The sequence below is a fragment of the Cervus canadensis genome, chromosome 21 (assembly GCF_019320065.1).
Source record: "Cervus canadensis isolate Bull #8, Minnesota chromosome 21, ASM1932006v1, whole genome shotgun sequence".
Taxonomy (NCBI): domain Eukaryota; kingdom Metazoa; phylum Chordata; class Mammalia; order Artiodactyla; family Cervidae; genus Cervus; species Cervus canadensis.
In genome coordinates, this window is record NC_057406.1 from 57,281,760 (window position 1) to 57,352,948 (window position 71,189).

General features: G+C 51.5%; 1 protein-coding gene across 1 annotated transcript; it reads left to right on the plus strand.

The window, feature by feature from the left end:
• Positions 1-24,776: 24,776 nt before the first annotated feature.
• Positions 24,777-36,780, plus strand: RASD2 (RASD family member 2). The gene is made up of 3 exons (XM_043441344.1): positions 24,777-25,814; positions 30,592-30,871; positions 34,295-36,780. The coding sequence occupies exons 2-3, from the start codon at positions 30,601-30,603 to the stop codon at positions 34,822-34,824; spliced, it is 801 nt and encodes a 266-aa protein (XP_043297279.1). The 5' UTR covers positions 24,777-25,814; positions 30,592-30,600; the 3' UTR covers positions 34,825-36,780.
• Positions 36,781-71,189: the final 34,409 nt, after the last annotated feature.

The following is a 71,189-nucleotide window of genomic DNA, read 5'->3' on the forward strand; positions in this document are numbered from 1 at the left end:
TTCCAATGAATATTCAGGGTTGATTTCCTTTAGGATTGATTGGTTTGACCTCCTTGCTGTCCAAGGGACTGTCACCCTAGAGGTGAATCCTGATTGGTCTAAACCAAGCCTGATAATGTCATTTCCCTTTGCCAGTGATTGGTGTAGGACCTAGTTCTGAAGTGTAAGGAACATTTCCCTTCCTGCATAGGAGAGGGGCTTCCCAGGTGGCTCAGTGGTAAAGAATCTGCCCGCCAGTGCAGGAGACTTGAATTTGATCCCTGGGTTGGGAAAATCCCCTGGCAGAGGAATGGCAACCCACTGCAGTTTTCTTGCCTGAAAAATCCCATGGAGAGAGGAGCCCGGCAGGCTACTGTCCATGGGGTCACAAAGAGTTGGACTTGACTGAGCTCACACGTATGCACAGAAGAGAGAGAGCTACCCAAGGAGAAGGCAGAGAAGGAAACTTTTTTTTTAAGGTAACTCCTTTTAACTTTGGATACTATTTATAAGAACTTGATATCCAGAGCCATGGCAACCATTTTGTGATATGAGGCAATACGCTTGAGGGTGAAGAGTCAAAATCCCCAGAATGGCAGAGTGGGGAACTTGGATCCTTTTTGACATGGCTGAGCTGGTGATCTCAGCCTGGGGCTACCTCCCTCCATAGTCTCATTGAGTCAACACTAATGTCCTTATGGCTGAGCTGCCATTGATCTGGTTTTCTGTAACCTGAAGCTGAAAGCATTCTTTATTGATCACAGTGAGGACTCTCTCATTGACCCCCCTGACATGCCTAGGCTGCCTTAAGATGTGCCACATGACCTGCAGACAGGTCCTGGGTGCAGGTGGGGGCTCAGGAAGACTGGGGAGTGGGGGTGGTGAAGTGAGGAGGCCGAGTGCAGGCTCTAAGCCCCACTCCACCATAATCATCCGAATGGTCCAGGACCAAGTCACTTCCCCTCTAGCTCTTCTGTTTCCTCCCTGGTAGATGCAGGGTTCAGCTCCATCAGGGGCCTCTCCTAACAATGACTCACAAGCTTCGAGACTTACAGGCTCCCAGACCGCAGGGACTGCCTGAGCTTTTACTGATGACAGTGACAAGTGGAGAGGCTCCAAGCCCAGCTCACTGGCGAGTACTTGGAGGTGACTCAGTGAAGAATCAGAGGGCCCCAGAGTTTTTATTTATTCCTCTTCCCCATTTGTCAGAAATCCTTCATTGTGCCCCAGTTTCAGGGTGTATTTTTAGTGGAAATAAACTTGAACAGCTCAAGATGACACGATTCCTTCAGGAGTTTCAGCATCACCTGCTGGAGAGAAAGGCAGGTGGAGTTGGTGAGAGCTCCTGACCCACTGGTTCAGGCTTCGGGGCTCACCAGAGAAATCATTTAATCTGCCAGAAAAACAAAACAAAAATCTCCCATGGCCGGAAGCCTAGGGTGAGGTGAGTGCCTTCAATCTGGGATCCGGGATCAATGCTTTCAAGACAGTTGGCATCAGGGCTTCCCTGGTGGCTGGGTGGATAAGAATCCACCCACCAATGCAGGAGACAAGGGTTTGATCCCTGGTCTGGGAAGACCCCACATGCTGAGGAGAAGCAAAGCCCATGGGCCACAATGACTGAGCCTGTGCTCTAGAGCCCGTGGGCCACAACTACGGAAGCCTGCATGCCCTAGAGCCTCTGCGGCACGATGAGAGAAGTCATCATGGTGAGAAGCCCTTGCACCGCAACTAAAGCGAAGCCGGTGCAGCAATGAAGATCCTGTGCAACAAAAACAAACAAAGACAGCATCCAGCCAGGGAAGCTGAGCTGTTATTTGAAACCCTATCTGCCCTCTAAATTTGAGCCTGGATCTTGCTTGTGTTTTGCTGAGCCCTTTGATACATTTAGATAAATATGCTTGGGAGTGGGCAGCGGGGGGGAGTTTAAATCCTCTGCCTACATAAGGGAGGAGAATTTAGAGTTTCCGGAAGCCATGGAGAAGGCGGAGTGTCATAGACACCGTTAGCGACCTGCCCAGACCCCCTGGCAGGACTGGTTCACCCCAGCTCCTCCTGATGCGGATGTTGACCGTACCCTTCAACGCATTTTCTTCCATCTTGAATTAGTAAGAGCAGGGCAGGACAATGTCAAATCCTTATGTGATAATCACAGCAAAGACATACATGGTGCTAGACTCAGTTTTTTGTTTTTTAAAGGTTATACTAGTTAATTTTTTAATTGAAGTGTAGTTGATATACAATGTTGTGTTAATTTCTGCTGTATAGCAAACTGATTCAGTTATACATATACATGCATTCTTTTTTTTTTTTAAATAATCTTTTCCATTATGGTTTATCATAGGATACTGCATATAGTTCTCTATGCTATACAGTAGGACCTTGTTTATCCTTTTCATTTGTTTAATAGCTTATATGCTCAAACCCCAACCTCCCGCTCCATCCCTCCCCCAACCGCTTAGGCTCAGTTCTTGATTCTTTATAAATACTAACTCCAGTCTCCCATTTTTACCATTCGGCCAATCAGCTAAGATAGGGTGGCAAGTGACTTGCTCAAGGTCACACAACTGAGCCTGCAGCTGACTCCAGAGCCAGGGCTCCTAGCCTCTGTAGCCTCCTCTCCTGGAGCTGGGAGGGGGCGCTCTGGAGAGCACCACGTCCAGCCGTCTCACTTCATGCAGGTGAAAACCTAGCAGAATGAACTTCCCCGCTCCACGATGAAGCCACGGTTTGCTCAGTAATAAACTCAGCAAAAGGTCAGGAATAGCAGATCACCCTTGACATTTCCTTAGGCATCATCACACAGCAGCTCCAGACTGTCTAATCAAACCAGTATGGCTTGTCTTTCCTCCAGATCTGGCTCTGATCCCCGGCTCCTCACCTCTACCCAGAAATAGGAGCTGGTGTGCGTGTAGGGTCCAGGGAGCATTTCGAGACACTGGATTCTGGCTCCAGGAGGGGTGAGCAGGGCTGGAGCTGATGGGGAAAAAGGTTGGGAGGTGCCCTCACTCTGGGGGAGGGGTGCTTGGTTTGGGAGGGAGGCTGTGTGTTAGGAGTGGGCAGGTCTTTGGTGTGTGGGTCTGTGCTGTGGTTGCTCCCACCCACTTGAGTACAGGTAGCATCTCCATCATGCAACAGAGAACGTCCCCACGTGTTTCTCAATGTGCGCTGGGGTGTCACTGGGGGTAGAGGACCAGCAACTGGAATGATGCTCCTTGAATGACATGGGGTGGAGTAGCCATCATGTTCTCTCTCTCTCTCTCTCTCACACACACACACACACATGCACACACATATTCTCTCTCTCATTGCCCACGGGGCCAACTTCTGTAACTCCATCCAGCTTGGGGATGCCTTCTGTCGCCCACACAAATAATAAAAAGGAATGTTTATTTTACTTTCCCAAAGGTTAATTTGTCTTTATTGTTGGTGCAGTTTTTATAATATTTTGATGTTAAAAATTCTTCGTATTTCAGAACAACTGTTCCGAATGATGACAAACCTGTTCGCTTATTTGGCACAAGTCCACGTGTGTTCTGTTTTGGTCTCTGGTCCACGCGTTACTCATTTACACTGAGAATCATGTCTCCAATGGCATTTGGGGTGGGAATTCATGCCCCCAAACAAAATAACTTCGCCATCAACTCGAAGGAGGCAACCTGCCACATGTGGCGTAAATTGAATGCTGTGTTCAAGAGTCCTTATTACAGAGTACTTCTCCAACTTGAGCTCGTGTCAGAGCTTGAATCACCCAGACGGCGAGTTACAATGCAGATGGATGCCCCCCGCCCCCCCCTCCACACCATGTCTGACTCAATAGGTCTGAGGTAGGGCCCCTGAGTTTGCATTTCTAACAAGCTTCCTAGTCACGATGATGCTGCTCATCTGGGACCCACATCATCCTCATGGTTAACGCACTACCCTAATTACAAAATCCCTTTCTTGTCAATAATTTAAAAACTAGGTACTTCGTATATGTATTCATTTCAACAGACAGCTCGTTCACTTGTTCAACAAGTAATGATGGAGCAGCTACTGAATGGCAAGGTCTAGGCACTGGGGACTCATGGTGGAGGAAAGAAAGCCCGTGACATCAGCCAGGACATTAACAATCTAGTATCGCTGATGAAAAATATCTTAAAGTGACAGGCAGTGAGAAGCGCTACCAGGAAGAGAGCAGCAGGGGATACAGAGGGATGAGAGATGCTACTTTAGGGAGGATGCTCAGAGAAGGACTATTGAAAGGGGTGACATTTGCAAAGACTCAAGTAAAAGAAGATTGGGAGCAGTGCAGACATCTGGAGAAGAGCATTCAAGGCACAGGGGATGTCAGGGGCCAAACCCTGGTGGGAGATACACGTTTGGTGCGTCTGGCGGCTCAAGGACACCTGTAGGGATGGAAGAGAGGGGTGACAAGGAGAGGGGTGGGGAGAGAAGGCAGAGGGGTGGGTAGCACGGGGGAGGTCTTCCAACCCGGGGTTGGGGTTTTAGCTGAAAGAGAAAGAGAGTTAATGCAGAGGGTGACATGATCTAATTTCTGTCTCCAAAGGGCCTCTCTGGCTGCTGGACGGAGAGCAAGATGGCAAGGGCCGAGGCTGGAGGCCAGTGAAGGGGCTGCTGATGTCACCCAGACAAGAGATGACAGTGGCTAGGTTAAGACAGGAGGAGGCTAGATAACTGGAAAGATTTAGGTAGGATTTAGGTCGACAGAGCCAATAGGATTTGCTGACAGCCTGGATGTAGGAAGTGAGAACCAGGTGGAGTCAGGGGCCACTGGTAGGATTTTTAGCTAGGGCAGCCAGAAACATGGTGCTTCTTCAGCAGTTCTTAGGGTCTGGCTGTGGCTCCTGGAACAGCCAGCAGGGAGACAGACAGTGAAGATGTGATGTCCGCCCTCAATATCTCACACCTCGTGCAATACTCAATAAACATTGGGTGTCTGGATAAAGTGACTCCCCAGAACAGGGGGAGTCCCTTTGGGGTCACATGTTGCCAGCTTATCTGATTAGAAACATCCCTTTGTGGGTTCCACTGGGGCAACAGATGTCAGGTGAGAAGCTGCCTTGGCATCACATACATAGCTGGCTGAGCATCCGTGTAGGTTAGAGATCTGTGGTTTACAAACTCACTGGAATTGGAAAGAATCAAAGAAATCAGTTGAGAAGAATCAAAACGGCATTCCAGATGAACTCTACTCAGGCTTATATTATATCTATTATATCACAAGTATGGTATGCTCTAATAGATTAGAACTCTTCCAGCCGTGGCTGACCAGAAGAGTGTTTCAGTTTTAATTATGCAATCGTTGCTAGCTGGCAGGAGGGAGGAGGAGGAGCTCAGACTTTCTTGGTATTATTTCTAGTCATCAATTGTTCCTATGTAATTCAATGTCAGATGGGAGCCTTCCTACTTCTTGAAAGCTTCAAAAAATTAATATCCATCTCCAGTTCCATACACAGTGGATGTCTAAATCAAAATTTCTGTGAATTTGGTGGGGAGGCAAGGACTCTCACTGTCAAGGTCACTGCTATCTCCAGACTATTGCTTCTTCTGGTACTATCTTTGTCTCACACCAAACTGATGGCCCGTGAAGCTCATTTCCTTCCTTATCCTTATTTTCTGCTGTAACCTGATTATAAGCGAGGGTCCCATGTGATCCAGTCTTGGGATGGAGTTGTATTCAGGGAGAATAGTTCAGCAAACAAAGGTAATTAAAAAGTAATTCCAATCTTTATTTGTATCTTTCCAATCAAACTGAAGAGGATTTCAATCAGATCACATACTTTCATTTCTTAAGACTCTCTTCTTATCTTGCCAGACCTCACTTACATCCCCGTGTGCTACTATATTTTTTCACCTGCCAAACCTTACTCCCAAGTTTTCCATCTTCCCTTTGGTCTTTATAGTTCTGTTTCTTTATTTCTGATCTTTCTTCAAATTATCACAAAAGGATGTAATATAAGATGCAAAAGACTGAACTTGCATTAGAGAGAATTAGAAAAAGCTTTATTAATGCTTTTTATCCCCATTCTCTCTCCTGAAATCTGCCTACTAAAGTACTAAAGATAATTTTCTTTGTTCTTTTAACTTCTCCCCTTCTTTCACAGTCACCAATACAGTCATTAGTGAAGAACAGTTCACTGGAGATTTGGTGGGAGAAAGGTAGGGCTTCCATCACAAAAATGCAAGTCACTTTAAAATGTGCATTAGACACCTGTGCTTTTAAGAGACATTTCAGCAGCCACTACTGGGGGTTTCCCCCCCTCATTAGCCCATCTCAACCCATTTTAATGGCTTCTTTATGCCACTTGTCTCCACTGATTTTCAGTATGTCTCCTCTGCTCCTCTCAGGTATGTGCTCACTAGTTCAGTTGTGTCTGACTCTTTGTGATCCCGTGGACTATAGCCTGCCAGGCTCCTCTATCCATGGGATTCTCCAGGCAATACTGGAGTGGGTTGCCAGGCCCTCCTCCAGGGGATCTTTCCAACCAAGGGATTGAATTTGAGTCTCTTATGTCTCTCCTGCACTGGCAGGCGGATTCTTTACCACTGAGCCACCTGGAAAGCCCACTCCTCCCAGGAGCAAACCACAAATTCTGCTCCTTATCTTTGCAAAACAGTTCAGCCTGTGAGCAGGGGCACCAGAGCCCGTCTGCCCGGTTTGAATCTCGTCTCTGATTTACCAGCTGTGTGATGTGGGGAGAGTTTCCTGCCTTCTTGTCCTTTAGTTTCTCCATCTGCAAAATGGAACCAATGCTCATACCTTCCTCATAGGATTGTTAGGCGGATTAACCAGGCTAACTGACTTGCGGTCCTAGGGGAGGCATCTGGTGCCTTCAGGGGCTCCTGAAGCCTCAGCTCTTACGACTTCTTGGTTTCAGAGCTCACGTGTTGCCTTCTAACACAGAGACTTGTCAAAGTCTTTTCCAAACAAAGACCATTTCCTCCCCAGGAAGGATTTTGCCACCTGTCATGCTGCTTCACCCTGTTGCTTCTGTGAGGGACTCTGGGTTCCAATCCCGATTGCCGTTTTCTAGCTCAACCCTTCAACTCTGAGAGTCTCAGGCTCCTCATCTTAGTTTTTCCTTAAAATATTTTTATTTATTTGGCTGTGCCTGATCTTAGTTGTGGCATTCAGGATCTTAAATTTTCATTGCAGCACGTGGAGTCTTTTAGTTGCAGCATGCAAAATCTAGTTTCCAGAACAGGGATCAATCCTGGTCTCACTGCATTGGGAGTCTCAGCCACTGGACCACTAGAGAAGTCCCCCAGTCTCCGCATCTTTGAAATGGGGATAAGAATCCTATGATTGCTAGGATTAAGGGAAATTGCATGTGAAGCATCTATGTTAAGAATGGTTTATCGAGTATTGGCTGGGTACTGGGCACTCTCCCATATGCAGGTAACCCCCTCTTTTTGAAAGTTTTCAATACATTACTTCACTTTTGTGAAAGACCTATTAGAACCTGTTTCATTAACTGAAAGAAATTTGAAGAGGATTTTTGCTTTTATGAAAAAAAGCAAACAATGAACATGGCCTTCAGAGTCTGTTTTGCAGGGATCCCTGACAGAGGACTTGCACACCCCTGGGAGCAAGAGGGGCCCTCCAGCTCATTCCCAGAGGGCTACCCTCAGCCTCTCAGCAGCAAGCCACCATAACTGTCAAGTCTGTGAGCATCTGTGCTGTATCTTGACCCATTTTGTTCATCTGTTAGCAAGATGTGTGCTTCGGTAATTGCTTCTTTGCTTTCCATCATTTTGGCTTATGGAAGGTTTCATAGGAACCTCTGTACTTTTGGATAGCAGGAGACACCTGTAAATTCTCTGCTCGGTGACCAACACCCAGGATGGTCAACAGATATTATTCTAGAGAGATGGGGAATGTGGTTCCTTATGAAGGACAGGTGCTCCCAGGTAACATATGATTAGAGTTGGGATCAAGGTACAAGGGAAAGTCAAGGGAGGGCAAAATCCCCGGGCCTTCCTGCCAGAGGAGGATGTATAATCAGGGAGGATTTGAACAGGGAACACGGGGAAGGAACAGCAGACGAGAGGGGCACCCGAGCAAAGGCTGGGAGGTAGGCCTGTGCTCTGGTGTGATGTTGCTCCCCCAAACCACTCTTCTGATTCAGCCAAGTGCACCAGCAGGAAGAAGAGCAGCTGGCCTGGCCAGGCCAGAGGGTTCCCATCGGGGGCAGGTGAGTGACAAGGGCAGAACAGAAGGCTGAGGGAGGCTCCCTGCCAGATGGAAGTGTTCAGACTTCAATGTTATTACTAATAATCATAACAAAGCAATAAGATGGAGCATCATTTGTTGTGCTCCGAGGCACCAAGTGCTGCCCTAGAGGGACTGGATTCTCTCATTTCTCCCATTTTGCAGATAAATGGACTCAAGCTCAGAGAGCAAAGACCACTCATGGAATCAATGTCAAGGCCCGGACTGAGTGTCAGATTCACCTGACCCCAAGGTCCGGGCTGCGGCTGTAATGAGAGCCAGCATCAGCCTGGGGTATCAGCAGCCTCTGTGTATTTGATAGGGCTCACTCTTGAGGGACAGTTCTCTTCCAGGATGCAAGGAGTTGGGGACAGTCTTGTCCTCTCCCCCTTCCCCTCTTTTTCCTCAAATTCCTCTGCACAAGGTCACAGCCAACTGAAGACTCCCTCAGGCCACCCTCAGTGGCCCCATGGATCTGTCATCCATGGAGGTGGGTTTAATAACCATGGGGTCCAAGTGTCCCAGGGCCCCTACTTTCAGCTTTCCTCATCCGGATGGGACCTAGCAAGGTGGAGACGGCGGGGGCAGGAGAGGGAGAGGAGACGCCTCTCTCTGCACCTCCCCAACCCTGCTCTGGCATTTTATGTGCTGGGAATGAGAAACCTAGCGTTGCTATGGAAACTGCCATCCCCTGCTCCCTCTCCCATTCTCTGTGGGCAGTTCTTGTGTGTAACATGGAAATGCAGGGCTCCCTGCTGCCCAGGGGGCTGGAATTCAGGAGGACCATCTCTGGGGGTGGGGATGCAGGAGTGGATGGGAGCTGACAGAGGGGCGTCCCGCGGCCCTGCTCCCAGGAGGGGTTTCAGGGCCTCCGACGTGAGGCCAGTGTGAGGGGCAGCCATGGAGCTTAGGCTGCATCTCTGGAGACAACGCTCATTCACACTCACTGCAAAGAGTTCTCAAAGTGCCGTCAGCTAGGCTGTTTGGAAAGAGGTTGGGCCCTGCAGTTCCTGAGACTCAGGCTTGAATACCAACATGGGTAACTTCTCCAAGCTTCCATTCCCCACATCCGGAAGCTGAGCAACCTCAGAAGTGGTCACATGGGACCAAGACTGTGTTCCTGTCCCCTGCCTGGAGGCTGCTTCAGACATAGCATCTGCTTAAGGGAGGGGGGGAGTCCCCTCTCCTCTCTTCCCCATCTCACCTGATTCCACTCAGGTAGGCAGTATGAGCCCACTTTACAGAAGAGAAGACTGAGGTCCAGGCTGGGGAAGGAGGGGGCTCACAGTCCTCAGAGTCAGGGCAGGGCCTGGGGCTGAACAGGAGCCTTGCACTCGCCCCGGTTTCCCAACAGCCCTTCTCGCTCTTGGCACTGCTGCCTGGAGCTGGCCTTAATTGCCAGGCACGTGACCTGCAGGACTCCCTCCCTCTGAGCCACGTGCTAAGCCCCAATCCCTCTCGATGCTGTCATGGTGGGGGGATCAAGCCTGCGGCAGAAACACCTCTCTTTTGGCTTTTAATACTAAAATAGAATAAAGTGCTGTACCTTCTCTGTGGGAAATGAAAGATGGGACTGGGGAGAAAAACAGCCCTCCAGTCCCCAAATCAACACCCCCATCAGCACCCCTCTCAGCTTCCAGAAAGAAAACATTCCTTCCAGGTGATTTGTTAGCTCTTTCTGGGGCAGAAGAAGGTGGAAAACTAATTTTAACTTCTCAGGGGTTTTTTTTTGTTTTTTTTTTTTTTAGCTTTTATGTTTTTCAGACCAGAGGTAGGGCATCAGGTGCCCTTAGGTCCACTGATTTGGGGAACGACTTGAAGCAGGCAGTAATTTTGCCTCCACCAGCCAAGTCCTGCAAATCTCAGTGGGTAGAGATGCCAAGAAGGTCAAGGTCTGGTGCTAACCCTCCCCAGATAAGCTTCCACTCCTCCCTTCCCCAAATCCAAGGAAAGTGTCACCCCAAGAGTTAGGAGACTGAAGTCAGACAAGTGAATCTGTGAAACCTAGATTTGCTGTATGTCCTTGAGCAAGTCACTTCCCTTCTCTGGGCCTCAGTGACCTCATCAGTCACAGGGGAACAATAATTGCTGTCTAGACCACTTCCTAGGTGGCTGTGAAGGTTCAAAGCAGTGCTGGGCTGATTCCGTGGCCCCAGTATTTACAGGGGCATAGCAACACTGGCGAGGGTCCCACAGGGAGTCATCAGAATGGGGAAGGACCCCTAGTCCATCCACCGGAGCGAGAGAACCAAGAGATCAAGGCTCTGTATTATGCTCAGCCCATTGTCTGGCACGTGGAGGGTTAATGCCCGTTTATGAATGAGAAGTCAATGAGCATTCCCACTGGGAATGGGGACAAAGGTTAGCCTGGAGAAGAGGCTGATGGGAAATTGGTTCATTGATCTCCAAGCAGCAGAATGACCGTGATGGAGTATAGAGAAGAGATAGTTAGAGACAGATCCTGGGACCACAAGTAGACTCTGTAAGAGGACAAATTTCAATTCTACATGAGGACTACTGGGGAGGGGGAGTGAGCTTGCATTAAGCATTTGCAGTGTGTCTGGGTTCTGAAGATAAACAGCTGAAGTCCTCGCTGAGAGGTTGTAAAGGGTAAGGAGAGAACCCAATGGCTGGAGCCAGACAACCTGGGTCTGAAATTTGCCTCTGCCACTAACCAGCTGTGTGGTCTTGGGAGAGTTACTTCCCATCTCTGAGTCTGTTTCCTCATCTATAAACTAGGGGTAATGATATTATTGAACTCAGGAGTAGCTCTAAGAATTATAGCATACACACACATAGACATATATATATCAATCCCAGAACAAAGCCTGGCACAGAGTAAGTGTTTAGTAATTGCTTTGTGAGTGTTTGCCAGTATCATTACTTTGCCTTGGTCTCAAGCTACTTGGTTTCATCTAATCTTGGTAATGATCCTATGAGAGGTATCATTTTCATCTCCATTTTCCAGATGGGGAAACTGAGGTCCACGCACTTGTCTTGAAAGTGACAGTATAGGAACTTGAGCTCAGTGCTGCCTTCTTGGAAGCCCGCACTCCTAACCACTGCAGGGCTCCTATCATCTCCCTGAGGGGGAACCCCGCCGTGCCCCCATTTCCCAGCCGAGGAGGCAGATGCCCAGGAAGGACAAGGTCATGACTCGCTGTCTCAGAGCCGCCCAGAGGCAGAGCTCAGGTGTGGCTCCAAAGCCCACAGACTTGCTTTCCGCTGCACACACCTGCTGAGCGTGAGTGCCACTGGGGGTAGAGTGGGCCGCCTGTCTGCCTGTCGCTGGACCAGCACAGGGAGAAAGCCTGCTGAGGCTCAGGAAGGCACAGCGGCTCTTTCACAGCCAGAGGGCGGATGGTCACGTGAGATGATGAGCACTGACGCTCTCCAGAAGGTGGCAAGGCAACACATGTGACAGAAGTGAGAAAGCACGCAGCCCTTGCTTCTGCTGTCACAGCCAGCTGGGGCCAGAAGAGCCCAGAGTCCATTGATGGGGGAGCAGGACATCCCAGCAGTGGTCCAGATTATACCTCGCCCAACCTTCTCTCCTCTGTCTCTGTCTGGGTTTCTGTCCCCCCGCCCCCTTCCCTTTGTCTCCCGACCTCCTTCCTTCCCTTTCAAGAAAATGAATCATGCCCCACTCGCCAGCAGCATACCACCAGGATGAGTAATTAATCCTCCATCTTTCTTATCTATTCCCTTGAGTTTTGGTTACTTTTGGCCAAAATATAGTCAAAGACACGTGGTGTCCAGAGTAAGTTACAGAGTTTAATTTCTCTGCATGAAAATGTGTAGCATTCTAAAGGTCATCTTATAAAAAAAAAATCCTGGATCAGTGCAATGCCACGTCAGCTTGATTGCTGTGTCAACGTAAGAAGCCAGGGCAAAAATAGATAATCTAAGAGTTATTTGCTCGTCCGTGTGAGGCATAAGCTGTTTATCTTTTCTCGAATTGAGTTAAAACTACTCCCAAGCCATTTTAGAGAAGGATACTGATATAAAGGATGGAATAAGAGATAATAATACGAAGTTGTGCTGGCTTCAGGGTTTCTTAAATAGAGATTCAATGAACTGGAGGAGTCTGCAGAGATCTGGCTTTCATCCAGACAAATAATACATCTATTCATTCTTTCTTCCTTTCATTCATTCAGGATGGAGGGTTTACTCTATTCCACAGCCAGAAAATACAAAGAAGACAGAAACAGACACTGAGAGCAATGGGGACACGTCTCAGTTCTTCTGGAACTCCGGGTCCAGGGGAGGACAAGGCAGGTAAACAGGAGTTAGGATGGAGCGGGCAGAATGCTGTGATGAAGGCATATGGGGACCACGGGGGCCTGCAGAGGGGCTGTGTGCTGGCATTGTGTGAAGCCCTGGGGCTGTGGACATCGCCCCAGACAGGCTTAGACTCAGAATGACTGATGGTACATGGGATTCAGCTGACCAAACCCAGTCCTGTGGGTACGGTCCTCAGAATGCCCTGTGACGGGTCTGGGGTTTAGAGATAGGAAAGAAGACCATCTGGAGAGTGGTGGCAAAGCCACAGACGTGGACACGTACAGAGCATTTTAAGGGCCTGAATGACTGGGGTGACTGCTGGGGTGACTCTAGCAGGAGTTCATTTAGTGGAGTAGCAGGAGAAGGGGCAGGTGAGGATGTGGGGGGTGGGGACCCTTGGGAGGGATTCTGAGCCGAGAGCTGCACGGGCAGAGTGGCCGTCCATGGGGTTTTGAGCAGATCACTGCAGAGGCTGGTTCCAGCCTGGGAAACATAAGCCTGAGCAGGTGGGAAGCTCACCACTGCTCTCCATCTGTTGAGGGAGGGTCACATAAGTGCCACCTGGCTTCCTGGGGGGTGACAGCATCTGGGAGGCAGAGAGCGTGTCTCTGGGGCAAGATACTTGACTGGGTCCAACCATGATTTATTCAGCAGCAACAGATACCCGCAGCCTGGGGCCAGCGCTGGCCTTGGTCGTTCTCCAGGACTCAATCTGGGTGCACATACCTGTCTCTTTAGAAGACCAGGGCATGGGGTGGGGGGTGGGTGGGAGACAGAGGCCAGCCTGGAAGGAGTAGCCTCCTCCAACTTTAGCTGAATGGGGGTGGGGGTGGGGAAGAGGACGTGTCCAGCTCACCTGGAGTGAGCACCGCCTGCTCCAAGGGTCGCCAGTCCAGTTCTGTCCCCCAGCAGTTCTTCTAGGCTCACCACGAGATTCACGATCCCAAGTGATCCCAGTAACACCACCTAGTAATTCCAGACAGAACTCACTGCCCCCAACATTGTGCAGACCCCACTCACATTGGATGTGTGCATATATGCACGCGCTGTGTGCTTGCAAACTACAGGTGTGCTGTGTTTTTCATAAATCCCAGCTAGCATGATGTTGGGCTTCCCTGGTGGCTCAGTTGGTAAAGAATCTGCCCACAATGTAGGAAACCTGGGTTTGATTCCTGGGTTGGGAAGATCCCCTGGAGAAGGAAATAGCAACCCACACTCCAGTATTCTTGCCTGGAGAACCCCCATGGACAGAGGACCCTGGCAGGATACCGTCCATGGGGTCACAAAGAGTCGGACACGACGGAGCGATTAAACATAGCACAGTGGTTTAATCCTTTGGCTACCTGATATGAAGAGCCAACTCACTGGAAAAGACCCTGATGCTGGAAAGATTGAGGATATGAGGAGAAGGGGGCGACAGAGGATGAGATGGTTGGATGGCATCGTCGACTCAATGGACATGAGATTGAGCAAACGCCGAGAGATAGTAAAGGACAGGGAAGCCTAGTGTGCTGTAGTCCATGGAATCACAGAGCAGGACATGACTGAGCGACTGAACAACAAATGGTTTAATAGTAACGTGGATACTCAGTAGCCAGTCATGTTAACATTAGCCATGCAAAGTTGATATTCGCCAAAGTTTGATTTTTCACTGTGCACACCAAAACCTAACACTGTTTCCCTCCTACGTCCCACCCTCCTGGGATGTGTGGCCATGAAGCCTGAGGCTAGCCAGTGTCAGGCCTCTCCCCAGCCCAGCTGGCCACTCATGATGGGCCTCTCACTCCCTAATGATGATAAACTCCTCCCCCTTGACACACACACATTTTTTTTTTAAAAGCAGACCCTAAGCTAACCACTTTGCAGGCACTATCTCAATGACAACAACAGAACTATAAAGTAGCTATCAGTATTATTCGCATTTTGCAGATGGGGAAACTGAGGTTCAGAGAGGCCCAGTGACGTACTGAAAGATACACAAGTCAGGAGAAGGGGTGCTGAGAGCCACACCCGGGCTATTTGCCCCCAGCATCTGAGAGAGCAACCATTAAGCTCTATTGTCTCCCTCTCCTCCAACTTTTCTGCCAGAGCAGGGATCCTCTTCCACTGCCAGGACCCCAGGTAGGAGAACCATGGACTTGGGAAGTGCGCCTGGAGGGAGGGTGAGTTCTGATTTGCAGCAGTGGTCACCCAAGGCCAGGGCAACTGGGCAATTAACCTACATTAGGCTCCTCGTCACGGCTGCTTCCTCCAGCTCCTCGTCAGAGTCCTTAATTATGAACTAACAGTGGTTCCCAAGTGGAGGAGGAGGGAGGGATGGGTGGCCGAGCGAGTGTGCAGATGGCCCTTCTGGCGCGCGTGGGCTTCATCTGGTCTTTATGTAAGAGTGGCTCTGCTTCCCAGATCGCCTTCGAGGCAGATGTTTAAACACTTGTTTTGTGTTTATGATACAGAGGAAGAAATTAAAAGGCCCCCAGGGGACAATGAGGAAGGAAAAAAAAAAAAACAAAACCAGGAGTGACTCTGAGGGCTTGTCAGGCAAGATGGAGAGAGAAAGCAGGTCTGGGACTGGTTTCAGGATGACAGCGAGCAGGTGGCTTCCCTGGGCTTGGGTGGTGAGATCCAGGATTCCACGGTCACAAGCAGGGAAGAGGGTGTGTCTCCCGCAGACACAACAGGACCAGAGCCAGGCTCAACAGCTGTGGTACAGGGGCTTAGTTGTTCCGTGGGAGGTGGGGTCTTCCCAGACCAGGGATGGAACCTGTGTCTCCTGCATTGGCAAGTGGATTCTTTCCCACTGAGCCACTAGAGAAGCCCTTCCAGTGGGCTTTTAGATTCTCCTCTCTAAGGCAGAGGTCCCCAGCCTCTGGGATCTAATGCCTGATGATCTGAGGTGGAGCTGAGGTAATAATAACAGAAATAAAGAGCAGGATAAATGTAATGCACTCGAATCACCTCATGGGACACTACAGCTTTCACGGAGGTCCGTGCATGTTGCGTGGGAGCACTGTGGAGAGAGCATTTTTAAATCTGCCAGCAGGAGCAAGACCTGAGGTGGGGCCAAGGCAGGGAGGCACTGGGCTACGAATCGGGCTTGATTCTAGTTTCAGCTCAGTCCTCAGCTCACTGTGTGACCTTGGACAGCCCCTCACCCCCGCCATTCTGGACCTTAGTTTCATCTGTAAGAAGAGATGGTGACTGTATACCCTGGCTATCTCCCATGTGGAGCTCCTGCCAAGTCTGAGTGGGCCCAGCTGTGCTCGCCCAAAGGGTACAAACAAGAGAAAAGAAATCTTGGTGCAGCCCACTAGGAGATTCTCATTCCCTGTTCAGGCAAGCATTCAGGCAGAGGTGGGCATGGCTTAGAGCTGTGGTCCCCAACCTTTTTGGCATCAGGGACTGGTTCTGTGGAAGACAATTTTTCCATGGATCAGGGGGTGCGGGGCGGGGGGGCGGGGAGGGGCGCGGTGGTTGGTTTCCAGATGGTTCAAGTGCATTACAGCAGAAAGCTGGAAGAAGCCTAGACCTCTGGCCCTGTGGATCAACTCCTCCACCTCCAGAACTTATTTATCTGAGTAGGAAATAAACTCTCTGCTGTAATCTACTTTTATTTTGGATTTTCGATGGTTTACAGTTTAATTATCCTGATGTTAATGATACAGCCTTGGCTGGGAAGAGGAGAAAGTGTCTAGGAGACTTGCTTTTCTGCACAGCGTGAGATGGTCCCATGGCTCATCAAAGAGGCAGAGGTTGCAGCCATCACGTGTCTGGATCTAAGCTATGGAATGGGACAGGACCTGTTGGCCTGGTGGCTAAACTGGATATAGTAGCAGTCATTGGATCTCCACTCATTCATTTACCTTTTCATTCATTTACTCAACCATCCCACCATTCTCTCATGAAGTTCATTCATTCATCTATGAGTCCAATAAAACATCGTAGCAGGCAGGGACCCCCAGGCTGGGAGGTGAGTCTGAGCTGGGCAGGGAAACACTGAAGCTTCTCCTGGGGACTAGCAGCCTAGCCATCTCTGAGCTCCAGCTCTTGGCTCCGATTGGTGGCAACTCTGAAAAGTGGTCATGTTTCAGGAGCATGCAGTTCCTGGGGGAAGGGCATAGTGACAAACGTTGCCAGGCTGTCCCTCATTCTTCCTGTGAGAGAAGAATAAGGGAGCAGGGAGAAGGTCTCTGTAAGCACACCTGCACATTCATGATGTCATGAGAGGGGATGGGTGTATTAGCAAGAGGAGGGTTCACCTCCCTTGTAGCCTCTGAAAAAACTGAAAGACATGACACCTTTGCTTAGAACACAATGTTAAGAATATTCTAGAAGACAGTCAGCAAGTCATAGGCCTTGTACATTTTCTCCAAAATTGAGGCAGGATCCCAGGGGAGGGTGGGCTTAAACAGATCCCAGAATTGGAGGCGGAGTGAGTTGGAAGAAGGAACCGAGAGGCAGAAGGGCCCCACAGGCGCTCTTCTGAGGCGTCTTTGATATTAAACAAAGTGACCTGGTGGGGAAAATAAGGAGTCACTGGATTTTCATGGTTGGCCCAGAATAAATCAGTTTTCTTTCTGCGATTTGATAGGCCTGTATATCTTTGCAGACACTGTGGTCAAAATTGAGGTTTGAGAGAAGACAAAAAGCAAATGGATCTATTTCTGTTGTCTTTTGTTATGTAACAGACTATCCCAAAAGTTGGGGCTTAAAATAACAATGGTTTTGTGATTCTTCTTGCTCCTCTGGTAGGCTGGACACGGCTCACGTGGACGAGACAAGAGAAGTACCCGGTGCCTACAAGACAGGAAATGGACTGGACATGCAGGCAGTTGCATTCAGCTTGTGGCCTGAAGGATCTAGAAGGGTGTGTCACAAAGCCTTTCATCCTCCACGGGACTTTTCTCACTCCCTGGTTTCTCCTTCCCCGAGGGCAACCTGCATTTCCTTACTACGCGGTGGCTGGATTCTGAGACAGTGAAAGCAGAAGCTTCCCGGCCCAGAAGTGGCATGGTGTCACTTCTGCCATATTGTCTTGGTCAAAGCAAGTCCCCCAGACTCCAGTAGGGAGGAAACAGACTCCACTTCTCCCCGGGAAGAACTGTGAGTGGCCACACTTACAGGCAAACTTCTGTAAGAAGTTGATACGGATCATGGAACCCAGATGGAATGTAAGATGTGAAGTACAACAAATTTGGCTTATGCACAACTTTACAGAAGCACATTTGGCATGCAGAGTGAGGCTTATGGTTCATCTGCATGGGGCTGAAGCTGGGGTTCTACACGGCTGGCTTGGCTTGGCTTCCACCACCCTGCTTTCCTCTTCTTCAGATAGCCCCATCAGCAGGAGACCACTAAAGGAAAGAGAAATACACCAAGGCCAAGGTCATTAGCATCCCAGAACATTGGATTCTATTTCTGGCAGATCTGAGGTAGTTGGCAAACCTCTACCACCTGCTTCCCAGCTCAGCACTCAGAGGTAATGAACCCACTGTATTATGTGGCATTAGCAGAAGTGCCGGGTACCAACTAGGAGAGGAAATAGACTCCCCACTCTCCACGAGCATCACTCTGCACCTGGGGCTTGGGGTTCAGCTCTGGGCTCAGGGAAAGGCAACTCACATTGATTGAGCACCTATTGTTTGCCAAATGCTGCTCAGCACGTCCGGCCCCTCCTTTTCTCCTGAGCCTCATCTTGTACTATTTTCCCTCTCCTGGCTTTCCTGCCAAACTGAGTGTATTTCTGTTCTTCCACTGGGCGACTTTTTCTCATCCTTTGCCTGTCCTATTTCCTCTGCTTGAAACTCACTCTGGTCAACCCCAGTGCATTCCACAAATCACAGGCTCTCTCCAGGCTCCTAGCCAGGTATTCTCTAAGTGTCTGTTGAATGACTGAATGATGGCATGAATGACTCCTCATAACAGCCCATTTGACAGATGAGGAAACTGAGGCAGATGCCATAAGCAAGGAACTAGCTCATCCAAGGTCTGGATATGGCAAGAGGCAGAGTCAGGATTTAAATCCAAGATCATTTGGTGGCCAAGCTTGTTTCCTTTCTACCACACCTGGCTCAAGGGTTGAATGAAGGGGTGGACAGTGATGGGGAATGGGGAGTGGGTGCCAGTGGAAAAAATGAGAACTCAAGCACCTCTCTGCCCCATTACTCACAGGGAGTAATGCTAGAATCAGAGGTGAAAACTGGTCGCAGTGTTTGGCTGAGTCTCTGTGAGTTTGGCCTCCCGTGATCTCTCTTGAGTTGAGGGTTTAAAGGCTCTTCTCTGTAGACAAGAGGTGCTAGACCAGCAGCTCAGCTGACTGTCAGGATCCAGAGAGCCATGCTAACTCCCAAAGTCTTTGGTACCCTCTGGTTAAAGGGGCTTCACATCTTTGAGCCTCAGTCTTTCTTGTTCAGAAGATTAATGGTTGTTGAAAAAGTTAAAGCAGTTAATTGTGCAGCATGCTTAGTTAGGCCTGCCCACCCCCAGCTTGAGACTCACCTAAGAGAAGCAACTGATAAATATTAAGCTGGAAGGCCCATTGTTCTTCCATTACCATTGAACCTCTTCTGTCTCAACTTCTCTTCTGTGTCATGTTTTGTTCTGTTTCCCAGGGCTGTGGGAGGATCAGACGTGATAGAGGATGGAGAAGACATCAGTGGAGTCCTATCCAAAGGACAAGGCTAAAGGAAGTTGCGTTGCTCTTCTGCTTCCACCTGGACCACACCAAGTCAAGGCTAAGGGGCCCAATAAATACCTGGAGAAGAGCAGAAGTTCCATGAGCTTGGGAGATGATGATGATGATGATAATGGTAATAGGTATGATAACAGAGATGATGAGGGAGGAGATGATGGAGATGATGATGATGGAGATAAGCAGACAATGATGATGCTGATGAGGATGATGACAGATATGATGGAGGAGATGATGATGACAGAGGAGATAATGGAAATGATGATGAAGGAGGAGATGATGGAGATGATGATGGAGGAGATTATGGAGATGGTGATGATGGAGGAGATGATGGAGATGGTGATGATGGAGAGGGAGATGATGATGATGATGGGAGAGGTGATAGAGATAAGCAGATAATGGTGATGACGATATGATGATGGGCAGATGGGTGCACAGATGAGACAGCTTGTAATAGCATGTTCAGGCCAAGCCTTAAGAAAGAAATAAAGGTACCATCAAAAGATCAAAGGACTAATTGTTCAAAGGCCTAGATATCTTTCAATCCAGGCTCTGCATCTTACTTGTCAAGTGACTTTGGGCAAGTCATTTGACATCTCTAAGCTTCGGTTCTGTCACCTATAAAACAGGAACAAAACCCCTTCCCTGCTGACCTCACTGGGAGCATATGTGGAGAGCAAGGCCATGGTCATAACATGCACACAATCAGCTGTGGTTGTTGCTATTGCCGTAACTGAGAGCAAACCTCGCCCATAGGCACACACTGCCACTCAGCAGACTTAGGGCCAGTACAAGGTCTTCCTCACCCACATGTCTTTAAGCCTCAAGTCCTCATTTACAAAGGAGGATACTAGTGCCATCATCCCCACATAGTGATGTGGCCTAGTTAAGTTGGGTTCTTTTGATAAAGGGATTAACCCAGTACCTGCGAGAATTGGGGGCTGTATAAACAATCCTTGTTGTGATTAATGTCTCTGGTTCATTCTAGTTTTTTCTTTTCTAGCACAGCCTCAGCTTGGCCTGACCTGGTATAATGATCACACCCTCCTGGTCATCACTGCTCCCTAAAAAACTTCCACAAGGGGCTGCCCTGTATGGTTGCGCAGGTTGCTCACTGCTCAAGTGCACTCAGCTAAGGAAATTCATCTTGTGTTGTTCCCTCCCAAAGCTGTGAGCCTCAGAGAGGGGCTGCCTCTGCCTAGAAGATGTGCCTTTTTCTAAATCTCATGAAAACTATACATGCTAGAAGGCACCTGAATCACCTTATAGTGGGATTTATTCAGCTTAGAAATGTGGAATCAGATGGAGCTTCAGAGGGGATCTGACCCAATATTCTTGTTGTAAAAAAGAGAACTATTCATTCAGTCATTCATTTATTGAACTTTTACTGGATATCTGCTATGTGACAGGGGTCCCCCGGTGCCTCAGTGGTAAAGAATCCACCTGTAACGCAGGAGCCACAGGCGACGCGGGTTCGATCCTGGGGTTGGGAAGATCCCCTGGAGGAGGGCATGGCAACCCATTCCAGTATTCTTGCCTGGAGAATCTCACAGACAGAGGAACCTGACAGGCTACAGTTTATGGGGTGGGTCACAAAGAGTCAGACACAACTGAAGTGACTTAGCACACACGCACGCTATGTGACAAGTAGCATCTCTACGCTTAGCAGGAGGCAGAAGTGGTCAGAGGCAGAAGGTCAGGATGTGACTGGTCCAACTGTGCTCCTGCTGACCTCTGACCTGGGGGACACCCCTCTGTCCTCATTCTCCCACCTCCAGGGCTGTCTGGTGGGATCCTGAGATGCCAGGTGTGGCGCCAGTTGACTATTACTTGCTGTTCTCTGCACTTACTGGCACCTGACCCAGTGCCTTTGATCTAGCTGGGCTTGTACACTGGTACCCCACTGTCCTCTGCTGAAGGCTCAAGGCTGATTTAGATGCCAAGGTCTGCCAGGACCAGAGACCCAGTTAGGGGCCGCGTGGCCCTGGATGGTGCATTCAAGCAGGAAAGAGGAGTCAGAACCTGGGCTCTGGGTTTGCCTGTCATTAACATGTGTTGAGTTTTGTCAAGCCACAAACTCTCTGTTTGCAAGAGAGGTCTGAGCCACACGACATACAAGGCTTTGCCAGTTCTAATCTTCTGGTCACCGGTTCTCAAACTTTGGCATGGCAATTACTAGGTGGGCTGGTTAAAATCAGCCCTAGAGCTTCAGATTTGGGGATCAGGGGTGGGGCCTGTATTTGTCACAAGTCCTAGATGCTGTGATTCTGCTAGTCCAACCACTGCTCTAGCAACTCTGCACATTAGAATCACCTGGGGGAGCTTTAAACAGTGTGGATCTCAGGCCCAACCCCAGAGCAATTAAATCAGCATCTCCAAGTGGGAACTTGTGCTTTGTTATCATTTAAAAACTCCACACGCCCCCCCCCTCCACCCCGGGTGATTCAGGGATAGAAAACACTGTTCTAGAAAAGTGGCCAAGGATGTGATAACACACTGATTGGGTAAATGTGCCTTTGAAGAAATGTCTCTGAGATCCCAGCTCAGCCCCTTATTAGCTGCCTGGCTTTGCACAGTCTCCCTGAGCCTCCATTTCCCCTCCTGTAAGTGGTAGCTGTTAGGACCAAACTAATCTGCCTCCCCATGTCTGCCCTCCCCTTCCTCTTGTCTCCAAGGAGAACTTGTGCATTTCTTCTGCTCTGAGGCTGTTCAGCTGAGCACAATTCAATAAGCATTTATTAAAAACTCACAGTGTGCAAGATGCTGGCCTTAATGATGTGGGAACACAAAGATGAATCAGGCTCTGTCCCCTCTCCAAGGAGCTCACATGCAAGTAGGGGAGATGAGGCATGTGTCCAAAACATGAGGCAGAATGTGTCACAGGCCATAGAGGAAGTAACCGTGATGAAGACCACTATATGCACTCCCCCGTGGTGGGAGACCCTTTATGGTACATTGCATGATCCTCCCAGTAAGCCATGAGGTAGCTACTAGTATAACACCCACTTTGCAGATGAAGAAACTGAGGTTTAAAGGATTGGCCAGTTACCCAGGGTGCAAGAGCCAGGTTTTGCTGCCACAGGAGCCCAGAGGAGGATGAGAGTCACACCATGAGAAAGGCAAGGAGGCTTTGTCAGAAGAGGTGTGGACACTGTGGTTTGAAGGATGTGTAGAAGTTCAAAGGGTAGATAGGAACAAAAAGGTAGATAGAGAAAAAGGTAGAAGGATCAGCATCCCAAAAACTGGAGGAGGGAAATCCAAGCTTCTTTAGGGACCCAGAAGTGGTTTGATTAACTGAAATTCAGGCTAATGGTGAGGCATGGTGAGACTCAGATCCTGGTTGGAGGCTTTATGTACTGGGCTAAGGGGTTTAGATTTTGTATCTCAAGAAGTGGGGAGCCACTGAAAATTCTTGAGCAAGGGATGGCATTTTTAGAAAAAGATGAAAGTGGTCGCGGGTTATGGGAGAGGGAGGGTGATAGAGAGCCCAGTAAGGAAGGAGATGGCTACAATAAGTGGTCCATGTGAGACGGTAGTACAAATGGGGGTTCGGGGGGTGGGCAAGGAAGCCTAGGAAAGTGAGCACATGGAGAAGGTGTCCTGTTGCCACATGAAACTTCCTTGGGCATCAATTCCTTATGTGCACCTGTTTATTGACTGAGCCACTCTGCACTGGTGAGGGGGGGGGCAGGGACAGGGGGGTCTCCTGGGGCCCCACAGCTCCATATACAGCTCCCCTCAAGATGGGGACATGGTCAGTGGAGCATGACCCACTCATGGAAGAGAACTGGGTTGAAGCAGCAGGTAATGGGTTCCTGGGCCAGGTCAGAGCTGGCCGCCTGCCATGTTTCCGGGATGGGGATGAAGGAACCAGCTCTGTGGCTTAAGTCCTCCTGACCCGAGCTATCCAGGTGAAACATACCACCCTGCCCACCTCCTGCTGTGAAGTTCACAGCCAGCTCAAGGCTCACAGCCTCTGCATCAAGCTGAGCACAAACCCTCCTGGGCTAAGCCAGTTCTACAAGCAAAGCCTAGGTGAGGAAAGAGCACTGGGCTGGGATTCTGCCACTTGCCAGCTGGGTGGTCTTGAGTATGTCCCCAAAGCCTTTCTGAGGTCTGGATATTCCACATCCTCCGGATAGGGGACTGATCACAGTCAAGGAGTGTTAAGTGCTGAGTCCTCCATCTGGTCCCTCCACCTCCATCTACCCCATCTTCTCTGGTTAACTTCCCTGAAGAATCCCAAGACCACACAGAGACAAGAAGAGCAAGCCACTATTTACAGTCAAAGTCCAAGACCAGTTTGTACATTTGTCAGTCTGTGGACCTAGCATAGCATACCCATTTTAGAGATGACATAACCAAGCCCAGGTAATTTCCATAACTGGCCCAACTGGGCTCAAATATTTGAGCAGACATAGAGGCAGACTGAACACTAATGTCTCACCCAAAGAAGCTGGACCCTCACCTTGGTGCCCCCAGACCCCTCTTCCTCTCATGAGGTCTGAGAGCAGATTAGCAGACATCCCCCAGGTCCAGGGTTCTGGAAGCGAGGCTATAGCTCCCTGGCTGATACAAATGATGGTTGGACAGACACAGAACTGCATCCCTTCATTGTCCCTATACCTCGTCACACAGAACATTTTCTTTTCAGCCTCTTGATAACACTGGAGGAGAACATCACTGTTGGGCTAAAAGGTCTTTAACACCTCTCCCAAGCTGGCCCACCTCCCTTTTACACTGAGGGCACATCTCAAGCCTTGGAAGTCTAGTTTCCTGCTAGAATTTAATAACCTTGGTTTGTTTTCCTTGTGTTTATTTTTGTTCTTATCTTCTATTTATGGCAAGTGATACTGGTTTCCCATTTAAGGCAGTGATATAACAATTCTCCAGAAAACGTGTTTGGGGCAAGGAGGGGAGGAGTGGGTCGTGGAGCCAGTGACAATTCTAAGTAATAAAGATTGAGATCGGTCCTGGTTCAAGGTGGGGAGAAGCGAAGAAAGAGGTGCTCCTCAAGAGCACTCAGTATAGTATGTCCCCAGACCTGCGTGTCGCGCAGACCTCCATTCAGGCGCGCTTAGGCCAAGGTGACTCCGCGGCCCCTCCTGATGGCACGTGCGCGGCCCATGTGTCACCCTGCGGGGTCTCGCGGGCCCGGCGACCTGGGGAGGAAGGCGTTGGCTCGGGGCGGGCAGGCCAGGCGCCCGGGAGGGCCCCTGGGGTTTTCGGCGGAGGAGGAGGGCGCGGGAGCCGTGGCGCGAGGGCTGCCACCTGACCGGGAGCGAGCGGCTGGGGTCCCCGGCCAACCCGCCGCGGGATCCTGGCGGGTCACCTGCGGCCGGAGCGGTGTGCGTGTGAGTGCTTGCGCAGACGTCAGCCTCCCAGGCCCGCTCCGCCTTCCGCTCACCGCGCGCACCCCGCGCCCCCTGCCGCCCCCACCCTCAGCTCCCTGGCCCCACGCGCCCGGGCACGCGGAGCGCCAGGCTGCGGCGCCCGGGCGGCCGCGGGCGGGGCTGCGGGGCGGGGCCAGGCCGCGGGGCCCGCCGCCATTGGTCGAGCGCAGCACCCGGGGCGGGGCGCCGGGCGAAGGCGGGTGGGCGCGCTCGCGGAGGCAGAGGCGGGCGCCCGGCTGCGGGACTGGCTGATCCCTTGCCGCGGAGACGGCGAACGGGAGCCGCTCGACGGGTCCGGGGAGAACCGCTCGCAGAGGCGGCGAAAGGCGTCCAGGCCTAAGCTGGGCTTCTGCCGCTGGAACCGCCATCCGGAGCCTGGGCTCCGATCACTTTTCGGATGGACTATTGACCTCGCCCTGCGGGAAGAAGAGGGGCGTCCGCCTCCAGGAGCAGGAAAGACGGAGGAGCCAGGGCCCCGCAGAAAGTTCGCCTCCTCTGGGGGACAGAGGGGGTGAAGTGGGAGGAGGAGCCTGTTTAAGGCGAACTCAGAGCTGCGAAATCTTAGGGCGGCGTTCAAGGCCCCCTCCCACACGCGAGCGCAGCAGAGCGCCCTGCTCCTCCTTCAGCCGCTGGCTTCACCTCGCAGGGAAAAAGAGCATACCCTCGGCGCCGGGGGAGCGGCAGAGCTGAGATCGAGGTCGAGTCGGGCAGGCACCCTCCACCCGAGCGATCCCCTTTGGAGCGGGCCGAGCAGGTGGCATAGGCAGTCGGGAGGATAGGTTCGCCCGCCCCGGACACGCACATACGCAAGCACCCGCAATCACTTCCAAGGGACCCTCCAGGAGTCTCTAAGGACCCGGAGTCACCCCTTCTGCCCTCTCGCCCCAACCCCGGAGCCCCAGGCGGGGACCCCGGGATCGGACGTCCCCACGCCTCCGGGCACCTGGCTCAGCCGGAGTCCCCCGGGTCCGGGCAGGGCAGGGCCGGCGGCGGCGAGCCGGAGCCCGCCCAGCGCCCGGGCCCCGCCGAGCCCTCGGAAACCGCTCATGGGGCACCGGCTCCCTGTGTCCCCTCGCCCGGCCGCGCCCAGCCCGGCGCCCCGAGACGCGCAGAGGAGGATCCCGGCGCAGTGACCCGGGAGCCGCCGCAGCCCCTGGAAGCCTCGGCTGCCGGAGAGGAAGGCTGCTCCCAGCACCTCCAGGCCCTTCCAGGCATCCCTCTGAGCCGCGCCAGAGGCCCGGCCCGCCATTCCCAGGTAGGAGGGAGACACCCCAACAGAACTGGGGAGGCGGGGAAGCCGGGGAGAAAGGTTTGAAGCTTTGGGGGGGAAGGTTAGGTGAAGCCTTACAGGAAGTGGGAAAGTCAGACTGATTGAGCCTGTTATGTGCCAGGATCACCCGGCAACTTCACTTACCTAGAGAAAATGGAATTAGTTGAGCACCTACTCTGGGTCAGGCTGGATGCTTATCCCAGGAAAGAAAGACTTAACTGAGTTTTTGTTGAAAGAGATCTGGAGTAACAGCATGTTTGAATATAAGGAAACTGAGGCTTAGAGAGGAAGAGGCACTTCCCTTCCCCTAACACTCCTTTCCTCCTTCCCAAGCTGGCTGCAGCCGGCAAACCTGGCTGAGGGTGGGGCTGGGGTGGGGCCAGCGGGTGGTGCCCTTGGTGAGGACCTCCTGAGAGAGCTTAAGGAGCGCCTTCCTTGTTTAGAGTTCTTTGAGCTTTGGGGGGAATTGGTGCAAGGAGTGAGTTTCCTGGGCGATCCCCTTCCCAAGATGGGTTTTCTGTGCTCAGCTGGCCAGAGGGCCTCCAAGCACCTCTGCAGGGCTCTCTCCTCCCTGCGCTCCCAACCCGGGGAGGATGACGAAGGGTATAGTCCTGGACCTCAGGGGAGGTGGGAGGCTGTGCTGTGAAGGGGCAGCCAGGTCAGAAGCCCATGATTCAGGTTTCTTCTGGCGTCAGAGGGCCATGATGGGGTCCCCCAAGACCTCTGCCTGCACTCCAGTCCCTCTGCCCCTTGACTGCCAAGAGGAAGTGTCACAGAGAAAGGAACCCGCTTGCTGTGTGCCAGGAGCTGTGTGGGCCTCTGGCTTCTCACTGAGCTCTCAGGGCCACGCTGTGGGTTTGTTTCTACCGTTTGATAGATGACCAACCCCCCTAGGTGCAGTCATTTGCCCAGGGCGACTGGACTGGTGAGAGGCAGATCTGGTCTGCCTCCTTTCTGCCACCTCAAGGGTGGTGAGATTGGCTTTGCAAAGCACCCAGGACTCCTCTCAGTGGGGGCATGGAGGCCAGTGAATACATGTGTGTGCCCAGAGACTGGGATGTGCCCTAATGGTGGAGGCTTGGGGTGTGTGGGAGGGAGGGAAGGAGGGAGAGCTCAGGGTATCACAAGGAGGAAGATGTGGCCGGACTCTCATCCTCTGTTCTTGCCCCTCTGACCCTTCCATCTTCCAGGCAGGCCCTGGGAGAGGGGCACGATGGAGAAGAAGGGGTGAACCCACAGATGCGTGGGGCAGGAGCTGGCTGCTGAAGGTCTGGGGGCGTCCCGGGCAGGGTGCTTGCCCCCAGCTATCTGCAGCAAGAGACAGAGTGAATTAGAAGGGACCTCTGGGCTCATTCCCCCAACCCGATGCCAGCTGAGGCTTCACTGAGTCAGACACTTTTGAAAAAGCCTGATTTTGGCCAGAGGGTGGGTTTTTTAGAGGTAAAAGCCCAGACTTTGGAGCCAACAGCCTGATTCTAATCCTGGCCCGACCAGTCATCTGTGTAAACTGGGGCAAGTGACTCAGCCTCTCTGACCTCCCATGTCCCCATGGGTCCAGCAGGTTGATGGTGGTCCGTTCTTCATGGGACTGCTGTGAATTCACTGGGATAGGGCACTTAGGCACCCAGCATGATGAAGATCTGCCAGGCTGTGGCAACCATTCCCCCAGCATGGCCCCACCACCTCTGCTCCAGGCCCTTCTGCCTCCCAGGTGCCCATAGAAAGACCCTGGGGTGAGTCACAGAGCTTGCATTCGGGTACCCATGTGCTACTACTGGTGGCTCCCACTAACCATGCTCGGGGCCTCCAGGGGCGGAATCTACATTCTCAAAGGGCCCTTTGAACTCCGACCCCTGCTTGCTCCTCACTGTAGGGTCAGCCTGGCTGAGGATAGAGAGAGGGGAACAGGAAGTGGAGGAGAGAAGCTGTGCCCACAGCACCGCCTGCAGAGCCTCCTCTGGGGGAGGAGAAGGGAAGAAGGATGCGGGGATGGGGGGCAGAGCCCATGGAGGTGCTGTCACCTGATGGCCAGATGTCTGGGTGCTTCACACAGCCCCACGTGGCTGGGGCCGTGTACAGACTCACAGCCTTCTCTCGGAGACGAAAGCCACAGATTTTTTTCCTCCATTGCCCTTTACAGATCCCGTATGTCCTCTCTCTGACCCCCTGCCTCCTCTGTCTGACTTCCTCATGTCTATTCAGTTGCTGATGTTAACACGTCTAATACCAAGAACTCTGAGCTAGAGGCTGGAGCAGGCAGTGAAGGAGACACACTGTCTCTGGGGGCTGCCAGCCTTCTTCTCTCTCTGTGTAGACAGAGATGACCAGCAGCAGAGTCAAGCTCCCGGCAGAGGGACTTGGGGAGGAGGCTGTCCTGGTGTGGGGCCTCTTCCCCCCCGCCCCCCCCGCCCCGATCCTGGCCTCCATTGAAGGCCCAGGCTGGCTGTCTCCCAGCCTGGGAGGAGACTGAAGAGTTCACTGCTGTTGGCTTACAGCTTCCTCTCCCTTGCTGCCCACCCAGGTGTGTGCTCAGTTCACAGCGACCCACCTCGGTGTAGCTCCTGGGCCAGCTAGACAGGGTGGAGGTGGAGGGCGAAGACCCCAGAAGGAAGCTCTGAATGATCTCCGGAAGGAGAGCCATTTGCTTCTTTCACACACAGGTCATTTATTGAGCACCTGCTGTGTCCATGGCACTGAAACCCTATGGTATAAGCTCATAGTTGGTTTCAGGCACAAATTGGGTGGGGTATGTAGGAGTTGTACGTTTGGAGTCACCATCCTGCCTCCCTTATTAACTAAAAGGGCCAGTCGTGTAGACTTTTAAGCATCAGGTCCTTACAGGGAAGGGAGTGCATACTTCATAGAGAGGTGGTGAGCAGAACCCCAGGGCATGGGGCAGAGTGCCTGAGACTGACGCCCTCCTTGGCAGGTTACTGGCTGTGTAACCATGAGCAAGGTACTAAACTTCTCTGTGGTGCTTCAGTTTCCTCATCTGTAAATTGGGGTAACCACCTACCTTCTGGGGATCCTGAAGGATGAAGTGGGTTAGTACACATTCAACTTAGAGCGCTCTGCATATATTAACTGCAAGATAAATGTCAGCTGTGATTATTGTTCTATACTTAGCACAGTGCTTGGCACACCGCAGGGCTTGTTACTGCTGATTGTCGTCACAGCTCCAGGGTCAGCAGTATGCTGAGCTGGCTTTTTGTGTGCATCCCTTTGCAATGCATTCATTGAGATCATCTTGGGAGCTTGGAATCGGCCATGGCGGGAGTTTGACACCATGAAATTGACAAATGCTGCCAATCAGAGCTTCTGTGAAGGTCTTTTTAAAAGACCACTTGACTGCATGGTGGCTCTCAATTGGGCAGGGTGATAGCACTGAACAGGTTGTGTGTGATGGCAACCCACTCCAGTATTCTTGCCTGGAGAAGTCCATGGATGGAGGAGCCTGGCGGGCTACAGTCCATGGGGTCACAAAGAGTCGGACATGGCTGAGCAACTTCACCCGCTTGGTGGGGTGGGAGGCAGAGGAGCCTTCAGAGAGGCGGTGACATTTGAGCCAGACCCTGATAAAGGGAAGAGGGGTTCTGGGGGAGGGGCTGGCATGAGTTGAGGGCTGGTCCAAGCAGAGCTCAAGCTCACTAGGGGTTCCAAGTTGGGGGGGGATTCTGGTGCGTGCTGAGAGAGGAAAAAGGAGGGTGGCTGGGCTGTGAATGGCCTTTGGGTGGGCCTGAGGAGCCCTTGGAAGTTACTTATCTCTAATTGGGCTTTGGAGCTTGGATCCATTTCAGCCTCTCCCACAAGGTCAAGAGGTTCCTGTAGAAAGTTTTCGGTATCCCCCAGAACCATAAACCCTTGGAACTATAGGGACCTGAGTCATTCTTGAGTCATCCCCTAGTCCAGGCAAACTCCCAGGACATGGAGGTTGAAAAATTGCTGGGCAGCCTGGTCCCCGAGCATGGAGGATGTGGTCTGGACCTGGCCTTTCTCTTCTTTCTGGGAAGGCCAAATGGCCATGGCACCCCCTTGCTTAAGAAACGCTCTCTAAAACCTTCCCCATGTCATGTCCCAGAGTCACAGGCTCCCGGGAAGCCAGAACTGCAGAGGACAGATGGTCCAGGCAGAGAACAGATTCTAACAAGAGTCAGCATCTTTGAGACCTTGCCACGTGCTGAGCCCTTTACAACAGCCCTGTGAATCAAGTCCACTTTATAGATGAGAAAAGCGATGCCCAAGGAAGTTAAGCTCCTTTCCCAAGAGGAGTAGCGAGTTAGGGGTAAATCGAGGAGTCCAGCCCCAGCAGTCCCATCTGGGAATAAATAAGTGGTGAGAGAACCCAGGGGTGAGTGAATGAGTAAGAATGGGTAGATAAGTGAAGGAGGAAAGAAGCAAGACAGGGATGTTCAGGCAGAACTCCACGGCCCTTAGAGAGACCCCAGTCCAGCTTTCCCATTGTACAGACAGAAAAGTGAGTGAAAGGCGCTCAGTCATGTCCGAGTCTTTGCAACCCCATGGACTATACAGTCTGTGGAATTCTCCAGGCCAGAATACTGGAGTGGGTAGCTTTTTCCTTCTGCAGAGGATCTTCCCAACCCAGGGATTGAACCCAGGTCTCCCGCACTGCAGGTAGATTCTTTATCAGCTGAGCTATCACAGAACCAAGTAGGAGGCTAACAGGGGAGGCCACAGCCTCCAGCACAGGCTGCAGGGCCAGGCCCCCGGCTTCCTGACACTTGGCCCCCTCTCTCTGCTGCAGTCCCGAGCCATGATGAAGACCTTGTCCAGCGGGAACTGCGCACTCAGCGTGCCTGCCAAGAACTCGTACCGCATGGTGGTGCTGGGCGCCTCGCGGGTGGGCAAGAGTTCCATCGTCTCCCGCTTCCTCAACGGCCGCTTCGAGGACCAGTACACGCCCACCATCGAGGACTTCCACCGGAAGGTTTACAACATCCGCGGCGACATGTACCAGCTGGACATCCTGGACACGTCCGGCAACCACCCCTTCCCCGCCATGCGCAGGCTGTCCATCCTCACAGGTGGGTGCCGGGGGGTGGACACGGGAGCGTGAGTATGGGAGTGTGTGTGCTCGGCGCTTTACAACTTGCAAAGTGCTGCCTCCATCTGAGATGAAGCTCGTGAGCCCCCGTGCACCACCCCGTGAGGTCGGAGAGGTATTGCTGCTTGCCGACAGAGGATGGAGCCAGGGCCCCGGATCCCTTCCCTCTGACTCTGGTTTGATAGATCGTGGCTGCCAGTGCTGCCTTCCAGATCTGTGGCTTTACCCAGGAACAGAGGGGCTCCTGCCTTCTTCCTGCCGCGGGTGACCCAGCAGAACTCCGGGGCCCAGGGTCAGTCTGTCAGGCTCAGATCTATTGACACCCGAGGCCTTTACTGCCTCTCAAAGAGGCAGGGACAGGACCCAGACAGTGATCAGCCAGAGAGGCTGGTGGGGACCTACGCATGCTGGGAACTCAGTAATAATCACAGTAGCGGCCATGGTGATTGCTAACTCTTACCAGGAGCTGCATGCCTGGGCCTCTTTCTAGAGCTTGGCATGTATTTAATTAATCCTCACAACTAACCTAGGAGATGGGTATCTGCCTTCATTTTACGTGTGGGGAAACTGAGGCCCCGAGAGGTTGAGTTACTCCAGATGATACACAGCTGGGAAATGGCAGTCTGGCTCTCCTGTAGCCTCTCAGCCAGGCTGGGAGTTGGGGGAGGGAGGGGAGCTTGTGGGGTATTAAGCGGGGGCAGATGGAGATGTGAAACTGGGCCATGCTTTTCGTCACTCAAGCAGTTTTGTGTGGTAGCTAAGAGCATAGGCCCAGAAACTGGTCTGCCTGGGTGCAAATTCTAGTTCTGCTGTTTCCTGGTTTTGTCCCTCTGAGCAAGTAACTTAACCTCATTGAGCCTTGATTTTCTTATCTGTTTCACATCTGTACCCATCCTAGAGGCCTTCATGAAAATTAAATGAGTTTATGTAGAAAAAGTGCTTGATGAGTGGAAGGTGAGCACTCACCAAATATGGGTCTTCTGTGAAACCTGCATTTGCAGTGTGCATGGAATGGGCTGTGCAGTCATTTCCTAAGCCACGCTCTGCCGTTGCTGGGCAGCTGATGAAGGAAAGGAATCAGCAAGTAGTCCCCCAGCCATCACTAAAACAACTCCACAAATCAAAATACTTCTGCACCAAGAAACCCTTCCTATGCCCACCCCTCCCTCTACAGCCCAGCCAAGACCCCTCCACGAGTGCCCTGGGCATATGGCTTCCTTTTACAGCTGTCCTCGCTGACCATCTGACCCAGATCACACTCAGCCTGACCCACTCCACATTTTGGAGAAGAAGTTTGTGGACAGAGGGAGTCTGGGCTGACCTGGGTTCCAGTCCTGTCTCCACCACTTGGCAGCTTACACATGGGACCAGAGGTTCAGATCTCAGTCTTCCCAGCTGCACAATGGGTATAATGTTGCTTCGTCCCGGGGTGACTCCTCAGCCTACAGGAAAGTGCCAGGGGAGGGGGGCGTGGGGGTGTTTCCAGGACACGGTGAGGATTGCAGGAATGTCAGCTCCCCCTACTATGGGGAGGGGACACAGTGCCCACCGATAGAAATAAAGCTAACAGAGGGAGGGAGAGAGAAGATATGGAGAGGAACCATGTGCATGTTCCCAAACTTAAGTTTTAATTACACAAATAACACACAAAGGCATGCTCCTCTAAGCATATAGATAAGGGTAAAAAGCCCCCTTGACCCTTGCTTCCACCCCACCAGGCTCCTGCCCCCTCCACCAAGGTAGCCACCTCATCAGTCTTCCATACCCTCCATGAACATAATTGACATTCATGTTTGGGTCCCCAGAACAGAGTATTTTCGTCTTTTTTACGTGCATGTGTCATTCTGGGCACATCTGTCTGGCCACCCGTATTTTTGCTCGCCAGCCTGTGCCTCATTTTCCAACCTGGTGCTGATGCACAGCGCATTCTGAAAGCCATTAATTCTGCCGCCAGCTCTCCTTCCAGCTGCCAGCCAGGCGCCTCTGAAACTTGGCATGCAGCTTTGCATTTGAATGTGTCAAGGCCGCGGAGTCCTCAGGGGCCTGGGATTAGCCTACCAGGGTGGGCTTCACAGCCCAAGCAGAAATGGTTGCCAGGCCGGCACTGCCTTGCAAGTGCCTTTCTCAACAGCCCACACCACCTTTCATCATATCGCATCCCGTCCACGCGGCCAGCTTTATGAACACCCACTGTGCATCGTGACGAAGCCTCCCTTTGCTCCGGAGCGTGTCATTGGCAGGAACGCAATCCTGAATGTGCTGTGTGCTATTTTGGGGGGACAAATGGTATGCCCTGGGGGTCCAGAGAAAGGAGGCCGTGGGGCTACCAGAAGCTGGAATTGCTTGATTCTCCTCTTGAGAACATGGGCTGGACCCCGGCGCCTCTGAACCTCAGTTTCCTATAAAACAGGGATCTTAGCATCTCCCCACAGGTTCTCAAGAGTTTAAGCCAAACTGCAAAAGGTGCTTTGAGTGTGAGATTGTGATCACTGTAGTGAGATCTGAAAATCAAGGTAGAGGCACTGGTCTTTTCTCACCCTCCCCACCTCCCCATCATCCCTGTTTCAAAGACCTACACTGAGGGATACAGCAAGTTGTAGCAGGGGTAATGTGGGCCTCAGAGGGTAGTGTTCACTTGTTCATCCACCATGTATTCAAGAAGCAGCGGGCACCTGTGTGTGCCAGGCACCAGGAATCGGGTCCATGTCTCGGCCCAGCCATGCCTGAGCTGTGTGATCTTGGGCCAGTTGCTCACCCTTTCTGAGCCTCAGCCTGCCCACCTATCACGTGAAGGTAATGAAATCTCCGTCACAGAGGTTTCATGAGGAATCCAGGGGTACTCAGGTGGGTCTTAACACGTGCTTGTTCTCATTATCCTTTTGAGATACAAGTCACTGAGCCCATGTCACTCTCCACTTATTATCTCATCAGACCCTCAAAAGCATCCTGCATGGGACAGGTGGGGAAACAGGTTTAGGGAGGTGGCATGACCCGCGCGAGGCTGAGTGAGGGGGCAAGGGATAACCTAGGCCTGCCTCCTGCCAGCACTCTGGGTTCCTGGCTGCTCCAGGCCCCGGGGATGTACACTGAACAGCAAGAGCCCTGCTCTTGTGGAAAGTGTAGTAATTACTATTCTAACACAGTCCACACAAGCTCAAAATCACTCACTCTGTCTACGGCCCTGCAGGGAAATGTAGGGTGGATCCATTGTGTTTGAACCAGGCTGTGCCACGTATTAGCTCCGTGACAAGCGATTTAACCTCCTGGGCCTCAGTCTTCTGCTCTGGAAAACGGGAATAATAACAGCTCCCCTAAAGAGTCACTGTGACAGTCAGGTCAAGGAGTGGGGAGAGGGCAGAGGAGCTGCCTATAAACTTACCTCCCAGGGTTTCTGTCTCTGCAGGCGATGTGTTCATCCTGGTGTTCAGCCTGGATAACCGGGAGTCCTTCGATGAGGTCAAGCGCCTCCAGAAGCAGATCCTGGAGGTCAAGTCCTGCCTGAAGAATAAGACCAAGGAGGCGGCAGAGCTGCCCATGGTCATCTGCGGCAACAAGAATGACCACGGTGAGCTATGCCGCCAGGTGCCCACCACCGAGGCCGAGTTGCTGGTGTCCGGCGATGGGAACTGCGCCTACTTCGAGGTGTCGGCCAAGAAGAACACCAACGTGGACGAGATGTTCTACGTGCTCTTCAGCATGGCCAAGCTGCCACACGAGATGAGCCCCGCGCTGCACCGCAAGATCTCCGTGCAGTACGGGGACGCCTTCCACCCCCGGCCCTTCTGCATGCGCCGTGTCAAGGACATGGACGCCTACGGCATGGTCTCCCCCTTCGCCCGCCGCCCCAGCGTCAACAGTGACCTCAAATACATCAAGGCCAAGGTCCTCCGGGAGAGCCAGGCCCGCGAGCGGGACAAATGCACCATCCAGTGAGCGGGAGGGATGCTGGGCTGGGGCTTTGGCTGGGCCTTATGGGAGGTGGCCCCAGCGCCCGCTGCCCACATCCCCCGGACAAAACCTCAAGAGCAGTCACATTCTGAGACCTTTGGGGGGCCAGACCGGAGGACCCCAGCCTCCAACCTCTGTATAGTCTCCTGCCTTGAACCGCTTCCCTCTGATTCCTCCTTTCTGCCGCTCCCCTTGGGTTTCAACTTCTCCGTGGGGGGTGGATCTCTGCCGGGCTGGAGGCAAAGCTGGGTGACATCTGGACTTATGTCAGGACCCGAGTCAGAGCTTGCCTGTCCTTGCAAGAAACGCTGATGCCAGACGGGCCAGGGTGCCAGCTTCCAACGGAGACTCCTGGAACATCAGAGGATGAAAACAACACCCCGAGTCGGCTGGGAGGGGGCTCTGCACTCCTGGTGTAAGACACAGCTTGGTTTAGGTGGCAGCTGGAAGTGTCCCCCTACCCCATCCTGAACCACTAACCCTCTGGCTCAGCAGTTTCTATCGCCTGCCCCCTGAGTTGGCCCCCAGCTCTCCCTGACACTGAGCCAGGGGCGTCTCTGTGTTCAAAGTGGGTGTGGCCACGTCTCCTGGACCACGTCCATCTCCTGGGCTGCCTCCCTCAGCCTCCCCTCCCAGGTTCCTCTCGTCTGCTGGTTGTGCTTTGTTGTTGCAGCTGTTGTGGCGTTCCTAGTAGAAACGGAAATCGTTGTACTGTAAAAGCCTAGTGATCCCTCGTTGGCCAGGACCTCCCCCCAGGTTCAGATCCGCTGCCTCCATGGGGGACACCTTCCTCCTCGGCTCCCAGATGGGGTTCCCGTGGCCTGTTCGCAGCTGGACACTGCCCTCCTCCCGAGCTTCATGGTTTACACTTACATAGACGGGGCAGGCAGGCCGGGGCTGCGTCTCCTCCTGCCCCCATTTCACAGAGGAGGCAGCTGAGACTCAGAGGGCCAAGGAGCAAGCCCCAGCTCCGCCTCCTGGCTAGTTCAGGATGGAGCTCCGTCTGGAAGCTGGCTGTCCTCTGCTGTGCTTGTTCCTCAAGCATTTATTGAGCACCTCCTGGGTACTGGGTCCACTGTGCTAGAAAACAAAGAGGGTAAGCGATGCACTTGATGCCCCTAAGGCCGAGGCTCCGTGGCTCCAGCCTCTTTCCCTCCCCCAGCCTGGCCTCTGACTGCCCCTGCTGCCCTACTGCCTGTGTGCACGCAGCTGTGGGGAGATGTGGAAGAGTAGCTGGGAGCTAGAGCTGAGCCCAGGAGAGGCAGATGAGAAGAGCTCCCAGGGGGCCTTTTCCTGGCGCCTGGGATGGGGTTGTGCTGGGTACCAGGCATGGTGGGATTTGAACTTGTGGACCAAAGGCTCTTGTCATCAGCTCTTAACAAAGACATTTTGTATTTAAATCCTTGAAACTATTGAAGTTTAGAGCCACAGGCGCCTTAATGATTGTCTAGTGAATCCGAGGCCCAGAGAGGGTAAGTAACTCGCCCCGGGTCACACAGCAAGCCTATGAGTGGCAGAGGCAGGGTTAGGTCGGGGCATTCAGCACACACTATGATGTGCCCCTCTCCTGATCCTGCCTCAGCCCCTGGGGCCTTCGGGGATTTGAGGTGTCGTCCTCCTAAGCCTCTCCGCAGATCGGCCTTTGAGGGCTCCTGTAGATCCTGTGTACATTGTACCCACGTGTATACCTGTACACACACGTGTACACACACGTGAACACCCAGAGAGACACGTGCCCTGGCCTCAGCTCTGCACACCCCACACCTCCCACCCGGCCCTGCTGCTTAAGGCAGCCGCTCTGACCCTGCTTCCGTACCCCCACCTGGCCCCAACCTGAACCCTCTAAGCAGACCAGGTACCCTGGCCAGGACAGATGTGTGGCTTGCTTCCCCGTATCTCTGTGTACACTCTCAATTAAAGTGGGTTTGTTTCTAAGCCGTGTCCTTGACCACGTGTGTTTTCTGTATTTCCAAGAGGAGGTGTGGCTCTTCTGCAAGCATAGCTGGCCTTTCCTCCCCAGACGGCACCTGCCTGGTGCCCTTGCCCTGCGGGTCAGCGCTGAGTCAGCCATCAAGGTTAATTAAGTATGTGGTGGGAGTGGGGAATAAAGCCCCCAGACCGGAGGGAATAACAGCCCCGACCCTTCTGGGCCCTCTGAGGGCTGTGTGCTGAGGTGTCTGTGTACCTCTGAGGAGTGACCAGGTCAGACAAGAGACGCCTCCTCCCCGTGGACCATCAGCCCTTTGTGATCACCACGCGTCGACTTCTAGGTGGCACCCAGAACCATGCGGAGAACATTTGGCAATAACGGGAAACAGTTGTGATTACCAGAACTGCGGAGAGGGGCGGCATGCTATTAGCTCCTGGTGGGGGATGTTGCTGAACACCCTCCAGGGGCCAAGGGCAGCCCCCACCATAAAGAGTTACCCCATCCTGAAGGTCGGCAGTGGGCAGCCTCCCCGCTTGGACTGTCAACCCTTGAGACCAGGACACGGCCCATATCTATGTGTGGTTGATACAACCTACACCTTTCTGGATGGTACTTCATAAACACTGGACATGCAGAACATGCCCTCGTGTGAAATGAGACAGGATGAGGGTGGGGATGGCAGGTGGAAGTGGGGGGAGGTGGAATGGAGGGAGGTTACATGTCCCTGTGTAACCCCAATGTGGCACCTTGAATGGAAGGTCTCCTTGGACGGAGGGGAGGGGATCAACCACACCCCTGCTGTGTGAATGACATCCCTCCTCTCGCTCCATCTTCTCTTCCAGCCCCATGAGAAACATGCTGCTCGTGTTCACCCTTCTTGTGGTGGGGAATTAGGCTCAGAACGCTCAATATCTTATCCAAGATGGCACAGCAAAAGGGGTGAAGTGGCAGATCATGGACTTGAAACGAGGGGTCATCTGAGCTCCATGGGGAGGAAAGGATTTTGCATCTGGGAGACGGAGACAGGTCTGTGCTTTTGATGGGTCAGCAAGTACCACTGAGCAGGAGGGCCAGGTCTGGAGAGGGAGGTTCAGAGAGAAGGAAGACAAGGTCCCTGTGGGCCAAGGGCTTGTGATCCAGAGGGAGAGACCCTGTGCGGGCATCCGGGTGAGCCTGGCTGCGGTGGAGGAAAACCAGCCTGGGAGAGCTCCTGGCCTCCACCTATGGAGGAGCCCAGCTTCCCTCCCATCCTTTGCCCACGCCAGCCAGAGAAGGTCCACGTGGGAGGCAAGTCATTGTGATGCTCTATCAGTTCTGGGTTTTGTAAATGTGAGATGTGGAGGTGAACATTCCTTTCTGCATTGCAGGTCAGAACCGCACCCTAGGAAGGGCTAAATGGGGAGGCAGCTGGGCGCACCCACACAAGGCTTCCACGGTGCACCAGAGCCCAGGGACCTCTGTCACACTCTGTCTCCATGGCGGAGGCGGTTGGGGGGTGGCTGTGAATACATCCTATCTCCTCCCAGACTTCAGGTTCTTCAGTTCTTAATGGGGAGTGGCGAGGAGGACAGCTGGATCAGACAGCACATTAACAGCCCCTTACAGCTCTATGTTCTCCGCAGGAAAGAATTAATATTCCCACTATATAACCCACAACATTCTGATCATTACTAAACAGAACACGTTTGCTCCAGTCCCGCCCCCAGCCCCACTCCGCGCATCCCACAGATTCACCCTGGAATGGGGTTAGCAAAAAGCTGTGGCAGAGGAGGCAGATGTCCCAGAACAACAGCCCTGGGATGGATGGTGGAATAGATTGTAAGAAAAGTTCCTCTCATGCAGAGAGCATTCACAAATAAGCCCAGGGCAGCCAGCTTAACTTCCATCCTAGGAAGTGAGCACTGGAAATCTGATTTCTGAGAATTCTGAACAGCAGACTCTAAGGACTTGTTCTGTTCCACCTCCCTGAACCTGTCACTTACTCCAAAGAAAAACTTCAGTCTGCATCCTGGCTTGGTGGGGGGCTGATGAGAGGCCACCGGGGCTCAGTGGCAGAGGCTACTGGGAATGCGGAAGGGAAAGGGAGCCGACCTTTGTTGCAGGCCCGCTGTGTGCCAAATACCATGCTCAGCCTGTCCCCACATCCTCTGATTGCATCCTCGAGGCAAAGCTATATGAATCCTCATAGGAGGGCCCTGAGGCCCAGAGAAATAAGGCGTACACCTGGAGTTGCACAGCCAGTTAAGTGGCAGAGCTGGGCTAGAATTCACGTCTGACTGCAAAGCGTGTTTTCTCTCTAGAGCTTTCATAGCTGAGCCAGATAGAAGCTGCTCTCTGGAGGGAGAAGCCAGCAGGTTGGGATGTGATATGCGAACATGGTTCAGAGAACTTGGGTCGATGTCATTCACAAGGAGTGAGAGGCCTGCCCCTCATAAACAAGGGCACAGCCACTGCAGCTGAGAAGAGCTTAGCTTCTCTCTCATGGAGAAGCCCGAGGTGGGCGGACTAGATCAGAGGATGGCTCTGCTCCACCGGGTCATTCAGGCATGCGGGTCTCAGGCTCCTGCATCTCTAGGATCGTGTCACATCTGCAAGGTCAAAGCCACTGCGATGTTCCGGTTCAGCCGAAAAGTTCAGGGAAGAAAGCGCAGACGTTGCACCTCTGCTGTTCTCAGATCCCTGGACACATCCCATCTGCTCACTTTCCACCGGCAAAACTCGGTCTTGTGTCTGAACCTCCCTGTGAGAAGGGCTGGGAAACACTGTTCCTTGCTGGCTGGCCCCGTGTCCAAGGGTGACTCGTAGAAGAAGACGGGGAGCGATTGGCCGGCCAGCTAACAGTCTCCACCCAGCCACCCTCACACAGTGGTCCAGACCTCAGGACTCATGTCCAACCTGTCTTCCAACAAGCTCCACACTGCAGACATGATCAGAAAGCAGCTCTGACTTCCCAAGGCTTCTTTCAAGTGTCTCTGGGTCTTACTTTCCCGATCCCTCCCTGAGAACTGGGACTATCCCATGACTTTTCTCACCTGTACCGGAGAAAATTTGGATGGCAACAGTCTCAATTTGGAGAAGGAAATGGCAACCCACTCCAGTATTCTTGCCTGGGATAGTCCATGGACAGAGGATCCTGGTGGACTGCACTCTGTGGGGTTGCAAAGGAGTCAGACATGACTGAGCAGCCAAACAACAACACAGCCTCAATTAAAAGTCGTTGGTCATGTGATGATCGACATTTCTGTCTTCATTCCAAGGAAAGAACTTCTCCCCTTCCTCCAGCTGAGCTCCGCTGTGCACAGAAAGCTAGAATTCAGGGGAAAGAAGGGTAGGCAGGTTCTCCTTTTTTTACTCTCCATCTTCCATTTTAGTGAATTGCAGTTTCTTTTTCCTCTGTTCTTGGGGGATGGGTCTGGGGAGCAGGGTAGGGGAGAAGTGGGGGAGGGATGTTCTTACTTGCAGGGCTCTCTGATATTGAGGAAAGACTGTCACGCTTAGAGCTTGGGGAATGCTTAGTGATGGTATTAAAGTCTAAGAGATTATTCTGTAGATTTTTCAGAGACCAGCCCACCATCACTGGGAATCTCTCATGTGTGGGAGCCTTGATGTAGTTCTGTGCATCTCTGTTTGGGGTACCTGCTTAGCCTTTCTGCAGGCCCTAGGACCGTTCTGGCATCCATGGATTCCCTCCTGCCCCTCCAGGATGCTCACTTGAGAAGGGTTGAAGGCATCCCCACAGCAGTGTTCTCTCATGGTTATCCCACATTTGCTCTATATCAAACTCACATCATTTGCCCCAATTAGCTTGACTGTAAGTTGATCTTAGTTCAGGCAGCTTTTTTATTTGGCTGCGCTGCTTGGCCTGTAGGATCTTAGTTTCCCAACCAGAGACTGAACTCATGCCTCCTGCAGTGGAAGTACAGAGTGCTAACCACTGGACAACCCGTGTTGTCACTTTAATGTTTTTTTAATTTTGAACTTATTTTTTATTATTTATCTTTTATTTTTATTATTAATTAAATAATTCATCTGACTTCAGTAAGGATCATTAGCATCTAACTCAGACAGTCTATCACCCACTGGATTTATCAGGCAGGACAGGAGTCCACAGAGCCCTGGGCTACAGGGACATGCGTCAAGCACTTGAGGCTTGAGATGAGGGCAGACACTCTCACAGAAGACCATAGCACTCTCCAAAAATTCTCTTTACCAAGAAATCCTCTCACTACCGACTCTTTCACATCTTTGACATAGGTAAGAAGTATGAGTGTCAAGTAGCTGGCTCTTGGCCATCTACATTGAAAATGTTGCTATTTATTTACATCTTGTTTTAGAATCTGAGAACAATCTTGTTGGGTCTCAACCAAAAAGAAAGGGAGAGGCCAGCCTCATCCGCCAGGAGAAAGGGGACCGGGAATGACACACAGGGAGGAGTTCCAGCCTCATCCAGGAAATGGAACAGAACAGAACAGAAAAGTGAGTCAGATCCCAGTGCAAAGACTGAGCCAGCGCAGGTATCCTGGGGACACATCTTAATGTGTGTCTCAACAAGAGAGGCAGAGCTTCTTAACAGTTAACAAATAGACTCTGATCTGGGGCTTTCTGGGTTTCCCTGGTGGCTCAGATAGTAAAGAATCTGCCTGCAGGGCAGGATGTCTGGCTTTGATCCCTGGGTTGGGATGATCCCCTGGAGAATGGAATGGTAACCCTCGCCAGTATTCTTGCCTGGAAAATCCCATGGACAGAGGAGCCTGATGGGCTACAGTCCATAAGGTCCCAAAGAGTAGGACACAACTGAGCGAATAACATGCCCTCTCACTCACTGAGACTTTCTGGGTCCAAATCTCAGCTCTGCTATTTTCAAGTTGAGTGTCCTTAAGAAAACTACTTTTGTATTGGTCAGCTTTCACTGCAATAATCCTGTGTAACAAACCACTACCAGATTCAATGGTTCATAACAAACATTTCTTCTTATACTCACTGGATTCCAGGTCAGTTGCAATCTGAGTGGTTTAGGCTGGATGTTGCTGGTCCTAACTTAAATACTGATCCTGTTTTAATTTAAAATTTTGATGTTTTGCAATGTCTTATTCCATTTAAGCTGCTATAACAAAAGTACCATAGGCTGGGTATTAACAACATGCCCATATTACAAAATAAATTGGTTTATAAGCAAATTACATATTGATCACATAAACTGACTTATAAATAATGAACATATATTTTTCACAAATCCAGGATTAAGTACCGGCAGCTTCAGTGTCTGGTGAGGGCCTGCTTATTTTTACATAGATGACCATCTTCTCACTGTGTTCTCACGTAGCAGAAGGGTCAAGGGCGCTGTCTAGAGTCTCTTCTATAAAAGCACTAAGTCCATTCATAAGGGCTCCACCCTTATGACCTAACTTCCCAAAACTGCACCTTCAAATACCAGCACATTGGAAATTAGGTTTTAAAATATGAATGTGGTGGAGGGGGACACAAACATTCAGGCCAAAGCAGTGGCTATCTTGCATAACTTTTTATTTTTAAAATATTACATTACAAAATTACATTACAAAATTACAAAAATTACATTAAATGTCATTTAGCTTGGGGACTTCCCTGATGGTCCAGTCAGTGGCTAAGACTTTGAACTCCCAATGGAGGGGGCACCCAGATTAGATCCCTGGTCGGGGAACTAGATCCCAAATGTTGAACTAAGAGTTCCCAGGCCGCAGTGAAGATCGAAGATCCTACATGATGTAACTAAAACCTGGAGCAGTCAAATATGTAAATAGACAAATATTTAAGCTGAGCGCCGAGTAATTGATGCTTTCAAACTGTGATGCTGGAGAAGACTCTTGAGACTCCCTTGGACAGCAAGGAGATCCAACCAGTCAGTCAATCCTAAAGGAAATCAACCTGAATAGTCATTGATGACCCTGAATAGTCATTGGAAGGACTGATGCTGAAGCTGAAGCTCCAATAGTCTGGCCACCTGATGCAAAGAACCAACTCTTTGGAAAAGACCCTGATGCTGGGAAAAATTAAGGGCAGGAGGAAAAGGGGGTGACAGACGATGAGATGGTGGGATTGCATCACGGAGTCAGTGGACATGAGTTTGAGCAAACTCAAGAAGATAGTAAAGGACAGGGAAGCCTGGAGAGCTGCAGTTCATAGAGTTGCAAAGAGTCAGACACGACTTAGTGACTGAACAGCAAGCTTGGACCCTGAGTTTATTGGTATCTCCTTAAATTTTTGCACCTGAGGCAATTGCCACCCTTACCTTATGCTGGCTCAGGTGTCCAGATAGGTTCTGGTCTGCCTCATATGCTTATTCTAGGACCAGTCCCCCCTCCCCAGGCTGAAGAACCTGCAGCTACTGAGTGTATGCACTCCCAAGATGAATCATAGAGCACAAAATGATGGAAATGTGAGACCCCAGCCTGGAGCTGGCCCACTGTCATTTCATCCACACTTCACTGGCCAAAGCAAGTCATACAGCCAGCCCACAACCCTTAGAGTGGGGAAATACTGTGTCCATTCTAGGGGACTTACATGGCAAAGGGTTTGCATGTATGTTCTAATACAGGGAAGGCATGAAGGACTGTGAATGTGACAATCTGCTGCACCTAGCCTCGCTGAGACTCGCTGCGGGCCCACCTAGGGCGGGTGCACTCCCGATGTGGTCCCTGCTCTGCGGCAGCAGCCCTGGCTGTGTGCCTCTTAGGAGCCAACCTCGGATGCATCACTTCTCTGCATCTCTGTCCTTCATCCTTGAACTTAGGGAGGACCACACAGGGAGGCATACACAAAAGCACTTGGCAACTTGTAAAAGGGGTGCAAACACGTGTTCACTGCAGGATTTTAAAACACAGCCCCCAAATACTTTGACACCCCTGTCTGCGAGAGGTAGGGTCTTTGGCCCCCTCCCCTTGATCTGGATAAGCATCTGACTGCTTCCACCGGTATCGTATGCTGGAGTGATGCTGTGTGTCTTCCAAAGCCAGCTCAGAAAAAGTCATGCGGTTCTGCCTGGTTTTCTTGGAACCTTCTCTTGCTCCCAGGATGCTCCCCTGCAGAGCCCAGCTGCTGTGCAGTGAGAAGCCCACTCCTTGTGGAGAGGCTGTGTCGGGGCACTCCGGAAGCAGTTCCAGCTGAACCAAACTGAAGGTCAGGCATGTGCAGACAGCAACCTTCAGGTGGTTCCCACCCTAGCCACCCCAGCCTTTCAGACTGGGCAGAGAGAAGCCATTCTTGCCGTGCTCTGTCCAAATTTCTGATCACAAGATCTGTGGGTAGAAGACAATAGTTGTGATTTTATGCCACTGAAGTTGGAGGGGCTTGTTAGCAGCAATATATATTTAAGACATTCACCAAACCCCTCCTCACGGTCTGGGTCTCAGAGCATAGAAATGAATCAGATGTGGTTCCTGCTTCGTAGAGAACCAGAAAGCAGCCCAGAGAAGCAATTGCACTGTATCCCGTTGTGTGCTATGTTAGGGGCTGTGGATGTCCCAGTGTGTCTGGACAAGGTTCTAGACTGCCTTTTCTGGAAGAGATGTTGCTGGAATTGAATCTAAGGGATTAATAAAAGCTACACAGGAGGACAAGGGAGTGTTCAAGGGACTAGAGCTGAATGCATCTTTGGCTCAGAGGGCAAAACCCACTGTTCCTGGAAACACCCCAAATACCCAGCTGCCGCAGGACCTTAGCACTTGCAGTTATCTCTTCCTGCTTCCTCTATAGTCCCTACTGGCTTGCTTGGTCCTTGCATTCAGAATTCTGCCCAGAGAAGTTTCTCCTTTCTTCTTCTTCTTTTTTTCTCTTTTCTGGCCACACCATGCAGCAAGTGGGACTTTAGTTCCCTGGCCAGGAATTGAACCTGCATCCCCTGCATTGGAATCATGGAGTCTTAATCACTGGAGCACCAGGGATATCCCTTCTCCTGACTTCTTGACCTAAGCTGTGTGTGTGTGTGTGTTAGCAGCTCAGTCGTGTCTGACTCTTTGTGACCCCACGGACTGTAGCCTAGCAGGCTCCTCCATCCATGGGATTCTCTAGGCAAGAACACTGGAGTGGGTAGCTATTCCCTTCTCCAGGAGATCTTCCTGATCGAGGGATCAAACCCAGGTCTTCTGCATTACAGGCAGATTCTTTACCATCTGAGCCACCAGGGGAGCTGTCTTGACCTAAGATCCCCTCAATCCATCACTCTTTGCCCTCTTTTCCTGGTTCATCTTTCCTCATAACATTGATCATCACTTGCCGCTTTATAACATATATGTTTGCAAAGTGGGAAATACAGGAGACTAAGGCATGCTTCCCAGAGAAACATGGTTCCTGGCACACAGTAGGTCTTCAATAAAGTTATCAGGAGTGAGTGGAGGAACAAAGAGAGGGACCGGATCAGCCGCACATTTGGAAGCCCACCTTGGCTGCAGGGAATGGGTCAGAGGGACGTGAGAGAGGATGATGAGGAGAGGGTGGATGCGAGGTGATAGAACTGAAGACCTGGGGTCCCAAGCCAGCTGTGGAGAGCTGCATTGGGTGGAGAGTCGATGACCAGTCTTGGGCAGCTTGGTATTTGGGCAGCTGGGTGGTGGTGCCAGTCTCCAAAACGGGGCACCATTAGGACAGTGCGCAGGTTAGAAGGAGGCTATGAGCATGGGGGATGGGACAGGAGGATGGGAAGAATGGGTTGAACTGGAGTCCTGTGAAGTTTGGAACCTCAAGTGCAATGGACTGGCAGGAACCTGGAGGAGAGAGTCCGAAGCTTAGGAGAGCAGTCCAGCCTTAAGCAGGGGACCTGAGGGTCGTGTCAGCTGGGGGAGAGCGTGGACTAGACAGACCTGGCAGTAAGAAGAGGACCCAGAGGAACACAGTGTTTAGGGAAAGACAGAGAGTGAAGGATGGCAGAGGGAGAGAGGAGAGGTGGGTGGAAAGCCAGAGTGTGTGGCCATGGCAGCCGGGGACCAGGAAGGTTCCAGCTGGGATAGGTGGGCAGTGGTGTCAAAGCTGCCACGAAAGGGCTACAAAGCACCCACGAGACACTGGAAGAAGCTGAGCGAAGGGACAGACTGTGTGTGATGGGACAGGGTGGTGAGCCAACAGTGAGGGTCCCTTTTCCACTTAAAAAAAAAATTTTAATAAGCAAATCTGGAAAACGGGAGAGAAACTAGAGGGAGAAAAGGGGTTCCAGAGGCTGTTCATACTATTACCAATTTTGAAGACAGAGAGGCAGAAACTTGCTGAAATACTCTTGAGAAAGATCCAGAAGCGACAGAGGATGATGACACAGGAGAGGAGGAGGGGGTGACTGCTGGAGGGGGGGGTCTCTGGAGACGTGGGGAAGGCAGGGATCCAGGGCACGGGGCGGAGGTGGTGGCTTCAATCAGGAGAGAGGATGCCCTCAGAGGAGGGGGTAGGGGGAGCAGAGCCCACCCTGGATGGAGTGAGCTTCCTTGAAGCCCTTCCCTGCCTGCCGGAACAATCAGGGTCCTGGTGAGCTGCCTGCTGGGGACGGAGGCTGGTCCCCAAGAGAGAACATTCTCAGCTCTCTAATGTTTTCATAAGAAATTAAACCTCAAGAAGAAAAGCCCAAATCAATTTTAACCAAAGTGAGTAACGAGCAGAGAGGATGGCTGCAGTCCAGGAACGTGGGGAGTGCAATTCATAGAGACAACTAAAACGAAAAAGCCTATTTGACGTTGAATATTCACTTTACATCCCCAGATTGGTGCTAGGAGCTGAAGGCAGATGAATAAGGCCCCCAGGGAGTTTTGGGGTGGGATGGAGGGGACACAAATGTACCGCAATTCAGGTAAGTAAATGTTGACAAGGGAGGGAAATGTTCTCAGAAGAATAACAATTACAGCTGCCTCCTAAGGATCTATAGACTTTTACCAGGAAGAACTTCCTGGAGGTGGAGAATCATATTATTCTACTTAATATAAGTGTAATTATATTTAATATAAAAGCTCTCAGCTCAGCACCTGCCATATCATCAGCCCTTGATATAGTTGAGTCTTTAAAATATTATTACTAATCATGTTCATGCATTTATAAGTTTGACTTCACCCAACTTCCCCTCCCCCATGGTGGTTTTTTTTTTTTTTTTTTGATGCTTTCGATCACTGTGAGTCCTTGACATTCACAAGAAATACGACAAGAGAGCTTTAAGAACCCCACCCTGGGAAATACTGTCTCCAGCATAAACTGTCCCTCTAAAGGAGCAGAGTGTTGTTGAAATCTGAAGCTGCTGTCTTGGATGTTTAGCGATGGTGATGTCAAGACTGAAGCCATTTCTGCAGTTATTAACGTGTGTTCCATCACACATCATACCTGCCTCCAGTTCCCACTCACTTGAGCTATTCCCAGAGCTGGCTCAGCAGCCGCCTAGAACCAAGTGTGGAATCACTGCTCCTGGTTCCACTGAGAGCCACCCTTGGTGGGCTTATCTGGAGCCATGGATCTAAGCCAGGGCTGAGTTCCACTCTCCTCTCTTTCATCCACTCCCTGCTTCCATTTTTTCAGACTCAAAGCCAATCGTGTTTAAGATGACTTCGTCTTTCTTTCCCTGATTAGTACTAGCAATTGAATTCTTCTGAGGCCATGCTCCTGAAAGGAACTGTGTTTATCACCAGGTGGCCGGCTAGGCTCACTCATTAGCTCAGTTCCCTGCTGACATCTTTTCTTTTTGTTCCATCAAAAATATAAATTATTACAAGCCATGGACCTTTGGATCACTTGAAATGAGACCAAATTGCATGCTAAACCCTTGAATGTCAAGGACATCTTGGGGCTTTCTGATTGCCCTCTCCCTCCCAAACACAGCCTTTAAATCCCCTAATGTTCCACACCGCCTAACACATGCACACATGCACACACATGAACACACGCACACACACACAGGAACACCTGGGGTGTATGCCAGATGCACACACAGGCATCCACATTCAAACACAGACATATGAAAACACAGCACACACAACATGCTTGCACACACCAGCTCACATGCATGTCTGAACACACAGACACTGTATTCAGACTCACACATGAACACACAGTCATGCATGTGGCACACGGGCATACACACATCTCCCACCACATGTGTATGCACATATGCAAATGCAACCACATACATACAGGCACACAGCTGCATTCACAGCCATACATGCTCACAGAAACAGACATGCAAATGATCACATACACATGTATGCACAGCCTGCCTATATGGATACCCCCTCACACACACTTGCACATAGGCAGACACAGCATGCCTGTAGGCAAGGCACACTCTTGCACACTCACGCACACACATGAATGCACGCCTAGACGCTGCAGGCACAGGCAGGCCCAACACCCTGCCGAGAACAAGTGAAGAGGAGGAGGGGGAGAAGGCAGACACATCATTCTTCCCCTTCTAGTTCAGATGACTTCTTTTTCTTGGCATCAACTTTTGTTTTGATATCTTTTGTTACTTTTTTAGATCACGAAGACAGGGGACTGGAACCTAATCCCTAAGTTTTACTGGTAGGAGATACAATTTCTAGCAACAAATCTGCTAGAACAACGTGACACATCCAAAGAAGAACTTGGAGGCATCTCGGGGTTATTGTTATACCTGTAGCAGCCCAGCACCCCTGCCCTCCCGCAAGGAGGCCGCTCGCTGGACCAGAAGCCTTGCTCTTCCTTCTAGAAGCTCTGCCACTCCTTTGCTGTGTGTACCCAGGCAGTCTGCTCCCCATCTCTGGTCCTTCCAGCTTTGACGTTGGAAGGTTTGAGTATCTCCATGTAACAAGTGGAGGACCATTCCCAAGGTTTCCTACGCAAAGCCCAAGTGTGTAGCTTTCATCCTGAGGCCAGTACTACAAGGCTTCTCACATTTGAATGTGCACGTGAACCGCCTGGGGATCTTGTTAAAATGCAGACTCTGAGTCAGTAGGCTGGGGCTGCCCTGAGAGTCTTTCTAACAAGCTCCCTGGCGACGCCCATGCAGCTGGCCCAAGACTATCCCTTTACTAGAAAGGCCTTGCACTCTTCCAGCGCTTTTCATAAAGGTGAGATAAGGCTGAGTTTTGTACCCTTCTCACTACACCCCAAGCCCCTGACTGGAACAGCAGTGATGTCATCTTCTCTCATCTTGCCCCATCCTTCAGCTCTGGGTCTCCCCAGTACCACCCACCTCCCTTTTCGAAGCCAGGCCCTCAAATCGTACCCCTACCTTTGGAGCAGTGGGGTGTCAGAGGGATGGAAAAGGTCTGCATTCTGCCAGCCCTGAGCTCCCTACTACCAGGGAGGTATGCCCCTTCTCTCAGAGCCTCAGTTTCCCCATCTGGAGAAGAGGGGTTTGAACTTGTTCTCAGCCACACTTTGGCTCCAGCAGAGCTTTTCCCAAGTCCACTGTCCAGGTACCACTCTCTAAGATTTTATTTAATTGGATTGGGGTGAGGCCCAGGCATGGCGGTTTCCAAAAAGCTGCTTAGGTGATTGTAATGGATGCCAGGATAGAGAACCCCAGGGTTGGTGCTCATTAAGGGTCAGCCCAGCGCTGACTGCCAGCGTGTGGTCTGGCGGCTGCATCTGCACACCGACCCCTCTGCTCACACTGTCAGATGCAAGGCTTGGGAACAGCGCAGAGAAGCCTCAGAAGGATTTTGGCCCAGCTTTAGACAAGGTCACTTCCCACATGGGAAAGAGTTCTTGAAATGATGTTCAGAATGACGACCCCATCAGCGAGTTGAACTTGCTTTTCTTCTGACGGGCACATGATGTATTTAATTAAAGACTCAACCCCACACGTCAATCATCTGCAGACCTCACCCACCAACGCACCTTCCCACGGGAGGACTGGAAACAGCACTTCTGTGTGCACGTGGGGTGGGGTGGGGGAGACCTGGTCCACGGCTGCTGCAGAGCACCAGAAGTTAACCTGATGTCCTGGCCAAACAGGGGGCCCAATTAGCCAGAGCCCCCTTGGCTTCCTCACAGCAGAGCCCTAAATGCAGCCATGAAAAGGTTTCCTTGAAGCCAGCTGGTGGTACGGCTGGAGAGTCCCATGGTTTTCATAGCTACTTGCCTCTTCCTCAAGCTGACAATGGGTTCTACCACCGGGGGGATGGTTTCGGTATTGGAGAAGCCCAGCCCAGAGTGGGCCAGCTGGGCGCCTCTAATCTCAGCTCCATGACATTTGCTGGTGGCTTGGGAAACATCCTGGAGGCAAGGGAGAGAGAAGCCAGAATGGCAGCAGCCCTGTCCCCATGTCCCCCTCCCCCAGAGTATGGGAAAGCAATCATTAGGATAAGGACAGTCAGCGGGGACCACTGTACGGTCATTGGTGGTGCAGGATGGTGACCCAGCACTGGACGCTGGAGCCAGACTACCTGGGGCTCACATCCTTGCTCTGCCACCTAGCGGCACTAGGTCACTGTGCCAGCTACTTGAGGGCTCTGTGCCTCAGTCTGCCCACCTGTGAAATGGGAAAATAATACCATCTTTTTCTGAGATTCTTCTGAGGATTATGAGTTAATTAGGGGGAGTCCTTTCAACAGTGTCTGGCACACTGTAGCCTTTGGGTTTTCTCTCATTTATAGCCCCACTGTCTTAGACAGCGAGATAGTCTCCAGTCTCTAGGTTAGGAGGGCTCTGCTAGGGCCCCAGGCTCCTCACTGGCCAGGTATTAGTCTAGGGGACTTTTAATTATTCTGATTCCCGGTGCATCACAGGTCTACACCAGAATCTCTGAGGGTGGGACTCATGAATCAGCTTTTTGGGAAACTCTGTGAGGGTGATAATACTCAGTCAAAGTTAAGAATGGGTAGAAATCTGGAAGTATTTGCCCAGATAAGTTCCCTCAACCTGGGTCCCCGGCAAGCTCCTGAAATCAGAGTGGAATCTGGGGATGGGAGAGCAAATGGAGACTTGTATTTGCAGTCTTAAGCCCTCTCTGGGATATGGAGAACTTGCATGCTGCAGTCCCTGGGGTCGCAAAGAGTTGGACACGAATGAGCGAATGAACAACAATAAAGCCCTCTCTAGGGCTTCCCTGGTGGCTCAATGGTAAAGAATCTGCCTGCCAATGCAGGAGACATGGGTTTGACCCCTGGGTTGGGAAAATCCGCTGGAGAAGGAAATGGCAACCCACTCCAGTATTCTTGCCTGGGAAATCCCATGTACAGAGGAGCCTGGTGGGCTACAATCCATGGGGTCTCAAAGGAGTCAGGCATGAATTAGCAACTAAACAACCACACAGGTCCCCTCTGCTCATCCATTCATTCCACAAGCACTTAAGTTCTTACGACCTGCTCATGGCATGCACACAGCCAGGAGTGAGGTGGGGACCCTGATCTCACTGACTGCGGGGAGGCAGACACACATCCAGCCATCACATCTGCAATCCCAAGTGGCCATGGGGGCCGTAAAGAGGGACCTAAGTGGCCAGGGAAGGCTTACCATGTGGCTTTGATATCTGAAGAACCCAGACAAGTTAGCAGGTGGGAGGGGGCGTACTCCAGGTGGAAAAATCCCACACGTGCCACAGATCCCGTGGCCAACCCCACATGACATCTTCAGGAAACCAGAAGACAGGTGGTGTGGTTAGATCTGGGAGAGGGAAGGTGAGCAAGGAGAGTGAGGGAGGCCTTGCAGATGATCAGGGTTGGCCCCACAGGAGTGTGGGGAGGCGGGTGCAGGCCAGCTGGGCTCTGCTCCTTTATCCAGGCAAAGCAGCCACTAACAGGTTTTAAGCAAGGGATGGCATGATCGGATTTGCAATTTAAAAGGTCCTTTTGGCTGCGGTGGGAAGAACAGACTGTCAACCTCACAACTGTGCTGTCAGCTGAGTCTATTAGGCAAGCGATGAACCTGAGGCCCAGGAGTCTGAGTCACTTGTCAAGGTCATGCAGCCAGCAAGCGACAGAGACTGGACTGCAGCCCAGGTCTCCACACCCAAATCTGGGTTCTTTCCACTCCCCGCCGTGCCCCCCGGCTCCCTCTCTGCTCCTATACAGCCCTCTCATCCCCACTCTCTCATTGTAAATCCCAGACTCCCTATGAGAACAGCCTGTTAATCCACACTGGATGACATTCTTTCCCAAAACCACTGTGGAGGTGAATCTTCTTTCTTTGGGGGATCGATCTGATTTTGAGCAACAGCCAAAGACCGTGGCAGCCGAACTAGGCAGGATAAAGCGGGTGATCACATTAGTCATCTATCACTGTGTAACAAATTACCCTCAAGCCTAGTGGCTTAACACAGCAACAAACACGCAATATTTCACACAGTTTGTGTGGGTCAGGGATCTCGGAGCAGCTCAGGTGAGGGGTTCTGGCTCAGCATCTCTCATGAGGTCAGAGTCAAGTTGTCAGGCAGGGCTGCCCTTGTCCGAGGGACAGACTGGGTCTGGAGGAATCACTTCCAAGGTGGCGCCCTCACATGATTGATGCTGGAAGCCTCAGGCCTCTCCATGTGGGCCTCTTCAGGGCTGCTTGAGTGTCCTCGCAGCATGGCAGCCGGCTTCCCCCTGAGCTATCAATCCAAGCCAGAGCAAGGGGGACATGGAGATGTTTGTTATGACAGCCTCAGAAATCACACATTGTTTCTGCAGCACCCACTTGGCTACTCAGTGTGGGAAGAAACAATATCACCGTGTGAATACCGGGAGACCTTCTTGGAGGCTCCAACCATGGCGACCCTCTTGAGGATGTGGTTTGGGCTCTAGAACTGCAGTGACAGAGATGGGTTTGTTGGGCATCAACAGAAAGTATTTCACCTCTTTCTTGAGGACTGGAGGAGTCACACAGAAAATGCAAGCAGTAACTTTTGATGTAATCGCAGATCTGCCAGCCCTGATGAGGCACTTACTCTGTGCCAACCTCATCTCACCCTGACAACTCTGCTTGCAGCAGGCAGTTTACTTTCCCCTATTTTATAAATGAGGGCTTCCCTGGTGGCCCAGTGGTAAAAGAATCAGCCTGCCAATGCAGGAGACCCATATTTGATCCCTGGATCGGGAAGATCCCCTGGAGGAGGGCATGGCAACCCACTCTGTATTCTTGCCTGGAGAATCCCATGGACAGAAGAACCTGGTGTTCTACAGTCCATGGGGTTGCAAAAGAGTCGGACACGACTTAGCAACTAAACAACACTGACAAATTTTACAAATGAGGAATGTGAGGCCCAGTGGAAGAACTGGTCAGGGACCAGGTGACCTCAGGAGCACAGTGGCTGAGACCACCTAGGCTTGGAACTCCTGCTCAGAAAGCAGAGAGAAGCAGATCCCTGGGCACGAGACTATGGGGGAGGAGGTGGGGGAAGCCAGCTGCTGCTTTCTCTCCTAACCCGAATTGGGTGGTTCCCCTCCAGGATGCTGGGCAGAGAGACCTGAGCACAACTCAGGTGGGTCCATCAGCTGAGTTGTTCCAGAAGGAAGCAGAGGTCATACAAATGGGCTCTTAGGGAGAATTTAATAGAGACTCTTGAGAGGTACAGACAGGGTTGAGGGAAATCGACAAGAGATGGTGAAGCACCCAGGGACCGGGCAACGGCTGGGAGCCATTAACACCCCGCAGGACTGGAGGAGCCAGCAGGGGTTAGTTCCCCAAAACAGAGGGAGTTGTCATTATCATTGTCACTGTGGGAGAAGACAGACTCATAGGAGTTGGGGCCTTGCGGCCTGGGGCTGGGCCATTTATTGTTGCTCTTCAGTCACTAAGTTGTGTCCAACTCTTTGAGACCGCATGGAGCACACAAGGCTTCCCCAGCCTTCACCATCTCCCAGAGCTTGCTCAAACTCACGTCCATTGAGTTGATGATGCCATCCAACCGTCTCATCTTTTGCCTACCCCTTCTCCTCCCGCCTTCAATCTTTCCCAGCACCAGGGTCTTTTCAAATGAGTCTGCTCTTCACATCAGGTGGCCAAAGTATTGAAGCTTCAGCTTCAGCATCAGTCCTTCCAATGACTATTCAGGGTTGATTTCCTTCAGGATGGACTGGTTGGATCTCCTTGCAGTCCAAGGGCCTCTCAAGAGTCTTCTCCAGCACCACAGTTCGAAAGCATCAATTCTTTGGCACTCTTTATGGTCCTTCTTTTGGACCTTCTTTATGGTCCAATTTTCACAGCTGTTCATGACTACCGGAAAAACTGCAGCTTTGTGGGTCATTTATACTCACTGTAAAACAACCAAGACTCACTGTAAAACAACCAACAACACTGTAAAACACCCCCCTCAAAATCTGAAGAATGTTCAGAACAAAAACTAAAAACAACACTTCCCTAAACCCGTCACCTGTAATTGGTGTCAGTGGGTTACAGAGTTACTATGAATCTGCTTGCAAATTCACTCTTTGCTTCACATACTTTGAAACTCAGAATCTAATAAAGAACATGCACACAGAACAAATCGGCAACTGACGGCAGCCCCTCACTTGGCAGCCTTGTAACCATCCTGGCAACGAACATTCGAGAATGAATGGATTGTCACCATACAGAGCTCCAGTAAGCGATGAGAAAATGCTCATTATCACCGATCACCAGGAAAACACAAATCAAAACCACGGTGAGATACCACCTCACACCCATTAGGATGGCTTGCTGCTGCTGCTAAGTTACTTCAGTTGTGTCTGACTCTTGGCAACCCTGTGGACTGTAGCCCACCACTCCTCTGTCCATGGGATTCTCCAGGCAAGAATGCCGGTATGGGTTGCTATGCCCTCCTTCAGGGGATCTTCCCGACCCAGGGATTGAACCTGAGTCTTTTATGTCTCCTGCATTGGCCAGCAGGTTCTTTACCATAAGCACCACCTGGGAAGCCCTCTTAGGATGGCTTACTGTCCAAAAACAGAAAATTACAAGCATTGGCAAGGATGTGGGGAAATGGGGCCCTTGCGCCCTGTTAGTGGGAATGTGAAATAGTGCAGCCACTGTGGGAAACGATATGGTGGTGCCTTGAAAAAAAGTTAAATTAGAATTACCATATGATCGAGCAATTCCACTTCTGGGAATATACCCAAAAGAATGGAAAGTAGGATCTTGATAGTTGTATCAAGACATCTCCGTTCATGGGAGCAGTATTCACAAGAGCCAAAAGGTGGAAGCAACCCAAGTGTCCACTGATGGATGAATGGATAAGAAAAATGTGATCTGTCCATTCAGAGGAATGTTATTCAGCCTAAAACAGGGTAGAGAATTCTGACACACACTACAACATGGGTAACCCTTGAAGACATTATGCTGCATGATATAAGCCAGACATACACACAAAAACAAATGCTGTATGATTCCATTTTCAAGAGGTATCTAAAGTAGTCAGATTCACAGGGACAAAAGGCACCATGGTGGTTGCCAGGGGCTAAGCGGACGGGAAAGGGGACCTCTGGCTTCATGGGCACAGAATGCCAGTTCTGCAAGATGATGGATGGTGGTGATGGTTGAGCAGATGAATGTACCTAACGCCACTAAACCATATACTTAAAAATAGTTAAAATGATTGATGTTATGTGTATTTTATACCACAATAAAAAAAAATTGAGGAAAAGAACTCCACCATCATAAAAAAAAAAAGAAAAAAAGAATGAGTGCTTTGTTCCCCAGGAATCCAATCTCAAGACAGGCCCTGGCCAGCAAGTCCTGATCCTCATCGGGTACAGGACTTGAAAACACCCAGAGGCAACAGACTCATTTATACGGAGTTATTGGGACTTGGTGGAGCGGGGAAGACAACAGTGACCCATCCCCCCAGCAAACGCCCCAGATGAATGACAACCCTCACAGAGCTCATAACTGAGGGGGACAGATAGACATCAGTCAAATAATCACAGAGGGAAAGGGAACATTGCAACTCCAGAAGGGCTACTGAAGGACAGAAGGGAGTTGGGGTGGGGGTGGGGGGCGGTGTTCTAAGGGTGGGATACCTGGGGAGGGAACAGCTGAACCCAAGGTACAAAGAGGGAACCTGGTAAGAATAAAATGAAGAGAAGAAAAGCCACCCCTCCAAGGACCTCATTTACTTTTTCACAGGAGGGAAGAGGCAGGGAAATTGATGGAAAGTGGAAAGGTCAGGAAAAAATTAGCTGGCAGATGCAGCTGGGCCCCGAGCATGGTCAGAATCACAGATGAGGGGCCCCGTCACCCTAAGGCCGGCACCTGGGAGGCACTCACAGCCGAGCCGGCCGCCCAGAGCAGAGCTGCAGCCAGAGAGCCATCTCAGAGCGCTGGCCCCTCCACCGGGAAAACCCAAAGTTCTGCTGTCCGTCACTCCTGGAGGCTGGCCCTGCCCCACTCTCCATCATTGCAGGAGGCTGGCCGCACCCTGCTCCAGCCCCTCAGCCTGATGGACCAGGACCAGTGCCCGCGGTCCTGGCTCACTCCCAGGGCCAGCCCTCCGTGAAGTGGGATCAAGCCTAGGACTGTCTTAACCACATGCTGAAACCAGCCCCCTGCTCATCTGAGCCACCAGCAGCCCCAGAGTCAGTGGCAAGCACCTCACTCCTTCTTAGGGGCCTCCTCTCCCCAGGTTCTCCACATAGTATTTACCTGGACAAGACAGCAGATCAAACTTCGCCCTGGACACAAACCAAGCAAAGCCTCCTGCCTCACTGGGCAAAACCCCAGACTCTCCTGTAGGGCCTCTGAGGCTTGAGCCGCATCCGCAGCCTCATCCCCTCCCTTGTTCCCACTCAGGCCCCCTGCTGCACCCCAGCCTGCCCCTCCTCCCCAGGTATGTGCCCACCTCAGGGCCTTTGTACCTGGTTTGTCCATGGACTCTTTCCAGACACAGGTGGTTTCATCTGTCACTCCATCCAGGTTTCTGCTTAAATTTCATCTGTTTGCAGAGGCCTCCCGTAGCTACTCTCTCCAAAATGACCTCTCTGGCACTCTTTAATACTGCTCTCTGTAGTTTTTCCTTCATACCTCTCTTTGTGTGTGTGTATATATATAGTTTATTTTATTATCTGCCTCCCCTAGAATGCAGATTCCATGGGGTCAGAAAACTGGTTTTGTTCCTGCTGTATCACTGACACCTAGAAGTTGCCCTGGCATAGAGGAGGCCCACTATATGGAGGATCAGATTTTTGCAGGTTTCTGAATGGCTACTTAGGAAAAACCTCCTCTTTGGTAAATGCTGGTTGATGTGTCTATTCTGCCAGAGCTGCTGAGATGAAAAACAGTACCTGCCTCCTTGAAATTTAGGATATCACACTCGGAGAGGAAAGAGTCTGACATGAGTAAACCACCATCCACAACACAGAAAAGCCCTCTTCATCTCAAATTCAAAAAGCATCTGTCATTGCTAGTTAGCAAGGCTGGATAATTTCTGAAATTGATGGATGCTTATAGCATACACAAGAAGAGGATCTTTGCAACAACAGACCCTTTTATCTGGCTTACAGGCAGCTAAAAACATCCCCAACTCAGGCTTTTTAGCCATCGTTATTGAGGCTAATTTTCACAAACATCATTTTGAAAAAGGGCCAAAGTGGGAAGAGCGTGCCTAGGGGTTTGGGCACATATTGCAGCCAGGTGTCCTGGGGAAATTCATTTCTTCTCTTCAAGTCTCAGATTATCTTCATTGTGGGTTTGGGTGAATAAAGAGGGCTGGACCAGATGATCTCTTATTGCTTTAAAGCTCTTAGGCTGAACCCAAAATTTCAAGAGTGTGTCCTTGTCCATGAGCTAAGTCCAGATGGCTTGCTTCCTTTAGGGGCAGGGAACTCAGAGGAGTGACCCCAAAGAATGCCCTTTCTTCCCAGCCCAGAGAGGTAAGACTGGGCCTCTGGAGGGCCTCCTCCCTGCCCTTCAAGTTCAGGATACCTAACCAGCTTCTAAATCACCGCCCTATCTCTACCTCTCCCTCTCTGACTCCATCCGCTTCCTCCCACATGCCAAGTTCACTTGGCCCCCGTGCCTTCTTCTCAAACATGCCAAGCAGGTTACAGCCTTGGGCCTTTGCACTCGCGTGCCCTCTGCCCAGAATGCACTTGTTCCAGAGTTCCGGGGTCTCCACCTGACTTCCCTCAGGGTCCAGGTCAAACGTCTCCCCCAGGAGAGGCCTTCTCTGACTCTCTACCTAACGAGCACCTGGGACAGCCCACATCTCCATCGTCTGCTTGCCTCCCTTCACAGCATTTCCTGACAAATGGAGTCTGACTGCCCGCTCCCGAACACCTGAGGAAGCAGGTATGGTCTCGCTCACAGCTGTACCCCCGACACCTAGAACTTGACATGTGGTAGGTGCTCCAAAGGTATTTGTTGGAGGAGTGAGTGAACAGACAAAGATGCAGAGCGGCGGAAGGGAGGCTCCGCAACCTCCACCCTCCCAGCTCCCGGTCCTGCCCAGCAGACGCCCTGCCTTCAGGCTTTGAGACACCCATCCCAGCCACCGGGCGGTCAAGCCGGGGGTTTCTCAGAGACCCGGTTGAACCAAGAGGAGACTGAAGCCTGAGGTAGAACAGGGGATCCCCTCCCTCGGCCCCGTGACGTCACAGAGCAAGTTGCCCTGGGCCACCTTCCTGTTGTCAGGAACCTGGAGCATCTTCACCTGCAGAGGTCTGCCCCAGCCCGCAGGGGCCGGGCTTCCAGCTGGTTGCCTCTGCTCAACTGTGACAAGACGCCAAAGGATGCTACTTCCTGTCTCAGGCCAGAAGCCCCTCTCCACCTCCCAAGGGGAAGAGGGACAGGCAGGAATCGGCAGGCTGGAGACTCTGCCGGGGGCTGGGTGTTTCACATCCCTGCGCCTTCTCCTATCCCGTGCACCACATCCCAGTGGTATAAAAGCGAGTGCCCCCGTTTTGTGGATGGGCAAAGTGAGGCCTGGAGAAATGAAGGAGGGTGACCAGGTCACACGAGGCCAGAAGCAGCCCCACAAAACCCAACTCTGTCTGTGAGAAGTTAGCCTGCCAAAAGCCATCTCGGGGTAGGGCTGCAGCCCCCGGAACTCCGTGTCCCAGAGAGAAAGCCGTCAGTCAGCGGGGAGCTCATCCCCTCCTCCCGCCCACTCCACCTGCCAGCATCACATGTCACCGGAGGGCGCAGAGCCTACGGGGGCGCCTCCCTGGGGAGGCCGTGCAGACAGCCCTGGGATCTGCACCTCGTGGGTGGCTGGGGAGTGATGTGAACACGTTCAGTGCACACACGTGCTCTCTCGCTTGCTCTCTCTGAAGCACTCTCCGGAGACAGGGCAGGCTGCCGGGTCAGGATGCCCCAAACTGGGGGCACACAGGGAGAAGCCTGCAGTGTCAGAGATAGCAGGAAACCCTGGGGAACAGTCAGGCCAGCCCCTCACCCTTGTCAATCCAATCGAGAGTCTTGTACGGCAGATTTCTGGCAGGCATGGTATGAGGTTGGGTCTTTCGTTAGTCGCTTATTCGTGTCTGACTCTTTGCAACTCCATGGAGCCCACCAGGCTCCTCTGTCCCTGGAATTTTCCAGGCAAGAATACTGAAGTGGGTAGCCTTTCCCTTCTCCAGAGGATCTTCCCAACCCAGGGATCATACCCGGGTCTCCTGCATTGCAGAGAGATTCTTTACCGTCTGAGCCACCAAGGAAGCCCCTCCAAGAACACACATTGAATATATCCATTCAATTTGAGGGCTCCAGTCAGACCACCTGGGTCAGAATCTGGTATATTTCCCAGCTGGTTGGCCACAGAGAAGTTCCTGGGCCTCTCTGAGCCTCCACTTTCTCATCTGCTTTAAGAGAGTATTTACTGAGTTCTTGCTTAGTGATAGGCATGGTTCTAATTTCTGTCTCTGTGTTGACACTTCTGAGCAGCCCTATGGAGTAAACACTTTTGTCGTCTGATTTAAACCTGAGGAAACTGAGGCACAGAGTGGCTAGGTAACTTGCCCAAGGTCACACAGCTGGGAAGGCAGTGGAGGCAGGATTCGATCCCAGACACAAGACATGCTATAAATGCTGCATGAATAGGTGGAAGGGCCAATAGACAGGCTGATAAGTTGGTTGACAGAGCAGTGGGAAGTGAGATGGGGAGATGGAGGCATGGGAGCAAGGTGGGTGAACTGGGTGGTTAGGTGGGGAAGTTAGGAAGAGGATTAGATAGATGGATAGACCAATGGACAGAATGAGAGGTTTGGGGGTAAACAATAGGTGGATGAGAGAAAGTGTAAGATGGATGGATGGATGGATGGACAGGTTGGATGCATGAGAGGATGGACCAATAGCAATCAGATAGAGACTGGTGGCTCTTCAGAGCAGTGGATGGATGGACGGACATGTGGGTGAGGTAACTGGTTAGATGAGTGGATGGATGAATGCTTGGACCAATGGGCAGGAAGATAGAGAGGGGGATGGGTGGGAGTCCAAAGAGTGGACTGATGGTGGACTTCTCCCCCTTGAACTGATGCTGACGAGCTGGTAGTGGCTGCTACAGAACTACATCGATGCCCACAGATGGGGAAGAAAAAGCGGTCAGTAGCGTCTGGCTCCAACAGGCAATCCTGGAAGGGGGGCAGTGAGAGGTTGCTTATTGTATTCCCACATCTGTGCTTGGGAAGGAAGCCCCAGGGAGCAAAATGACCAGCAGGAGGGCAGGCACGGGGGCTGGACCCTCACGTGCACACATTCCTGGTAACCGAGTGGGAACGCTGCCCAAGGAGGGCACAGCCCCGGCCAGACAGCAGAGCACTGCAGCCTGGAAGGGCCCCTTAGTTGGAGAGACCTTTGGCAAAAGCAGACCCGGAGCATGCCCCTGGAGACTCCTTGGATCTGGACCAGAAGAACAAAATGTCCCTTTCACCGAGGGCGGTGCAGGGTGGGGGTGGGGCTGGGATCTCTTCAGCAAATGGGGAGCCATGGGTTGGATTGCTGACATAGCACCGATGCACAGCGTGGCCTCGGACAAGCCCCCACCCACTCCGCCTCCTTTCCTCACCTGTAATTGCAGCCAAGCTGCCTCCTGGGTCCCGTGTAGAGCTGACATCTTACAGCGGGGGACCTGATTCTTGGGTTTCTAAGAGCATGGCAGGGAGGGGACGGGCCAGGGGCAGGGTCCTGGGTGGAGAGGTGGTACACAGTGGCCATTCCACTCCTCAGAGGGTGACTCAGGGTCTCAGGGCCTGTTTCAGTTCATGGGGGTTTAGTTGACAGCGAGGACACCCCGTGGGGGCTCCCGTTTCACTTAATAGAGGCCTGCTGCTTAATCTCTTCGGTCGTGTCTGATTCTTTGTGATTCCATGGACTGCAGCCGCCAGGCTCCTCTGTCCAGGCGATTCTCCAGACAAGGATACTGGAGGGGGTTGCTATGCCCTCCTCCAGGAGGTCTTCCCAACCCAGGGAGAGAACTTGGGTCTCCTGCATTGCAGGCAGATTCTTTACCACTGAGCCACCAGGGACACCAAATAGAAGCCCAGTTTGCCCAAAGGCCACCACCTGCCCAGTGGCCAGCACAGTCCAAGGCTCCATCCTCCCCCAACCAACTCTGCTTTCTCCTGCTGCCACTCCCTTGTCCTACTGGCCTCTGTGGTCGCTGGAACCTGCCAGGCAGCCCCACTCGCTCTGCCTGGAGGCACGTGGTCACCCCTCACGTTCTGCAGGACCCTTTATGCAGCACCCTTGCCCTCTCCCCAGCAGCTGCGGGGCCAGAGCTGGCCGGGCGGGGCCTGGCGGGCGGAGACAGGAAGGCCTCAGAGCTTTCCCAGGCAGAAGGCCACCAAGGAGCTGCTCCCGAATTCCTCCAGCACATCTGGACCATGCTGGACGTGGCTTTCCCAGAACCCGCTGGCCTCTGTCTGCTGGGGATAAACATGGCTTCCCCACCCATCCTACCCCTGCACAACAGGGGAGGGGAGGGGAGGCCCTGTGACAGGGAGGACTCCCTGGGGGGTTGCCACTCTCTTGGGGGGGAGTCAATTCCAGGCCTCAGTTTCCTCACCTGGAAAATGGGTTTGAATAAGACAATCGTCCAGGCTGCCCAGTGCTGGAATCCAGAAGAGAGCGAGCAGCCCCAGGGCCTGCCCAGGGGACAGCTCCCCACCCCACTCCCACGGAAAGGGGACAAGTTACTTCCTAACTCTGGCCGCAGGCTCCACATCTGTAAAATGGGCCTGAGCTGGAAGATCTTGGAAGCTGGTGCCCTCTCTGTTGTTTTGTTACAGCTGAATGAGGAAAGAGGGTTATTGCAGGGAAGGAAAGAGCACTTAGTGAGCACCAACTGTATGCCAGGCACTTCTTGGACATTATCTCATATCTGTGTATTAGTTTCCTTCTGCTGCTGTAACAAATTACCACAAACTTGGTCGCTTGAAACAACATGCATTAATTACCTTACAGTTCTGGAGGTCAGAAGTCAGAAATCAGTCTCACTGGGCAAAAGGTGTCAACAGGGCTGGCTCCTTCTGGAGTCCCTAGGGGAGAGTCCTCTCCCATACCTTTCTAGAATGGATGCTGACTTCATTCCCACATCACATGGCTCTCTTCCCTCTGCTTCTGCTGTCTTATCTCCTTCTTCCCACTTGACACTCCTGGGTAATTCAGGACAGTGTCCTCATCAGGAGGCGGGAGTGGTAAAGAACCCACCTGCCAATTCCTGTTCCATCTCTGGGTCGGGAAGATTCCCTGGAGGAGGGAATGACTACTCACTCCAGTATTCTTGCCTGGAGAATCCCTGTAGCCTGGCGGGCTATAGTCCATGGGGTCGCAAAGAGTCAGACACGACTGAAACAACTTAGCACGCACACAAGATTCTTAACTTTAATCCTAACTGCAGAGTTCCCTTCTCCATCTAAGGGAACACAAGTGTTTTGGGGGTTAGGATGGAGGTGTCTCTGGAGGGACATTACTCCCGTTACTATACCTGTCACCACCAGTTTCAAATCCCAGCTTCTGCCACTTTGTAGCTGCGTGACACTGGGCAAGGACTCAGCCCCTCCAGCCCTGTTTGGTCACCTGTGAAATAGAGATAATGGTCGAGGGCTGTTAGAGATAATGCCAGAAGAGCTCCGAACATAGCCCTACTATCGGTGCTGAGGAATGTACAATATATAGCAACCACAATAATGATAATAGTAATAATGAAATAATAATAATAGCAGCTCTTGTTATGGACTAGTTTTAGGCCCACGCTGTGCTGAGTATTGAATTTATGTAGAGGAACTAAATAGGCATGATCCTGGCCATCATGGAACTTAGAACCAAGAAGGCAGACTTCGAACAAATATCACAAATAATTAGGTAATTACCAGAGAGGCCTGAGGTCACACAGCTGGGAAGAGGAGAAATGGGTGGGCTTCACACCCAAGTCTGTCTGATTCCCAAGCCCTTATTTTCCATGATACTCCCAGTCCCTCTGGGCCAGTTGAGGCCAACAGAGGACCAAAGATGGGAAGGGACTTGCCAAATGCAGACCTAGATCTCTGGGCATCCTGCCCAAGGTTCTTCCCGGGGGAGATTCTGAGACTTAAAGTAGTAATGACTAGTGACAGACAGTGACAGCCCAGAAGGCAGGATGGACATTCTATGTGCCCTGATTTCATCCGATCTCTGTCATGCCCCAGGAGAAGAGACATATCTTGTTTTCCAGATGAAGAAACTGAAGTCTCAGGTCATAAAGCTTGCCAAAGTTCACCTGGCAAGCTAATTGCCAAGCAGAGTCCAGGACACTCATTAGGAGAAGGCTCTAGCGTGGAACCTCCAAGTTCAAGTTTGCCTGACCCTGAACCTGGCCCTTAATTCCGGGATCCCGTGCCTCCTCCTGCTGGCTTGTCTGCAGTGGGAAGATACGGGTCAGTGGTCTTAATCCTGTTGCGAAATGCTTCCTGAAGGCAGTCTTCAGGGCGATGGGTTACCCTCTCGCGCCACCTAGTGGTCTTATGGAAATATACCACTTCCCCCTGGGAGCCTCAAGGACCCTCAGAGGCACTGGGAGAGATGTTAGCACAAATTCCTTATCCTCCATCCAACTGGACTCTTTAGCAAATCAACAAGGCTGAGCTAAAAGTGATCAAAATGGCCATGATCATCTTGCAGCTGAGGATGCTGAGGCCCAGACAAGGGAACTACACACCCAGCCGGAGGGGCAGACCCAGGTGTCAGGAGGCACTGTCCAGTCTCTGGGAGACCAGAATGAATTAACTCTTCATGGTGCCTCTTGGGGTGGACCAGAGCATAGGAGGCCTTCCCTGGGCTCCCACCAAAAGCTAAGAGGCCAGGCTGGGACTCCACTCCACGCCAGGTCTATGTGTGGGTGGGCCATGGTGGACCAGAGAGGGAGGGTGGGTGTGCTCTGCTGGACTTTGCCAAGGGTGGACACCCCAGGGCTGGGAGGAGGGGTTGCCAGTAGGAGCTGATTACAGGCTGGGTCCCCTGAGGGTAGGAGAAAGCCGGCTAGAAAGAGAAACAGTGTCCAGGCTGAAGTGAGAACCAAGGCTCCTCCCACAGAGAGGTCTTGTGATTCTTAAGGACACACATGGCTGGAGAAATCCCATGATTCTTAGAGAAACATAGTACTTGCCCTCAAGAGGTTTGATCTTGCCTTGGCTTATTCAACAGTCACTGACATCTACTCTGCGCCTGCTCTATGAGGGGTGCTTAGGACCCCCAGAGTAACCACACCTGGCTTCCGCTCTGCAGGATCCCTTAGCCCAATGGGGCAGACAAAGAGATAACAGACCATGAGAACAAGATGCATCAATGAGGTCCCCAGGGTGGCCATGGGCTCTGCAGTCAGACAGATCTAGCCAATGATACTAGTAAAAATAGTGGCTAGCATTGAAATTGAATAAAATAGTGCCTTTTGCAACATCACGGATGGACGTAGAGATTATCATGCTGAGTGAAGACAGAAAAGGAGAAATATTGTATGACATCCCTTATATGGGGAATCTAAAAATAAATGATATAAATGAACTTATTTACAAAATAGAAGGAGACTCACAGACTTAGAGAATGAACTAGTGATTGTCGGGGGAAGGATGGGCGGAAGGGATAGTTAGAGAGTTTGGGACCGACATGTACACCCTGCTGTAAAGTGGGTAACCAACAAGGACCTATTGTATAGTGCAGGGAACTCTGCTCAATGTGATGCGGCAGCCTGGATGGGACAGGAGTTTGGGGGAGAATGGATACATATGTATGTATGGCCAAGGTCCTTTACGATGCACCTGAAACTATCACAACACTATTAGTCAGCTATACTCCAACACAAAGTACAAAGTTTTTAAAAAATAGTGGCTAGCATGTATTGAGCATCTACTGTATGCCAGGCCCTGGTGCCAACACTTTCCATAGATTAGCTAATTTGGGAGACTCTTGACTCCTTCTTACTAGCTATGTGACTTTGAGCAAATTACTTAACCTCCCTCATCCTTAAGATTCTCATCTTTAGAATGGAAGCCATAATATTTACCTTGTGAGATTCCTGTGGGGTTTAAATGAGATGGTGACTGTGTGTGTGTGCGTGTGTGTGTGCGTGTGTGTGTGTGTGTGTGCATGTGTGTGTGTACACATGAGTGTGTGTGCACGTGTGTGTGTGTGGTGCCTGGAATACAGCATGTACTCCATAAATGGTTGCCGCAATCAAAATAAATGCTCTAATGGAGGGATGCTGGAGGGGCCGCACCACCTCATGCTTATGCTGAGGGTCCTCTTATGTCGGGGATAGTTGTGTCTGAGGTCAGAAGAGGATGGGAGGGAGCAGGTAAGGGCAGACCCCTAAAAGAAGGGGAAATTTGGCCAGGGTCTGGAAAGGGTGGGGGTCCTGTCTTCTCCTCCTCCTCAACTCCCCCTTCCCCTCTGGGGCCCCCTCGCTGCCCTCATTCCCATAACTACTACCTTGGGCCAGGCCTCCCCATCTCCTGCCTGGGCCCACATTTCTACTGATTTCATTGTCCATCCCTCCTCCCTGCAGCCAGAGGGAGCTTCTAGAACACAAATCTGCCTGTCCCTGTCTCTCTCTGGCCAGCTGATCCTCTGCCTAAGGGAAAGTCTATTCAAATGTGAGGGTCAAGGCCCCCTCCTTCCTGGAACTGGCTTGTTTCCATGGGGACCCAAAGTTTAAGCCGCCTGAAGCCACAAGGCAGTAGCACCGCTCCCTAACGGATCCACGACTTCCCTCCTGGTGGTGTCCTCTGCCCACAACGCGCTCCGCTGGGCTGTTTGTCCCCCGCCTCATCTTTCCAACTCTCACCATCTCTGGGGGGAGCCTTCTCATGAACCCCTCCCCCGTAGTTCTCCCCACCACACACACACATACACACACACACACACACACACACACACACACACACGTTTTGCTCCCTGACCCCAGGCCACAGAGTATTCCCTGCTTGGCTATTCCTTGTATCAGTTCATCTCCCTTACTGGACAATTGCATTATTTTTTTAAATTGAAGTACAATTAATTTGCTTCCCTTATAGCTCAGTTGGTAAAGAATCTGCCTGCAATGCAAGAGACCTTGGTTTGATTCAATCCCTGGACTGGGGAGATTTCCTGGAGAAGGGAAAGCCTACCCACTGCTGTATTCTGGCCTGGTGAATCCCATGAACAGAGGAGCCTGGTGGAACAGTCCATAGGGTTGCAGAGTTAGACATGACTAAAGCGACTTAGCAAGGGCCTTATATGGCAATGAGTTCAACCCCAAGTTCATATGGGCTTCTCTGATAGCTCAGTTGGTAAAAAATCAGCCTGCAATGCCCAACACCCTGGTTCAATTCCTGGGTCAGGAAGATCCCCTGGAGAAGGGATAGGCTACCCTCTCCAGTGTTTCTGGGCTTCCCTTGTGGCCCAGCTGGTAAAGAATACACCTGTAATGCAGGAGACCTGGGTTTGATCCCTGGGTTGGGAAGATCCCCTGGAGAAGGGAATGGGCTACCCATTCCAGTATTCTGGCCTGGAGAATGCCATGGACTGTATGGTCCATGGGGTCGCCAAGAGTCGGACACGACTGAGCAACTTTCACTTTCACTTTTCACAATTAATTTACAATGGTCTGTTTATTTATTTATTTATTTATTTTTGGTCTGTTAATTTCTGATGTACAGCACATCAAAATATATTCTGGTGATCCAGAATATATGTATATTCTTTTTCCATATTCTTTTCCATTACAGCTTGTTATAAGATACTGAATATAGCTCCCTGTGGTATACAGTAGGACTTTGTTGTTTATCTATTTTATATATAGTAGCTTGTATCTGTTAATCTGAAACTCCTGATTTATCTCTCCCCACCTTTCCCTTTGTTTTCTATGTCTGTGAGTCTGCTTCCACTTTGTAAATAAATTCATTTGTATCACATTTTAGATTCCACATTAAGTGATATCATACGATACATCTTTCTCTTTCTGACTTACTTCGCTTAGTATGATGATCTTTAGGTCCATCCTCATTGCTGCAAGTGGAATTATTCCATTCTTTCTTATGGCTGAGTACTTTGGCCGCCTCATGCGAAGAGTTGACTCACTGGATAAGACCCTGATGCTGGGAGGGATTGGAGGCAGGAGGAGAAGGGGATGACAGAGGATGAGATGGCTGGATGGCATCATCGACTCGATGGGCATGAGTTTGAGTAAACTCTGGGAGTTGGTGATGGACAGGGAGGCCTGGCGTGCTGCGATTCACGGGGTGGCAAAGAGTCGGACACGACTGAGTGACTGGACTGAGCTGAACTGAACATTCCCCTATATACCCGCACCACATCTTCTTCACCCCTTAATCCGAGGATGGCCACTTAGGTTGCTCCCGGGTCATGGCTGCTGTAAATAGTGCTGCTCTGTACACTGGGGCGCTGGTGTCTTTTCAAATCAGAGTTTTGCCAGATATGTGCCCAGGAGTAGGATTGCTGGATCATATGATAACTCTATTTCTAGTTTTTTAAGGACCCTCCATACTGTTTTCCACAGTGGCTGCACAATTTACATTCCTGCCAACAGTGTAGGAGGGTTCCCTTTTCTTCACACCCTCTCCAGCGTTGGTTATTGGTAAACTTTTTAGTAATGGCCATTTTGACTGATATGAGGTGATACCTGATTGCAGTTTTGATCTGCGTTTCTCTAATAATTAGCAATGTTGAGCATCCTTTCACGTGCTTATTGTCCATTTGCATGTCTTCTCTGAAGAAATTACATGATTACTTAAATGAAGCAGAAACAGCTATCTTAGAAATATCTCCATCAGCATCAGGCATTTCGCTTTCTCATGACACTCATGTTCCCAAGTTCTTACTTAGTGCCAGACAGCCTGTGCTAAGAGCACCCCTCCTAGTAACACCCCATAGGAGGTAGGAACTGTTATTATTCCCTTTTACAGATGAGGAAACTGAGGCCAAAGAGGGAAGCAAGTGAGCATCAGAGCTGAGGTGCCACACATCCATCTCATGGGATACAGTCTGTGAAGCACCCTCCCCTGTCTGTTCTATATTTGTTGTGTAAATGGGCATAGAGATATACTCCAAGTGGTAATAATAACTCCCCATCCCTGCGCTCTTTCTCTGTGCCAGGCATTGTGCTAGGTGCTTTACGTGTATTGATTCATGGTAAATGGTTACAAGAATCTTATGGTTGAAGAACCAGGTCAGTCAGTTCAGTCGCTCAGTCGTGTCCGACTCTTTGCGACTCCATGAACCGCAGCACGCCAGGCCTCTCTGTCCATCACCAACTCCCGAAGTCCACCCAAACCCATGTCCATTGAGTCGGTGATGCCATCCAACCATCTTATTCTCTGTCATCCCCTTCTCCTCCTGCCCTCAATCTTTCCCAGCATCACGGTCTTTTCAAATGAATCAGCTCTTTGCATCAGGTGGCCAAAGTATTGGTGTTTCAGCTTCAACATCAGTCCTTCCAATGAACACCCAGGACTGATCTCCTTTAGGATGGACTGGTTGGAGCTCCTTGCAGTCCGAGGGACTCTCAAGAGTCTTCTCCAACACCACAGTTCAAAAGCGTCATTTCTTCTGTGCTCAACTTTCTTTATAGTCCAACGCCTTGACTAGACAGACCTTTGTTGACAAAGTAATGTCTCTGCTTTTTAATATGCTGTCTAGGTGGGTCATGACAGTAAGGCTAAGTAATGCCCCCAACAGCACACCAGCAGAGCTCCGACCTGCCCCCTGGCATCTGGGGCCACAGTGAACATCACACTGCCCGGGTGGCTCCTGCCCCATCCTAGTCCCCGCACTGCGCCTCTTGCCAACTCACAGGGGCTCAGGAAGGGGTCCCTCCTGCAGGCTGTGTGGTCCTGCAGACCGTGTGACCCTGGAGTTGAGTGGACACAGGCATCAGAGCTGCGAATGGCAGAGTTCATGACCCGGAGCCGGCTTCTCTTGCCACCTGCTGGGAGCACTGCCTTGTCCCCCCACCATGGATGCCAGCTGGACGGGACGGGAGGGGGAGGGCAGCTTGTGTTGAGTCATTCCCAGTGGAACCGAGTCGCTGTGTGGATGGCATGGGGGTCAGAGAGCTCAGGTTCCAGCCAACTTGTCATCATTGTGCTCTTTAGTAGACCCACTAAGGTGACAGCTCTCAGGGTGCTGGCTGGGCAGATGGAGGACCTCGGAGACTCCGTTGTCTGGATCCTGAACAATATGGCAGGGGCAAAGCTAAAATTAACAATGGGAAGTCACCAGCTCCTCTTGTCCCCTAAGGAAAGGGAGCTAAAAGAGTCTGCAGGCTTCTGGGGAGCATGGAGCTCTCACACCCATGTTTTATAAAATGGGAACCCTGGAGCACAGAGTTAGCCTCTTGTGAGAGGGTGAGATACAAGGGGCCTGGGCGCAGGCAGCCTGGGTCCAGATTGAGTTCTGCCCATCTCACTTACTGTGTGACCTCAGGCAAGTTGCTTAACTTCTCTGTGCCCCTGAAAAATTCATCCAAAAAAAATTGCGGTGATGACAGCACCTGCTCCCCAAGAAAGAATGGATCTGGCATGAAGCACCAGGACCTTCAGCTTACCCCAGGAGTCTTCCCATGACCTTACAAGACAGGCATTGTGATGGCCATTTCCAATGAAGGAGCTGAGTTTAAGACTCTCTCTCAGGGGCCACACAGAGTTAGGAAGAGGCAGAAGCAGTCAGGGTTCAAACATGAACAATGTCCTTGCTTCTGTGTCACCGTGCCCCATGTTTATTTCTGAACCTTCTTGGCCTGCCACTGTGTGTGGCACCTGTTCGATGCAATCATTATTGTCAAGCAAACAGATAAAATGGTTTTGAGGACTAGTAATGAGCTCCCCATCAATCCAGAGGTATGCAAGCAAATCTGAGATTGGTTGGGGTCCTCAAGCCTTGGATTCGGGGTTGAAAAGCGAGAGTGAAAATCGCTCAATCGTGTCCGACTCTTTGTGACCCCATGGACTATACAGTCCATAGCATTCTCCAGGCCAGAATACTGGAGTGGGTTCCTTTCCCTTCTCCAGGGGATCTTCCCAACCCAGGAATCAAACCATGGTCTCCTGCATTGCAGGTGGATTCTTTACCAACTGAGCTATCAGGGAAGCCCATATGAACTTGGGCTTGAACTCATTGCCATATAAGGCCCTTGCTAAGTCACTTTAGTCATGTCTAGCTCTGCAATGGACTGTTCCACCAGGTTCCTCTGTCCATGGGATTCTCCAGGCAAGAATACTGGAGTGGGTTGCTGTGCCCTCTTCTTAAGGCCCTTTGCTGCCCTTAAACCTTAGGGCTCATCTCTGTCCTTCCCTGGAACACAAAGAGGACATAGGAATTATTTGGCTTGTTTGACATTGGAGGAAACCGAGGCTCAGAGTCAGGATTTGCCCAAGGTCACTCATCCAGCCCGACATGAACCTGGGTTGGGGCCTCAGTCAAGGCAGGTGGCCAGCCGAGCCCACCTTACATTACACCCCAGCGGGCACAGGGGGTCAGAAAGGTGGGCTCCTGACCCTGAGGAACTAGAGAAGGGGGCTGGTGCAAAGAGGACCTGGGCCCTTGGGCAAGGCAGGGCAAGTTCTAGAACCAAAGGCGAGCCCTCGGGGTACGGGGACAAGGGAGCTGGTGCAGGCCCCCCAGAAATGGGGACTTTGGACTTCTTTTGGTCTCTTGTTGGACAACATGAGCAAATGAAGACCCAGAGAGGAGCTTCTTTTGTATCTGTAACACCATGCAGTGCCCAGGACCTCTGAGATAGGAAGACAAGGAGGAGATGGGGAGGGAGAGAGACGGACGGGCAAAGCCTGATGCTCCAGCAAAGGTGGAGGGAGGGTGATTCCCACCGGGCAAGGGTCTTCTGGCCCCACTCATCCCCCACCAACTCCTCTCTCCTACCAACAACAGAAATAGCCATGATGTTCCGAGCACTCGGGATGCACAAAGCCCAGTTCACTCACGTTCTGCATTTATCCTAACACAGTCCTGTGAGGGAAGGCCTGGGAATACCATCATCTCCATTTCTCAGAAGAGGAAGCTGCAGCCAGAGAGGTTAAGTCATCTGCCCTAGGCCACACAGCTGATGAGAGGCAGAGCTTGGAGT

What these genes read in the sequence shown, in the direction of transcription:
- RASD2 (XM_043441344.1), top strand. Translation starts at nt 30,601, where the DNA reads ATGATGAAGACCTTGTCCAGCGGGAACTGCGCACTCAGCGTGCCTGCC. An exon ending in CAGGCTGTCCATCCTCACAG is followed by an intron (nt 30,872 to 34,294) that starts GTGGGTGCCGGG and finishes CTGTCTCTGCAG; the next exon opens with GCGATGTGTTCATCCTGGTG.